The sequence below is a fragment of the Bos grunniens genome, chromosome 28 (genome assembly GCF_055505025.1).
Source record: "Bos grunniens cultivar Pamir isolate PY7600 chromosome 28, Bosgru_T2T1.0, whole genome shotgun sequence".
In the NCBI taxonomy this organism is placed as follows: domain Eukaryota; kingdom Metazoa; phylum Chordata; class Mammalia; order Artiodactyla; family Bovidae; genus Bos; species Bos grunniens.
This window is the reverse complement of record NC_141192.1, coordinates 10,423,714-10,495,802: the sequence shown is the minus strand read 5'-3', so window position 1 is coordinate 10,495,802 and position 72,089 is coordinate 10,423,714. Positions and strand designations below refer to the sequence as shown.

The 72,089-nt window shown below is 40.8% G+C and overlaps 2 protein-coding genes across 22 annotated transcripts; one reads left to right on the top strand and one right to left on the bottom strand.

Annotated features, from left to right (window-relative positions):
• Nucleotides 1-14,830: 14,830 nt before the first annotated feature.
• On the bottom strand, nt 14,831-38,816 carry DYDC1 (DPY30 domain containing 1). Of its 18 annotated transcripts, none has more exons than XR_015156724.1 (10): nt 38,509-38,655; nt 35,405-35,878; nt 35,174-35,311; nt 34,916-35,085; nt 30,985-31,086; nt 23,430-23,522; nt 19,728-19,781; nt 18,804-18,905; nt 15,403-15,685; nt 14,831-15,013 (listed from the first exon to the last, which is right to left on the bottom strand). XR_015156724.1 is itself a non-coding variant. In XM_086381743.1 (9 exons), exons 4-9 carry the CDS (start codon nt 35,060-35,062, stop codon nt 14,984-14,986), a joined length of 528 nt encoding a protein of 175 aa, XP_086237869.1. In that variant the 5' UTR covers nt 35,063-35,085; nt 35,174-35,311; nt 35,405-35,878; nt 38,509-38,697; the 3' UTR covers nt 14,831-14,983. The 18 variants fall into 18 exon arrangements, 14 of the variants coding, with proteins under 14 accessions (XP_086237869.1, XP_086237872.1, XP_086237868.1 ...); XR_015156723.1 differs by lacking the exon at nt 38,509-38,655 and adding an exon at nt 37,134-37,238; XR_015156722.1 differs by lacking the exon at nt 35,405-35,878 and having other exon boundaries at nt 38,509-38,711.
• DYDC2 (DPY30 domain containing 2) lies at nt 38,701-48,374 on the top strand. 4 transcript variants are annotated; one of them, XM_086381748.1, is made up of 6 exons: nt 38,701-38,811; nt 40,813-40,981; nt 43,418-43,554; nt 44,068-44,223; nt 44,371-44,541; nt 47,848-48,374. In XM_086381748.1, exons 4-6 carry the CDS (start codon nt 44,077-44,079, stop codon nt 48,109-48,111), a joined length of 582 nt encoding a protein of 193 aa, XP_086237874.1. In that variant the 5' UTR covers nt 38,701-38,811; nt 40,813-40,981; nt 43,418-43,554; nt 44,068-44,076; the 3' UTR covers nt 48,112-48,374. The 4 variants fall into 4 exon arrangements, 3 of the variants coding, with proteins under 3 accessions (XP_086237874.1, XP_086237875.1, XP_086237873.1); XM_086381749.1 differs by lacking the exon at nt 38,701-38,811 and adding an exon at nt 38,869-38,996; XR_015156725.1 differs by lacking the exons at nt 38,701-38,811; nt 40,813-40,981; nt 43,418-43,554 and adding an exon at nt 46,661-46,867 and having other exon boundaries at nt 44,056-44,223.
• The last annotated feature ends 23,715 nt before the right edge of the window (nt 48,375-72,089 follow it).

The window sequence follows — 72,089 nt, the reverse complement described above, 5'->3', positions numbered from 1 at the left end:
ACCTGGGTTCAATCCCTGGGTTGGGAGGATACCCTGGAGAAGGGGAAGGCTACCCACTCCAGTATTCTGACCTGGAAAATTCCATGGACTGTACAGTTCACAGGGATGCAAAGAGTCGGATACGACTAAGCGACTTTCACTTCACTTCACTTCACATCCCCATGGGTTTCACATGTTCAAAACTTACCTTTTCCTTAAGATTCTTTTCAAGGCTCTCCCTTTCATAAAGCTTGCTCAAATAACTCCCTCCTCAGGTTCAAGAGGGAGGGGACATATGTATACATACCTATGGCTGATTCGTGTTGAGATTTGACAGAAAACAACAAAGTTCTGTAAAGCGATTATCCTTTAATTAAAAATAAATTGAATTTAAAAAATAACTCCCTCCTCTAATTTCTTTGGTCCTATTTGTGCCAATTAATTGCTTCAAACACACTGCCCCAAATATGTGCACATGGTTATGCTTTTCAGTGACACAAAAGCTCTGTCAGGGAAAAAGTAATACTTTATTTTTATTTCCTACAGTAACTAGCAGGGCAGGACTAGGGCAATGCAAACAGAGTGCCTAGGGGGCAAAATGTAAGAGCCAAGCATTCTCAGGTTCCTGCAATTACAGAGTTTGCACTTAAACTTTTATCACATTTGCCTCACCCTGGCCCTGCCCTGTAACTAGTGATGTGTCTTCGATACAGATTGAGAATAAAAGAATCTAAACTGATGAATCAATGAATGAATCAATGGTGTGTAAGTACTTTGGGTGATAACTACACATCTTTGTTGGAAATGAGATTGGAGATGATATATATATAGTGCAATCACGTGAGACAGGAAAAGAAGTTTGCTAAACAGTTTCCAGGAATATAATAACACCCAGGAAGATAGAGTCTCCCTAATTCTTACATAAGATGCTGCTGTATCTGAATATAACACCCGGATTTATTTACTGCAGTCAAGCTGTGAGAAATCTGAGGATGAAGCCAATAGAAGAGAATGACAGAGCCAAGACGAGGGAGCTAGAGCCCTGATCTGTCATGATTGGAGCCTGCACTTCTTGTGGAGATGATTAGTTATCTGATCCCTGAAGCCAGCTGAATTGGGGTTTTAAGTTATTTCAGCCAAAACAAGACTAATATGGTATCATTTCCCAGGATGGAGTGATGTGTGTGGCAGAATAGCCAGGTTACCTCTGCACCACCCTCCTCTCTTGCTTCTTCCAAGAGGAGGATGAGTGGGTCTGGTGTAAAGGCCCCAGGCCCACCTGGGACTTAGAGCTCTTGCTTCTCAATGTCTCAGCCAACCAAACCAACCAAAGACCCCAAAGACCCTCTGTGCTTTCATCTCCCCCTGAGAAGCCAATAGGACAGGCTCTCCACCTGACACAGAACTGCAGCTCCCCGGCTGCTTTTCTTGAGACTAACCAGGAGGAATGAAACACTCTGTTTTGGCCCAGTGTCCAAAGGGCACTCTTTGATGAAATTAACAAGTGAAGTCGATTCTTTGACTCATAAGGGGCATTTGGCCCCTTATGCCTGGTTTCAAACAGGATAAGAGATATAAATCATTAGGTACATTCAGGACCCCTAAAGTCCTCAGAAAATAATCACACTAAACTTCATAAAATTAAGAAAGATGAGTATAGCAAAGGAACAGTTTTTCATGAGAAAAAGTCTATAGGGTTTGATCTTTGGCTTCAAGCCAGACTGGTGTAAAAGGGACAGGTCTTGCACATGAAACAGAACCAGGACAAAATACCTGAAACAATACATTTCAAGACAGCGATGGCTGAGCAGCAAGGGACAGTAACCATTGAGAAATGAGGAAAAAGTATTCTCTACTGAGGGAGGGGGAAGTATATGAAGCCTGGTGTCTCCTTGACTGAAGGAAAAGGAACTGACAGCACAGGGAAACCAACAGACGGTCCTCTTCAGCTGGGTAATAAATGTCTGTGTAAGAGGAAATGACACAAAGCTAAAGAAGGAACCCCCTGAAATGCTTAGACAGCATGGCTCAAGAAGACTCAGGAAAAAGTTCTCTTCCTGTCAATCACACATCAATAAAGTGGTTTTTCTATATGCAAAAAGAATCTGAAAAAGAATGAATATATGTGTATGTAAAACTGAATCACTTGACTGTACACCTAAAACTAACACAAATTGTAAATCAACTATAATCCAATAAAATTTAAAAGTAAAATAACTAATTTTTTAAAATAATAGATTTTCATTGGAAAAAATAAAGCGGTTTCAAAACTACAATAAAATAATTGATCTTCCCACAGCCAAAGTGGGACTCCTCATAACTCACTAGCATTGGGTAGCATACATTCAAGACTATTGCCTTAGCTGCAGGGCAAAATTAGCCCAAGACTGAATGCACCCTTGGTCCCAATTCACAAAGCTTCTTAAAACTAAGACCTGAAAAGATATCAAACTATTTCCAAGTAACTTAATTGCACCTAGGTAAAAAGCTCGAAAATATTTACTGTAGGAATAAAAATGGTCAACATTCAAGAAGACAAAATTCACATAAAAAGTTACCAAGCAAAGAAGAAAAATAACCTATAATAAGGAAAAAATAAATCAAAATTGTCCCAATGCAATAACAGAATTAGTAACCAGAAACATTAATGCAATCATTCTAATTGTCTCCTATACATTTTAGAAGCTAGAGGAAAGAATGAACATATTAAGTAGAGGATGGATGATATTATAAAAATAATAACTATAAATGCTAAATATACCAGACAGGATTAACAGTAGATATCGCAGAGAAAAAAAAAAATCTTTAGCAACAGAAACTTTCAAAAATGAAACATGGAGAGGCAAAAAAACAAAAAGAGGGAATTACAACATCAGTGAGCTCAGTTCACCCTAGAGAGATGATAGTGAAAAATACTTAAGAAATAAAGACTAAAACTTTTTTCAAATTTAATAAAAACCTAAGCCAAGAAACTCAAATAAACCTAAGGCATACAAAACATGAAGGAAAGTACACCAAGGCACATCAAAATCAAATTGTTCAAAACCAGTAATAAAGATAAAATATTAAAATCAGAGAAAATAGATATATTACATAAGAACAGCTAAGGGTGATATTAGATCTCTTATCAAAAACAAAGCAAATGAGAAGAGAACAAGAAATCATCCTTAAAATACTGAAAGAGAAAAAACTGTCAACTTACAATTTTATAAGCAGTGGAAAACTGCCTCAAAGACAAATGTTAAAATCCAGAAAACATTTATATACAAAATTCAAAGGCTTACATCTCATATCATTTACATGATAGATGATTATAGATTTCATTTAATGTTAGAAAGGAATGTACCATTTGGCCTTATCTCATGAGGATGCCTAAGAACAAAAATAAACAATTTTAAAATAAAGGTAAAAAAAAATAAAAAACAAAATAAAATAAAGGTAAAATAATGATCTCCAAAAATAAAGATCTCTAAAAATAAAGATCTCCAAAAATCCTCTTCTCCATAAAAACATAATAATACTGGTATAAACTGTCAAAACCAACTTTTTCAGAACTCTTAAAATTAACCAAAGACTGGCAAAAATTCAGGGAATATTCATTCAAGAAAAATAGCTGAATCTTAAGAATAGCATGAACTTTGTGGCTACTTACCTTTCTCTATTCCCATTCCCCTACTCCCAAGTCTATGGTAGTCTTGAAAACCAACAGAGCTTTCATGTTGAAACCATGGTGAAAATCAATGACCTATTAGCCAAAAAAAAAAAAAAAAGGCAGAATCAGGATGGAACTTATCTAAAGGCCAATTCCCAGAAAATAGTCATTATTTGACTTGCCTGGAAGTTCCATGGAAAATCCCACTTGAAAAACTATATTTGACATGACTCAAAGTTCACCTATTACAAACAAAAAATCAGCACCAACTTTTTTTAACATTATAGCTGACTGATGCAGTGATAATGACTGGGACAAAGAACAAGATGACCAAAAACTTAAGTCAAAAAGCTTAAGAATGAGATTCCATAGGGGACTATTAAAAGTTCTGGGATATTGCTAGAAATTGAGAAGGCTACATGTTTGCTGGGTTGCATGCCTAAGGCTATATACACAGTTAAGAAAGACCCAAGAAGACCCTAAGCTCTCAACTGGAGGAGGCTCAACACAATCAGAAAGTGAAGGTTAAAGCAGAGCTGTAAACTACATACCTAAGCACTGAATGCACACCACAACAAAGTCTGAAAGATTTATTGGTTTCAAACATGAAAAGAAACCTCTGTCAAATCAAAGTCTGACTAAGTAACCCAAGCAGACTTCAATGACCACATATGACAAAACATACAGACATTATAAAATTAATTCAGAAAAGTTACTAAACAAACAAACAACAACAAGAAGAACAAATCAGCAATAATAAATTCTGGGGAGAGGGTAGAATCTGTTTTCCAGAATTGTCAATACATATGTTTTGTTTCTTTTTTTAGATTTTTTTTAATTTTATTTTTTAACTTTACAATATTGTATTGGTTTTGCCATATATCAACATGAATCCGCCACAGGTATACATGTGTTCCCCATCCTGAACCCTCCTCCCTCCTCCCTCCCTGTACCATCCCTCTGGTTCATCCCTGTGCACCAGCCCCAAGCATCCAGTATCGTGCATTGAAATGGACGGGTGATTCGTTCCTTACATGATATTATACATGTTTTAATGCCATTCTCCCAAATCATCCCCCACCCCACAGAGTCCAAAAGATTGCTCTGTACATCTGTGACTCTTTTGCTGTCTCGCATACAGGGTTGTCATTACCATCTTTCTAAATTCCATATATATGCGTTAGTATACTGTATTGGTGTTTTTCTTTCTGGCTTACTTCACTCTGTATAATAGGCTCCAGTTTCATCCACTTCAATTGAACTGATTCAAATGTATTCTTTTTAATGGCTGAGTAATACTCCATTGTGTATATGTTCCACTGCTTTCTTATCCATCCATCTGCTGATGGACATCTAGGTTGCTTCCATGTCCTGGCTATTATAAACAGTGCTGCGATGAACACTGGGGTACACGTGTCTCTTTCCCTTCTGGTTTCCTCAGTGTGTATGCCCAGCAGTGGGATTGCTGGGTCATAAGGCAGTTCTATTTCCAGTTTTTTAAGGAATCCCCACGCTGTTCTCCATAGTGGCTGTACTAGTTTGCATTCCCACCAACAGTGTAAGAGGGTTTCTTTTTCTCCACACCCTCTCCAGCATTTATTGCTTGTAGACTTTTGGATCGCAGCCATTCTGACTGGCGTGAAATGGTACCTCATAGTGGTTTTGATTTGCATTTCTCTGATAATGAGTGATGTTGAGCATCTTTTCATGTGTTTGTTAGCCATCTGTATGTCTTCTTTGGAGAAATGTCTATTTAGTTCTTTGGCCCATTTTTTGAATGGGTCACTTATTTTTCTGGAATTGAGCTGTAGGAGTTGCTTGTATATTTTTGAGATTAGTTGTTTGTCAGTTGCTTCATTTGCTATTATTTTCTCCCATTCTGAAGGCTGTCTTTTCACCTTGCTTATAGTTTCCTTTGTTGTGCAAAAGCTTTTAAGTTTAATTAGGTCCCATTTGTTTATTTTTGCTTTTGTTTCCAATATTCTGGGACGTTGATCATAGAGGATCCTGCTGTGATGTATGTCAGAGAGTGTTTTGCCTATGTTCTCCTCTAGGAGTTTTATAGTTTCTGGTCTTACGTTTAGATCTTTATCCATTTTGAGTTTATTTTTGTGTATCGTGTTAGAAAGTGTTCTAGTTTCATTCTTTTACAAGTGGTTGACCAGTTTTCCCAGCACCTCTTGTTAAAGAGATTGTCTTTAATGCATTGTATATTCTTGCCTCCTTTGTCAAAGATAAGGCGTCCATATGTGCGTGGATTTATCTCTGGGCTTTCTATTTTGTTCCATTGATCTATATTTCTGTCTTTGTGCCAGTACCATACTATCTTGATGACTGTGGCTTTGTAGTAGAGCCTGAAGTCAGGCAGGTTGATTCCTCCAGTTCCATTCTTCTTTCTCGAGATTGCTTTGGCTATTCAAGGTTTTTTGTATTTCCATACAAATTGTGAAATTATTTGTTCTAGCTCTGTGAAGAATACCGTTGGTAGCTTGATAGGGATTGCATTGAATCTATAAATTGCTTTGGGTAGTATACTCATTTTCACTATACTGATTCTTCCAATTCATGAACATGGTATATTTCTCCATCTATTAGTGTCCTCTTTGATTTCTTTCACCAGTGTTTTTAATATATAATACATATGTTTTGAAATACCCAATTTCCAAAAAATTGCAAGGTATGCAAAGAAACAAGAAAGTATGGCCCATATTCAGAAAAAGAAAGGATTATTAGAAATTGTCCCTAAGGAAAAGCCAAGCGTGGGATTTATTAGACAAAGCCTTAAATCAACTATTTTAAATATGTTCAAAGAGCTAAAATAAACCATAAAAACTAAAGAAAACATAGAAATTCTGGAGTTGAAAAATAGTGACTAGAATGAAAAATTCATATGAGGAATGCAATAGCAGAATTGAGCTGGCAGAAGAATAAATCAATATTATGGAGATAGGTCAATTGACATTATTCACTCTGAGACAAAGAAAGAAAAAAAGTATAAAATAACGAAGCCTGAAAGACAAATAGAACACCATCAATTATACCAACATGTGCATAAAGGAGTTGCAGAAAGAAAAAGAAGCTAAAATAATATTTGAAGAAGTAATGGTCCCAAACTTCCCAAATTTTATAGAAAATATTAAACCACAAATCCAAGAAGCCCCAGTGTACTCCAGGTAGGATAAACTCAAAGAGATGCATATTGAAGGAAATCATAACCAATCTATCCAAAGATAAGGACTGAATCTTGGGAGCAGCAACAGAGAAGCAACTTATCACATACAAGGGATGCTCAATGAAATTAACAGCTAATTCCTCATCAGAAACCTTGGAGGCTAGAAGGCAGTGGGATTACGTATTCAAAGTGCTAAAAGAAAACACTGATAATAACTCTATATTCAACAAAATCATCCTTCAGAAATCAATGAGAAATTAAAACAAAGCTAACAGAATTCATTGCTAGCAGACTTGCTCTGCAAGAAATACTAAAGAGAATTCTTCAGGCGGAAATGAAACTGGACAGTAATTTGAATTCCCATGAAGAAATAATGAACATTTATACCCATAATTATGTATTTTTTGTAACTTTTTCTCCTATATTATTTAAAAGCAACAATTAAAAATCTGTGTTAATGGGCATACAAATTTGAAAGTGTTATTTCTATGACAATGATAGCACAAAAGAGGGAGAAAATAGAGCTGTGTAGAAGCAGTTTCTGTAAATAAATAAAATTAAGTAGGCATTATTCTAAACCAGAGTATTATTTATTTACATGCTTCTTTTAAAGGACAGTGTCTTCAATAAGTGGTGTTGGAAAAACTGGATAGCCACATGCAAAAGAATGAAACCGCTATCTTACACCACTTACAAAAATTAACTCAAAATTATTAAAGACCCTAAATCATAAAACTCCTAGAAGAGAACATAGGTGGTAAGCTCTTTGACATCATTCTAGGTGATTATTTTTTAAATCTGACATCAGACCAAAGGCAACAAAACCAGAAATAAACAAGTGAGACTATGTCAAACTACAAAGCTTCTGCATGGCAAAAGAGACCACCAACAAAAGGAAAAGGCAACCTACCAAATGGGAAAGAATATTTGAAAAAGCATATATCTGCTAAGAATTCATACAATTCAATATCAAAAAAAATTTTTTAAATAGGCAGAGGATCCAAATAGACATTTTTTCAAAGACGCACAGATGGCTAACATGAAAAGGTGCTCAACATTACTAATCATCATGGAATGCAAATAAAAACCACAAAGAGATAGCACTTCATACCCACTAGAATGACGCTATCAAAAAACACAAGAAATAGCAAGTATTGGGGAGGATGTAAAGAAAATGAGTTCCCAGTACACTCTTTTGGGAATTGTATATTGGTGTAGCCACTATGAAAAATAGTACAGGGTTCCTCAAAAAAATAAAGTAAAACTATATGATCCAGAAATTCCACTTCTGGGTATTTATCAAAGAAAATTAATACACTAACTCAAAAATATATATGCACCCCATAAAGGATTATAAGGATTGTATGTTAACTCTATGCCAAATTAAATAACTTAGGTGAAATGAACAGACTCCTAGAAAGACATAAACTACAAAAACTGACTCAAAAAGAAACAGAAATACTGGAAGTAAAGAGAATGAATTAGTAATCATTAGCTTCCAACAAAAAAAGTATAGATCTAGAAGGCTTTATAGGTGAATTCTATCAATTAAAAAAATTCTACCAATTAAAGAATAATTAATACTAATCCTTCATAAACTCTTCCGAGAACAAAAGAAAAAGGAATGCTTCCTTACTTATTCTATGAAACCAGTATTAAACTGATACCAAAGCGAAGGACAACACAAGAAAACTATAGACCAGTATCTGTTTTGAATATGGATACAAATATCCTTAACTAATTCCCAGTAAATTGGCCCTAGAAAAACATAAAAAGGATCATATCATGATAAAAGCATTTAACACATCATGAATACATGGAATTTTCAATTGATAAAAAAAAAACTATAAAACACCACAGTCACATAATACTTACTTATGAAAGATGGAAAGCTTTTCCCCTAAAATCAGGAACAAAACAAGGATGCCTGCTTTCAATACTTCTATTCAATGTTATACTGAAAGTTCTGGCCAGAGCAATTGAGAGAATAGAAAAAGAATAAAAAGGCACAAATTGGAAAGGAAGAAGTAAAATTATCTCTCTTTGTAAATGACATGATCTTGTGCATAAAAAATTCTAAGCAATCACAAAAAGAAAAAAACTACTAGAGCTAATACATAAATTCAACAAAATTTCAGGATATAAGACCAATAAACAAAACCAATTGCATTTCAGTACATAAGTAATGAACAATGTAAAAGAGAGATCAATAAAATAATTTCATTTATAATAGCATTAATAATACTTAGGAATAAATATAACCAAGAAGGCCTGTGTGCTGAAAAATACAAAACATTTTTGACAGAAATGAGGAAAACTTAAATAGAAAAATATCTTGTGTTTGTGAATTGGAAGACTTAACACTGTTAAGATGGCCATATATCCCAAACCTTTCTAAGGATTCAATGAAATCCCCATCAAAATCCCAGTGTCCTCCCTTACAAAAATGAAAAAGACAATCCTCAAATTCATATGCAATGTCAAGGGGGCCTACTAGCCAAAACATTGAAAAAGAACAAAGTTGGAGGGCTCACACTTTTCAATTTCAAAACTCATAAAAATTACAAAGCTACAATAGTCAAAAGAGGGTATTACTGGGACAAAAACAGTAATATAGATTGATTGAATAGCATGGAGAGTCCATAATGTATGTATGGAGAGTTCACAATGTATGTAAACCCATACATATACATTATCTTAATTGATTTCAACAGAGTGCCAAGACCTTTCAATGGAGAAAGAACAGTCTCTTCAATGAACGGTTCTGGGATAACGGAATAGGCAAATGCAAAAGAAGGAAGTTGGACCTTTACTTCATATTATATATAAAATTAACTTGAAATGGATTAAAGATCCAAATAAAAGTTAAAATTATGAAACTTTTCAAAGAAACCATGGGTGTAAACCTTTATGACCTTGGATTTGGCAATAATTTCTTAGATATGACATCAAAAGCACAAGTAACAGAAGAAAAAATAGATGAACTGGACTTTTTGAAAATGAAATCTTTGGAGGATTAAAAGACACTATCAGGAGAGTGAGAGAATGGGAGAAAATATTTGCAAATTATACAACCAATAAGGGTCTAGAATCCAAAAAATGTATTTTTCTAAAAAAAAAAAAAAAGCTTAAAACTACAAAAAAAAAAAAAATAATAAAAAAATAAAAACAGCCAAAGGACTTGAATGAACATCTCTCCAAAAACATAAATATGACCAACAAGCACATGTAAAGACGCTTAGTTATTAAGTAATTAGGGAAATACAAACCACAATGACATACGACTTCACGTCCATTAGGATAGCCACACACACAAAAAGAAAATGGTAAATATCAAGTGTAAGTGGGGATGATATATTTTTGGTAGGAATGTAAAATGGTGTAGCTGCAGTGGAAAGTAACTTGGAGGTTCCTCAAAAACTTCAACATAGAATTACTGTATGACTCACTCCGAGGTATAGACTCAAAAGAACTGAAAACCCATGTCCACATAAAAGTCTGAATACACAAGTTGATAGCAACATTATGCACAATAGCCCAAAGGCAGAAATCACCCTAGTGGCCATGGATTGACAAATGGATAAGTGTGGTACATATCAAAGCAGTAAGTTATCATTCGGTGACAAAAAATGTTCTGATATATGGTACAACTTAGATGAACTTTGAAGACATTATGGAGGTGACAGAAGCCAGGCCATGTATTCCATTTATTTGAAGTTTCCAGAACCGGTAAATTCATAGAAACCTACTCAGGGGTTGGGAGGGGTTGGGAGGGGGGAGGAATGGGGAATGATTACTTAATGGGTGTGTAGTCTCCAGCTTTGATAAAGACATCCTGGAACCAGACAGTGAGGATGGCGGCATGATATCAAGTACAGCGATGGCTGATTTTATTTACTGCCACTGAACTGTACACTTTAAAATGGTAAAATGGTAAATTTCATGTTATGTGCATCTTACCACAATAAAAACTAAAACATATACTTAAAAAGTCTAATTCTTTATGAACATTGAGCTATACAAACAATTGTTTCAGATCTTTTTAAAAAAAAAAATTACTTTCAATTTTCTCATCCCTATCCAGAATCCAAATAGTGAATTGACAGAAAATACTGACTTTGATGGAGAAGGAAATGGCAACCCACGGCAGTATTCTTGCCTGGAAAATTCCATGGACAGAGGAACGTGACGGGCTAAGTCCATGGGGTCGCAGAGAGTCGGCCACGAGTGAGCACATCAGCAGCACTGACTTTTAGGCCCAACAAAGGCCCAGTCCAAGTCAGCTCTGTCACTTACCAACTGTTTAAAATGAGGCAAAGCCCCTCTCTTTGTGCCTCAGTTCCTTCATCTGCAGACTAGTGAATAATATCAATTATGCAGGGTCCTGAGTAGTGGCAATACCATACATAAGGAATAAAGGAGCTTACTCACTTACCCAGGTGATGATAATGAAAAATAACTAATGGGTTGAAAGACACTGCTAAATCAAAGAAGTACCATGAGCCCATAATGATAATCAATTAAAAGAAATGCAGGGGAAAGTGCCACTATTCATAGCTACTTGAATTCCTTGCTTTTAAGGTTAGTAATTAAGGGAAAAGAAACATTGATCTCTTTTTCAGAAGAATTACTTTTGGGGGTAACCGAATGATTCTCAGTGATTATGAAAAACTTTTCAGAAGAATGCTGGACATAAATGTAAAAGGAAAATAGAATTAACAATGAATTTCACAAACTCCAATGCAAAGTTTGATTTGGATAAAAATTAGCAACTAATATTAAAATGATTAGGATTGGATGGTCATATTGTAACCATACAAATTACTTCAGAGTTGCAAGAGTGGCCACAGAAGGAGGCCACAGAAGCAGGCACAGACTATCATCACCCTAACCCAACAGTTACTCTTAACTATACTGATGGTGGATCAGATGCTGTGTTTTCTGATGTTATACAGAAAAATTAGATTCAGTTCAGTGGCTCAGTCGTGTCCGACTCTTTGCGACCCCATGAATCGCAGCATACCAGGCCTCCCTGTCCATCACCAACTCCTGGAGTTCACTCAGACTCCATCGAATCAGTGATGCCATTCAGCCATCTCTTCCTCTGTCATCCCCTTCTCCTCCTGCCCCCAATCCCTCCCAGCATCAGGGTCTTTTCCAATGAGTCAACTCTTTGCATGAGGTGGCCAAAGTATTGGAGTTTCAGCTTCAGCATCAGTCCTTCCAATGAACACCCAGGCTTAATCTCCTTTAGGATGGACTGGTTGGATCTCCTTGCAGTCCAAGGGATTCTCAAGAGATTAGTAGTTGCCTAGAGTTGCGGGGGAAGGATCTGGGTGTCATGACCACTAAACCAGACAGTTTGTTCTTGGGGTGATGAAAATGTTCTAAAACTGATTGTGGTGATGATTGTACAAACCAGTGAATGCACTAAGAACCAATGAATTGTAAATTTTACATGGGTGATTTTGAATTTTATCTCAATAAAGCTGTTCTGTCCCCAAAACATATACAGCTGGATAAGTCATCTTCAATCCAAACAAAATTAAAAAATATAGCATCTACAGAGCAGAAAACTGAATTGGAGAAAAATTAGGTATCCAGAAGTATCAAACACAAATGAACAATAGAGAGCTTAAAGAAAAAACACATTGGGGGAAAAAAGTACTAAAAAGTATCTTCTTTCTCTATTTTAGCTGAAAATAAACACTTACATAGTACCAAAATTGTGTGGCACAGTGACCACAAAAGTTCCAAGAATTCAAAAATGTTGAAAAATCACTGCTCCAGCATAATATTAAACCAAAATTTTAATAAAAGTGTAGTTCTAAAAATTGCTATGTCCCAGAAGTTAACCTGTAACTTCAGCCTTAACTTCAGCTGAACAGTGAACTTCATACTTGGCTATTCAAGATTCAGCCAAGACGTCTATTTAACTGCATGATGCCACTTACATGTGGAATCTAAAAAACTACAACAAACTAGTGAGTGAAGCAAAAAGAAGCAGAAACCTAGAGTTTATTTATGTTTAGATCCTTTATGTCTCTCCTTTCTTTCATTTCTTCCTTCTCTTTGCCTTCCACTAAGAACCAGATCAGGAGGAAAACCTAGAATACTTCAACCAAAACAGGATCTTATCTAGCTACTTAAAAGTACACCAGAACAGGAGGCGTCCCCACCCCACCCTTTCTTGTCACTCTTTAGCCTTTGCTACCCCATGGACTGTGAGGCCCACCAGGCTTCTCTGTCGCTGTAGAAGATGCGGGCTTCATTCCTGGGTTGGGAAGATCCCTGAAGAAATGACAACCCACTCCAGTATTCTTGCCTGGGAAATCTAATGGACAGAGGACCCCATCCTTTGGATGGGTGTAAAATAAGTTGCTGCCATTAGCAAGCAACTCTAAGACTCAGATTCAAACTCAGCATAAGTGTCTGCCCAAGGATGACAGCCTTGCCCTAGTCCCAGTGGGCATCTGCTGTATCTGTGAGTCATCTCCTGGTGGAGATGGAAGACTCTTCCCTTGCACCCTGATCACCAGCTGAATCCTCCTGAGGAATCTCTCCCCAGACAAAGGTTGAACACCTTTCATCTCCTTTCTTATCCCATTCTACCTTCTTCCTCTTATGCCAAGCTCTGGCTGGGGACTCTTCACACAAGACCACCCCCTAGCCCAGAGCCACAAAGCTTCGCCTTGTGACTAACACTCTGGAGTGCTGACTAACACTCAGAAAGTCTTGCTGCCAAATCCCAGGGCCAGACTGCACTCTTTGGGGAGTGACATGGGCTGAGTGAATCCAAGGTGCCCTCTGAGCCTGTCTTTCCACACCCAGCCCTCCTTGATGGGGCCACATTGGTTGAGGCCGAGGCTTGAAGGACACTCTCCTGCTGCCTTCAACACTTCTGCCTGGGTGCAGTGAACACAGGTCATCCATATGTGGGGGCAGAATACCTGGCAGCCTGATTGACAGAGAAGTTATCGATGGCTCTGGGGCACCTGGAACTTTTTTCTCAAAAAAAAATAGTACAGAACTGGACTTCCCTGGTGGTACAGTGGCTGAGAATTCACCTGCAGATGCAAAGGACACAGGTTTGATCTCTGGTCCAGGAAGATTGCACATGCTACAGGGCAGCTAAGCCCTGCACCACACCTACTGAAGCCCGTTCACTTAGAACCTGCACTCGTCCACAGGAGAACCACGGCAGTGAGAAGCCCGCACACCACGATGGAAAGCGGCCCCACTCACCGCAACAGAAAGCCACCCGTGGCAGCAGTGAACACCCAGCGCAGCCCCAAAGTCTTTAAGTTTTTTAAAAAAGTATAGGACTGATATAACGTTTCTCTTCAATGAAATCTGTATTCTTTCCCATAATTTTTTTCCCTTTTTCTTTCCCCATTTAAGCAATTAGGTTGTTCTCTTCTCATTGTGTCAGAAAAGGTATATTATAATTAAAACTAGAATTTTTTTTTTTAGAAGAAGCCTCTTCTTGGCATAAACATAGATCTGGAAAAATGTCTTATAAAAGCAAATTTCTCCCTAAAGTTCAAAGCTAGCCCTGAAACTTAAGAGGCCAAGAGTGCAGTCAGGGTCCACAGACCGCCCAGCACCCACTGAAGGAAGAGAGATCTTCCCTTCAACAGCAGCACATCATCCCTTTGCCCAAAGATTGTTCCAAAAGAAACAAAGCTTCCCTGTGCGGGGACTCGGCATCCCTCCCCACCCCAGCCGCATCAACAAGCATGGCTTAAGTGGAACTGCAAAGCATCATTTCCCAGCAAACTGGGGACGTCTTTGCAGTGCACTCCCAGGAGGACATCATCATATCTAAAGCATGTGGAATGTTCCTGAGCCCTACAGAGTGGCAGCCTCTTTCACTTCTCACAGACCAGTAACTTTCACCTCAGGCAATCTTGTTACACTCTTTTCAGCTGGTCTCCCACTTGCTCCTTTTGGTTGCTTTGGGAAAAGTTCTCTCCTGTTCTCTCAATGACGTCATACACGTAGCCAGTTACATTAAAAAAGCAATATTTTAAGGCCACACTTGAAACTCATTTATAAAGCTGTGGTTAGAAGGAGGAAAAGCAGAGTACAAGTTTGGAGGGAAAAAAATACAACCAGGGACCTCCTATTTTGAAACTTGAAACAAGAAGAAAAATGTATTGTTCTTAGCTTCGTTGAGTCTACAAATCTTGATCAATGTTTAATGCAACCTAGAAACAAAATGAAAAGTAAATATGCTTTAATACAATTATAAATTTTAATTAATTATTAATTATATGCTTTTGTATTAAAATTAATTGTAGCATATTATATTAAAATATGCTTTAATACAATTAGAAATTTTATTATTTTATTTTTACTTAAATTTTTTTTTTTTTACTTTACAATATTGTATTGGTTTTGCTGTACATCAACATGAATCCGCCACGGGTGTACACGTGTTCCCAATCCTGAACCCCCTCCCACCTCCCTCCCTGTACCATCCCTCTGAGTCGTCCAAGTGCACCAGCCCCAAGCATCCTGTATCCTGCATCAATTAGAAATTTTAATTAATACAATTAGAAATACAATTTTCCTTGGAAGAAAAGCTATGACCAACCTGCTGCTGCTGCTAAGTCACTTCAGTCGTGTCCGACTCTGTGCGACCTCATAGACGACAGCCCATCAGGCTCCCCCATCCCTGGGATTCTCCAGGCAAGAACACTGGAGTGGGTTGCCATTTCCTTCTCCAATGCATGAAAGTGAAAAGTCAAAGTGAAGTCGCTCAGTTGTGTCCGATTCTTAGCGACCCCATGGACTGCAGCCTACCAGGCTCCTCCGTCCATGGGAGTTTCCAGGCAAGAGTACTGGAATGGGGTACCATTGCCTTCTCCATGACCAACCTAGAGAACATATTAAAAAACAGAGACATTACTTTGCCAAAAAAGGTCCATCTAGTCAAAGCTATGGTTTTTCCAGTAGTCGTGTATGGATGTGAGAGTGGGACTATAAAGAAAGCTGAGTGCTGAAGAATTGATGCTTTTGAACTGTGGTGTTGGAGAAGACTCTTGAGAGTCCCTTGGACTGCAAGGAGATCCAACCAGTCAATCCTAAAGAAAATCAGTCCTGAATATTCATTGGAAGGATTGACGCTGAAACTGAAACTCCAATACTCTGGCCACCTGATGCGAAGAATTGACTCATTAGAAAAGACCCTGAAGCTGGGAAAGATTGAAAGCAGGAGGAGAAGGGGACGACAGAGGATGAGATGATTGGATGGCATCACTGACTCGATGGACATGAGTTTGAGCAAGCTCTGGGAGTTGGTGATGGACACAGAAGCCTGGTGTGCTGCTGTCCATGGGATCACAAAGAGTCAGACACAACTGAGTAAGTGAACTAACTAAATACAATTAGAACTGTGAAATGTACAAGCTACACAAAATTAGAGCTTAGGTAATGTCTATGTGACTATGTAAATGAAGTTTTTTGATAGTTTTGGATTATTTCACATAAAATCCAAATTCAACAGAATAATAATTTAATTGTATTCTCAATGTATTTATTAACCCATCCTTTCTTCTACTTCTCTTGCTATTCTCTCTTATTGTTGTCTGTGTCCTTCTTGCAGATCCTGTACCTATCCCTTAGATGTTGAAATTTCTCATGGTTTCACCCTGAAAGGGTTTCCCAGGTGGTTCAATGTAAAAAATCCAACTGCCAATGCAAGAGATACAGTTTTGATTCCTGGGTTGGGAAGACCCCCTGGAGAAGGAAATGGCAACCCACTCCAGTATTCTTGCCTGGGAAATCCCCTGGACAGAGGAACCTGGTGGGCTACGGTCCATGAAGTCAAAAAAGAATTGGACATGACTTAGCAACTAAATACACACACACACACACACACACACACACACATATACACACACACACACTTCACCCTGAGACCCCTCCTTCACATTCTGCATTCTCTCTTGAGCATCTGACTCACTCTCCTAGCTTCACTTAGTATATATGACTAAATTCCTTTCTCCTGCCTGGACTTCTCTCCTGTCCTCCAGACCCACCTGCATATCTCAGAGTGGCCTGGAACTCAACATGTCCACAATAGAAGCCATTGTTTTCACAAAACCTTTCTTTTCATATGTTCCTCAATTCAACCAATGGTAAAGTTCAAAAAATGGTGACGAGTCTAGTTGCCCAAGGCAGAAATCTGGGCTTCATCCCTGATTTCTTTCTCTCCCTTATCCTCCCAGCTAATAGCGAATCCACTCAGCTGTCCCCATCTGTGCTGTGTGCATCCTGGTCCTATTCACTTTGCACCTGAATGACTATGATAATTTCCTAAGTTGTCTGCTGTTCCCACTCCCACCCACTCAGATCTTCTCTCCACCTTCTAAAAACACATATCTAATCCTCACATATACCCTTTGGATGACTTCTACTGCACCTAAGCCCAAAATCCCTAACATGACACACAGAGCCCAGTATGATCTTGCCTGTACCCACCTCTCCAACCTTCAAATCACTTCCTTCTCCTAGTTCCATGCAACTCAAACCAAAATATTGGACTATTCCAGTTCCTTGAAAGCATTTTGCTCTATCTGCTAGACTTATCTCAGGCTAATTCTTTAAATGTCATTTCCTGCATAAGACTCTCCCAGGCTAGGTCAGGTGTCCCTGCTCTGTCCTCTCAGTGAACTTTCCCCACCAGTCCATGGATCCCAAAGGCCAGAAACCCAATCTGTTTTGCTCTCTGGTATTTTCTAGCTCCCTGCATAGTACTGAACCAGAGCAGCCATTTAATAAAAATGTAGCCACTGATTAGAACCAAATCCACTCAGCTCCACTTTCTGAACAGCTCTTAAAACACCATATATTATTTTTGGTCATCAGTGCTATCTCTCTGTAGATTACAACAGCCCCCTGGTGGGTCTTCTCAAATCTATCACTCCATTTTCTTCTACACGCTATAGCCAGATGGCCTTCCTAAGATGCAGCTCTGAGCATGTTGACCTCCACTGCCTTTAGGATAAAATATATATGTCTGAGCACAAATTCAGGTCCTTTAGTGGTCTGGCCCCTGATTTCTCCACTGTCCCAGCTCTGATCTCTCCCTGCCTCCCATTCCCTCTCTCTTCACCCTGAGTTGGGTCTTGATACTTTCTGTGCTCCCAGACTCCCACCCCACCACTGAGTGACAAGGCTGACTTTCTCCATGAAGCTTTCCCTGGTCCAGGGTCTTCAGCCAGGCAGCAGTTCTACTTTGTCAGTGCCCACTGATACAGGTGACTCAGTACAGCCTCTTTCAGGGCAGTCCTGGGTTACAGCTGCTGATGGCATCTGATATCAACAGCTCCTCCTCTCGCTCTCAAAGCATGCTGCTTTGGAGGACAAATTACCTGGCCACTCTAACACTGACAATTACTTGCTTGTCCAGTTGTTTGTTTCTTTCCTCGACAAGATCAGAATGACCTGTTTTGGCCATAAAAGCACTGGGCACGATACGTGTGCACAGGAAACACGGTATGATTATTAAAGAAGCCAAGGTACATAAATACTGTAAAAACACGCACTCTCATCAGGTTATCCACTTGGCTCCATGGTTTACTACGAGACCAAAATATCGGCCCCCAAATTTAAAGATTATGTATTTTACCACATGATTTTAAATATAGGTTTTGAAAAGATTTTGAAATTTTCAAAGCCTCACTTCCGAACAACCGTATCATCCTCTGCACAGGAGGGCACACTGCTCACTCCACATTAACACCCAGCTACCTCCCCATCGGCACCCACACTTCTGTGGGGAGCCAGACAAGTGCCTGCCCTCACTCTCGGGGCCAGCAGCACACTGCACAGAACACCAATTAGAAAAAAGTTGGCACCCAGAAAATGGATTTCTTTCTGTGAAGCAAAAGACCGATTTTGCCATCCAACCCTGGCCTGAGAGACACTGGGCTTTCCCAAGTGAAACAAGAAACTCTGCTTTTCACAAAACACTTTCCTAAGGATACTCACGTCAGAGAGCATTGGTTCGTCAAGTTCTTCCACTCTGCTCAAGTTTGGTGCCCCATATCGATCACTAATTTCAGCCAGTGTTTTGCCTGAGTCGGCTCCATCCTATAATCATATGATCATAAATGAATCATATAATTCATTTTCACTTTCAAATGATTTTGAGATTAATACATTAATTTGCTTTCAGTTCTACTAAGGCATTTCTGAATTATAACATCAAAATTCAACACTGTCAGTTAAGGGAATGAATCAATACCTGTTAATGACAAGAGAATTCTAAAAACAAATGCTAAAATGTGTTTTAAAAAAAATACATCAGAAAATTAAAACGTATCACTGCATGTAATCATATGGTCAATAATCTCATAATATTCTGGTTTCTAAAAATATAAAAACAAACTGAATATTCCAGTTTTACCCACTTTGAGATTTGGCTTTAAAGTACACCCTATTTGTGACTTATTACTAGATTATGTATTTGAACTATCAGTTTTGATAATCTCCATATTAAAACTTTAGCTATGGGGCTTCCCTGGTGGCTCAGTGTTAAAGAAGTTGCCTATCAATGCAAGAGACATGGGCTCGGGAGGATCCAACACGCTGCAGGAGCAGTTAAGCCTGTGTGCCACAACCATCGAGCCTGGGCTAGAGTCTGGGAGCTGCAGCTACTGAGCCCACGTGCCCTAGAGCTTGTGCTCCACAACAAGAGAAGCCCCCACAGTGAGAAGCCCGGGTACCTCAACTAGAGAATAGCACCCACTCACTGCACCTAGAGGAAAGCCTTGTGCAGCAAGAAGACCCAACACAGCCAAACACAGATACATAAAATTGTTTTTAAAACGTATCTACTAATGCATCAAAATTTAGGGTCACGCTCCAGGATACTTATTCGTATCCCGTAACAGAGTAACTTTTTGTTCTCACCTCTCCATGTAAAGTATCTTCCTTAGCCATATTTTCCATGCTCATTCTCAACTCCTATAATATATAAAAATGGAGAAAAATACTTTGAATATGCTTTTCATTTTGATTCCATGTTTAATTTTTAAGGCTTTTATTTTTACATTATGACCCATTTAACAGCAAAAATGCTGACCTTCTTAAAGGAGAAATTTGAATACAAAACTATAGATACAGTCTCATTTAATACTCTAATATACGTGACTACCATATTTTGTTTATAATTAAATAGAATGTTACCTGGTGGCTCAGATGGTAAAGCATTTGCCTACAGTGCAGGAGACCTGGATGCAATCCCTGGGTCAGGAAGATCCTCTGGAGAAGGAAATGGCAACCCACTCCAGTACTCTTGCCTGGAAAATCCCATGGACGGAGGAGCGTAGTAGGCTACAGTCCATGGGGTCGCAAAGAGTCGGACGTGACTGAGCGACTTCACTTCAAGGAGAAGGCAATGGCAACCCACTCCAGTACTCCTGTGTGGCAAATCTCATGGACAGAGGAGCCTGGTAGGCTGCAGTCCATGGGGTTGTGAAGAGTCAGACACAACTGAGTGACTTCACTTTCACTTTTCACTTTCATGCATTGGAGAAGGAAATGGCAACCCACTCCAGTGTTCTTGCCTGGAGAATCCCAGGGACAGAGGAGCCTGGTAGGAGGCCATCTATGGGGTCACACAGAGTTGGACACAACTGAAGTGACTTAGCAACAGCAGCAGCAGAATGTTTTAAAAAATGAAATAGGCTGAAACACTAACCCTGAAGCCAAATTACTAACAAAAGTGAAAAGTAACAAAATAAAAATTTTAATAAACGCTTAGAATAAGAGATTTTGAAAGAACTTTCAGTTAAATAGAATTTTATACATAGTAGAGAAGAAGCAAATATTCCTAAAGCAATTAGTCTGGCCCAAGGCACTACCTAATACATGTGACCTCGCCACAGCACCTGGGCAATGCCCTCTATAAAGCACTCTGAACACATAGGACACTGCTTTCTGAATGTGAAAACACAATCTTCTAATCAAACCAAACCTTGCTGTGGCCTCTATCTTTTCATTCTAAGGCAGCAAGCTAACTTAACTGCTCTTGAGCTGATTCACTTCAGCTGTCCAAAGGTGAGTCATCATCTCGTGACCATTTATATAATGGCCCTGATGATTAGGGACACGTGGTACATGAGAGTCCCTTGGACTGCAAGGAGATCCAACTAGTCAATCCTAAAGGAAATCAGGCCTGAATATTCATTGGAAGGACTGATGCTAAAGCTGAAACTCCAATATTCTGGCCACCTGATGCGAAGAACTGACTCACTGGAAAAGACCCTGATGCTGGGAAAGATTGAAGGCAGGAGGAGAAGAGGACGACAGAGGATCAGATGATTAGATGGCATCACCGACTTGATGGACATGAGTTTGAGCAAGCTCTGGTAGTTGGTGATGGACACGGAAGCCTGGCGTGCTGCAGTCCATGGGGTTGCAAAGAGTCGGACACGACTGAGCAACTGGACTGAACTAAATGGCACACATGGGCTTCCCAGGTGGCGCCAGTGGTAAAAAACCCAACCTGCCAATGCAGGAGACGTAAGAGACACATGTGATCCCTGGGTTGGGAAGATCGCCTGGAGGAAGGCATGGCGACCCACTTCAGTATTCTTGCTGGGATAATCCCATGGACAGAGGAGCCTCGTGGGCTACAGTCCATAGGGTTGCAAGGAGTCAGACACAACTGAAGCAACTTAGCACCATATGCTTTTCTCCAGATCACTCCCTTCTCCTGCACATATCTTTTCCCACAACTTCGTGGTTCTGATGGAAAAATCCATGTTCTCATAGGACTCTGTTCTTCAACCAAGGGATGGATACTTGACACAAATTCATCCAGTCAGAATCCTTCCCAAGATTCTTTTCTTAACTGAAACCTAAAAGAAAGGAATCCATTCCTTTCAGATGGTAGGAGCCACAGCATTATAAGACCCAGGAACCATTAAGGACCATGATGATCCCTACCCATGTGCAGCAAACCAGGCCACAGTGAGAGACAACAGCAGAGGTGTGAGCCCTGGCAGCACTGACTCTCTTGCTCCCAGAGGTCTGGAAGACCCAGCTCAACCAAAGCCCTTCACAGCTTAGCTGTAAAACACTTGCTTCAACCCAGGATCGTTCCAATAAATTTCCTTTTGCAAATGATAGTTTGAGTCATGTCTCTGAAGCCACAAGAAGGCCAGACAAAAACACTTGGATGAATCTGCCTCTGAGCAAGGCAGTATGTTGCAGGGAAGAAAGGGGTGATAAGCCAGTAGGAATATGGGTTATTAATGTTACTGCAGCTCTGGACACTCAGTCTGATAATGCCCAGAAAGTAAGTAACATGAACTGGAACCCTTTGGAGCCAATCCCTCTTATAAATCACAGACTTTCTATATCATTCAGCTATAACTATCAGGGCATCTCAATAAAACACACTTTCAATTATTTTATCATTTTGATCACTATCTTCTTGATGTATTCTGAGTTTTCTTCTTTTATTTGCGATCACTGAATCTTAACTGAAGTGGAAGGGTGTGCGTATTTATATGTGTGTGTGTATGCATGGATATCCATGTATCCTACCCTCATTTAGACAAAGATAACATCAGCATCTGTGTTTTTAAAACTCTGTATGGGTATTTGATTTTATCCTTATAAAATCTCATCTTTTTGACTCACAAAAGTAGTCTTCCAACACTTGGACTACAATAGGACTAAATGATTTCACTTTGTAAAGAACAATTCTTATTCATCTCTTTTAGAATGATAAGCATTGTACATTGATGGGAAAAAATAGTAAATTAATTAAATCTCATTTTTTTTTAATTTTAACTTACCCTTTAACTTACTTTTTAAAATTGCTTTAAACAATGATACTCTCATCTAAGCCATTAATAAATATATTCTACAAAACCTGCTTCTATTTTAAATTTTTTCAATTTTAATCATGGAATAAGTAGAGGAATAACATTTGAGTAACAACTGATAGTTGTAAGCATACAATATGAAATATCCAGTTAAAAACTGTAACTCAGTCATGCAAAAGTTTAGTCTATACAACATATACTTTTTGGATACAAGGAAACATTGACCAAGCAGGAGGCTTGACATAAAACAGACACAGTCAAGGGAGATGGACTTTTTTGGCTTAAGTTACTGAAAATTTTAAAGACATGAAAAATCCAAATAAGAACATATTTTAAAATGTAAGTTATTGTTGACAATACAGCCAGTGTGAAGAAAAGAGACACACTATTGTCTCAGAGATCAGAATACCCCCAATACTACAAAGAACTTTGCCTTCAGTATCAGCTACCATAATTAGGAGCCACTATCTCTTGACTAAAATGTTGACCATATCAATATTAGAGGACGCCACTGCTCACAAAGCAGTTGCACATACATAATCTTATTTGATCCTTACAACCGCCCAGTGAGATATTGCCAATAACATTATACTGTTATCCCTATTTTTCTAAAAGGTAAACTGAAGCTGAAAAGGGCTATAGCATTTGCTTAAGTCACACAAATAATATGCGGCAGGCCTGTAGACTGTGACTCCCCTGCCATAACAACCGCAAGTAACAGTCAGGATTCTAAGAGGTTTTCAATAAAATAAACATTTATAAAACTTTAATTTACCTTCTCAAATTGTTCTTGAGCTCTCTCCAGTTCTTCTATTCTCTGTCTCTCTTTTTCTTGCTCTTCCAACTCCAGCTGGAATTCCAGCTGTTGCTGAATATTAAGATATAAATAAGTCATATTAGAGTTTACCGCAAGGAATTCACTCGATTACTCTGAAGTATCCCAGGATAATTAAGGTTACACCCACCTAAATTTCAGAAACATAAGAGAATAAATGATCACAGGCTTCCAGTACTTTAGCTTTTACAAATATTTCCTGATGTACAAAATTTAAAAGGAAGCTTCCTTAATTGCTAATTTTAGAAAAGAAGTATTTGTACAAAATTAAATCATTTTCCCTATTCTTCTAGAAGCTACAAATGAGACTGCAGTGATTTTTCTCAGATAAAATTTCTTTAAGAACAGATAGATCTTCAGATAGCCAAAATCTGGTTGTAAAATAATAGAGAACATTTTAAGTATATCACCTGAACCCAGAGATAATCAACAACATATCTGGTCCCATCTCAACATATATCCTAGCTCCAGGAGAACAGAAGTCCACAGACTAAATTCCTCTGGCCAAACCTGACCCAACTCCTGTTTTTTTATAGTCCACAAGTGAAGAAAGTTTTTTATACATTTTTATGGTTGAATAATACCAAATGAATAATATTTTATCATATGAAAATTATATGAAGTCCAAATGTCAGTGTCTATAAATAAAACTTTCTTGACACAATGCCATGCTCACGCTCACTCACTCATTCACTATGACTGCTTCTGCCCCATGACAGCAGAGCCACGTATGTGCAACAGAGGCGGCAGGTGGTGCTCTCACTGCCTTGCACTGCTGCTCAGCACAGTACATACAAGCTCACTGATACATCAGAACTCACAGTGCTTGGACTGCCATAGTATCACCGGGCTATTTTTTTAACCAGTGCAATATCCATCAAGAAAAGAAGCAAATTTTGAATGCTGCTCTTTTAAGACAAAGAAAAATGTGGGTTATTTTACTATCAAATTATTCAACAGCAAAGGATGTTTCTCATTCAATGACACTGTACTAAAAGAATACACTAAATGTCAATATTATCAGAGTAAGCACTCATCACAATGGTCTCAACTCGCATGAACACAAAGGTTGGAAATATTAGATAATTTAAAACAAAATTATTTCACCAGAACAGAATTTCTTCACAAAAATTAAAACTGAAAAGGAGGCTGCAATGAAAGTGAGCTCCCAAGTGGCTCCTCTGTTAGCCAAGCAAAGAAACACATTCATCAATGGTGATTTAATCAAAACAAGTTTGATTTCAGGGTCTAAAAAAAAAAAAAATAAGGTTATTAGCCTTTTGGTGAGAACAGTTGCTCAGAGTGGATGACATGAGGAGCAACTTCAAAGGCCAATTAAAGACAAGGGAAATATTGATCTTCCTTGCCCTTGATGAGCAGACAAATGCTCTCAGCACTGCTTAGCTACTGTTTATCAAAGGAGTTGATGCTGAGTTTGCAGTGACTGAAAAATCAACCACCATGAGCAATCTTCCTGGGACAGTACTATAGGCAAGAACATCTTCAGACATTGAGGAACATTAATTCAGTACAACCAGATATGAAATCTGCTAAGATGCGTAACAACCTGCCAAAAAAAAGTGTGTGTGGAACAGAAAAAGGCCTAATTGGACAAATTTACAAAGTTTGTGAAACATAGTGTTTAAAGCCTATGAGTTTTCACTGTATGATTCAATAGCAGCTACTATTCAGGAAATATTTGACTCTATCATGTGTTAGAGTTCCAGATGAACTTCCAGATATTCAAGCTGGATTAAGAAAAGGCAGAAGAACCAAACTGCCAAATCCGTTGGATCATCGAAAAAGCAAGAGAGTTCCAGAAAAACATCTACTTCTGCTTTATTGATTATGCCAAAACCTTTGACTGTGTAGATCACAACAAACTATGGAAAATTCTTAAAGAGCACCAAAGAATTGATGCTTTTGAACTGTGGTGTTGGAGAAGACTCTTGAGAGTCTCTTGGATAGCAAGGAGATCAAACCAGTCAATCTTAAAGGAAATCAGTCCTGAATATTCATTGGAAGGACTGATGCTGAAGCTGAAGCTCCAATACTTTGGCCACCTGATGTGAAGAACTGACTCATTGGAAAAGACCCTGATGCTGGGAAAGATTGAAGGCGGGAGGAGAAGGGGATGACAGAGGATGAGATGGTTGGATGGCATCATCCAATTGGATGGATGGGAGTTTGAACAAGCTCTGGGAGTTGGTGGATGGACAGGGAAGCCTGGTGTTCTGCAGTCCATGGGGTCGCAAAGAGTCGGACACGGCTGAGCAACTGAACTGAACTGATCATGTGTTATTGAGCCAGCAGTGCTGAAACTGAGACCCCCTAAAGTTGAGTTCCTGTACTGAGTTTATGATTACTCTCCCTATCCAAAACTTTATTCCCTTTTTTGTCCTCTCTGACCTCAATTCTGTGCTAACACTATAATCAACCAGAGTCAGATGACTAAAATTGCTATTGTCAGTAACATCGTTAATGCTCTAAAATTGCTATTTTATCATTAATGTACAAATTCAGATCATTTCTCTAGGAGAAGATGAGCTAACTGACCCACTGAGCCATGGACCACCTGGGCAGAGAACTGTAAATGGGTGACACCCTGACTTCCAAAGGAGTCAATGCTGAGTTCAAAACGACTGAAAAATCAATCGCTGACTGAAAAAAACCAATGATGAAGAAATATCACAGAAGTACTGAAGCAACATGGATAGTCCTAGAGATTATCATACTAAGTATAAGTCAGAGGAAGACAAATATATCACACTTGTACATGGAAACTGAAAAATAGTACAAATGAACTTAACATAAAAAACAGAAACAAGCTCACAGAGATAGAAAGCAAACTTATGATTACCAAAGGTAGGGGGAATTGGAGTAGGGGTTAACAGATGCACACTGCCATATATAAAATAAACAAGGATACTGTATGCCACAGAGAACTATATTTAATATCTTGTAATAAACTATAATGAAACTACAATGAAATAGAAAAAGTATCTATCAATATATGTATAACCAAATCACTTTGGTATATACATGAAACTAACACAGTATTGTAAATCAACTATACTTCAATTTAAAAAATAGAAATGTCACCAGATTAATCCCAGCCTCTTTACTTTTCCCCTTTAAGAAAATCACTCACTCAAACACTAAGTGAGAGTGGATATGCAGTTTGTCTCCTACTCCCTTGCTTGTTACCCTGCAGTAAACTCTGTACCTGCCTTCAACACAAGCCAGTGTCAACAGATTCTGCTTTACTGTGCATTGGATGAACAGATTTGAGTTTGGTTCAGTAACAGTGTCAACAGTGACCTTCATTTACCCTTATGAATTTAACCATCATCTGTTCTATGAATTTTCGTAAGAAATAGAAGCTGGGGACTTCCCCGGTGGTTCAGTGGCTAAGACTCCATGCTCCCAATACAGGGCCTGGATTCGATTCCTGGTCAGGGAACTCCAGGTCACACGTCACCACTGACAGAACTCCCAAGCCTCAGCCAGAGGTCCTGCGCAGCACAATTAAGACCCAGCGCAGCCGAATAAATAAATTAAATGTTTACAAAGACCATATATTTTTTTTTAAAAAAAGAAATAGAAGTTGAACATATCCTTACATGCTCTACCACTCGATAGTTTCATGCCTAATAGCTTTGTTGTGAATTTTTGAGCTCAGGGACAAGACTGAGGTATGTCTGAATGAGAAGGCCATTTTCAACCACAATTATCAAACATTAAATAACTTTGGAAATTAGCTTCTGCTGTAGACTAAACACTTTTTAATCAATTCAGTCTAAAAGTATAAGGCAAAATAGCACTTATATGTAAAACTTAACACTTCAGTAAAATCATTTCAACAAAAGCTAATACCGTCTGAACCACGTCAAGCTGCTGTATACACTCCCAGTGCTGTCAGAAACGAGATTTCCATTCCCATACAAATTTGTGCCAGATACATTTTCCAAGTTCAAACTATAGTTTCCGAGTGTGTTTAGGCCTGATGTAAGTGCAAAAGAAATTCCCACATTTCAAAATCCATTTTCAGTGGATTTCAAACTGTAACTGAGAAGCTTTCACCAACCTTCAGCTGGAAGGGATTAATATACCAGGTAGAGACACGCTAAAAGACAAATATAAAGAGGAAAATTGAGCAGACTTCTACAAGTGCCTTCCAAGAGATCGATACACTGAATATTATAGGCACAGGGACTAATTATCAATAGTTGGTAGGACCTATGAGTGAAAAGATATTTTCATAGATGAAATACATAAAATCTCATTACAGATCAGCATTAACAGAAACATTTCCATCCATTTTGATGAGAGGGAACATTATCTTTGAAGTCCAACTAGGTGAACTCTTATCTTTAAAGGGGGAGTGTAATTCTTCTCAATAGTAAGCCCACGTTACAGAAAAAAATTGTATTTTTTAAATTTTTTTATTTCATTGATAAAACATTTGTAGACATTTCTCTCTTGCTATGGCTACATAACATACCATAATCCCCACACAATATCCTCAGTTTTGCCTCTTAGCCTGAAAATATCCACCTTTACAGGAAGAGTTTGTTAACCTCATTAGAAAATAATTTCTTACCATCATTCCAGTGCCACCCCATAAACAGGATAATAGAAGCTCATTCCATTAAGAGAATTTTAAAACTATATTAAGGATTTTTAAAAATACATTTTTTACAAACAAAGAGATAATAAACAGTGATTAATAGTTATTCACAAAGGGCTGTTAATCAATTTCTTCGTATTCTTATGTCATCCCCACTAAAATAAAAGTGATGGGCTAGCTAGCTGAAATGCAGGAATGTTATCATTCAATCATTTCAGACATCAGTACAGAAAGTGAAATAACTCTAATCCGTCAATAATAATGCAAAATGCAGTTGTTAAATACCAACCACACTGATCAACATAACCAGTTTCTTAACATTTTCAGGAAATGTTTGAAACTCAACTGCTTTCTTCACGTGTGACCAAAAACCATTAGCAAAACATTCAAACAAATATAAAAGCTATCACTTCTCAAATGAACTCTTAAGTAAAAAACACCAATAAAAATGTTTCCCTGTTCACAAGGACCTCAGCTTGCTGAAGAGTGTCTAAAATTTCAAAGAATTTCAAGTCAGCTATACTATGAGGACACTTGCTTTTGCAACTAAAAGGCAGGTGACCAGAGTCCTGACCTCCAGTTTATTTGACTCAAAGGGCACAGAGAGCCTCTCTGATTTTTCTTCACCTTAGCCTCACTCTGTTTTAAGTGCTTCTCTGCTGGTCCATCTCTCCACACATCCCTTCTCCTCTTCTCATCTCTCTGCCCATCAATCCACTTCTTTAACCAGCCCCTGTGCCTTCTGCAGGATATCACCGTATCTTCCACCCAATACAATGCTTAGGGTTCGATGCACAGTGGGTGGCTTCATACTGATACAGCCAGAGCAAAGTTTCTAGTATTGTCAAACTTTATTGAAGTAATGTAAAGAAAATAAGTCTTTATCTTCTTGTGGGGTATCTTCTTGTGGGGTATCTCCACAGCTGTGATCTAATTGTCTTGGGGAAGGAGAACTGCTAAGAAGTTCCCTTTATTCAGATAGACAGGGGACAGATGCAGCTCCAGGAGCTGGAAGATGCAGGGCAGATCCCCACTCAAAGTTGGGGAGACTGCAGGAGACACTTGCCCATTTGGATGCGCATTTGACATCCAACACTTTGCAACCTCCCCACAAAAATAAGCCAATGACTGAAAAATGAAGACTCAGAAGCATTAAAGGCCTCTACAGCCATATCCATCTAAGGTGCTTAGAATGTTTTACCCAATATTGAGGATGGGAGACAAGATAGAGAAGCTATTTTCCATGTCTACATTTTCCTTTTTATCCACACACCCAAATAATCCCTTCTTAAAATAGGTAAACTGGAGTGAGTCTCTAGAGTTAGGTACTATATGGTAGAAGTATAAGGGTGACTCAAATTTGGTTTAGAAGTGCTCCATAAATTAAATTAGTCCAGAAGTCACTCTAGGACTTTCCCCTATCTGGTTTATAGTCCATAACCCACCTCTTCAACCATTCTCATACCAGCATCCTTAGCTCCCCAATCCTACTAACCCAAACTCACTTCAGTCTGTCTGTCTCCTCCACATCTTTACCAGTATACCTAGGTCTAAGTGGAGAAAATCACATAATAACAAAATCAAACCAAAAGGCCCCATTATGACTGGTTGGACTCAGGGAATTCAGTGCAACCAAGGAACACTAAGTTTCCTTGGTCAACTCTAGTTCTCCAAAGTCACCATTTCAAACCTTCACCACTCTCCTGTCACCTCCTACCTTACCACCTCATTCTGGGTAGATGATCATGCTGCTGCTGCTGCTGCAAAGTTGCTTCAGTCGTGTCCGACTCTGTGCAACCCCATAGATGGCAGCCCACCAGGCTCCCCCGTCCCTGGGATTCTCCAGGCAAGAACACTGGAGTGGCTTGCCATTTCCTTCTCCAACGCATGAAAGTGAAAAGTGAAAGTGAAGTCACTCAGTCATGTTTGACTCTTAGCAACCCCATGGACTGCAGCCTACCAGGCTCCTTCGTCCATGGGATTTTCCAGGCAAGAGTACTGGAGTGGGGTGCCAAGATGATCATGGTCCCTGCTTTATAAAAAAGAAACGGTCACACAGAAACTGCTTTCATCTTTGCTCCACAAAACCTACACACATGTACTTAATGCCATTTTCTCCTCTTCCCTTGAATCAAAGGACACTTTCACCTGCCTAATCTTCTTTCCAGAGACAGTTTCCTCTGGTCTCCAAGAAAAGCTGACCCCAGTAAACATCCCCTTCATTTCTTTATATCAACCACTCCCCTTCCACTCTGTTCCTTAAAGCAAACAAACAAAAGAAAGCCCCTTCCCTGAAAATCTCCTTGAAAGCACTACACCTACTCACCATCTCCATGTCCCCTGCTTTCCCCAGCCCACACAGCTGCTCCCACCTAGATCACCAGTGGCCTTAAGTGAGCACTTGGCAATTCTGTTCTCACCTGACCAACCACAGACATGACTGACCACTCAGGTCTCACTGAGATGCTGTCCCCTCGGCTTCTGTGAAAGCAGACTCTCTGGGTTTCCCCTACTTCACACTGCTTCTTCCCCAGTAAGGAAGCCACATACAGGGACTTCCCTGGTGGTCCGGTAGCTAAGACTCCACGCTCCCCGTACAAGAACCAGATCCCGCATGTCACAACCAAGAGTCTGCATGTCTCCAACGAAGATCCCCCGTGCCAGCAACCAAGACCTGGTGCAGCCAAGTAAAATAAATACAAATAAGTATTAAACAAAAGAAACCACGTAACATAACACTGAAGATATAAGAAAGGCACATCTAAGCAACCAGAGGTGAGGAGTTTTCTGCACCTTCATGTGCGGGCACCACACCAAGGGTGTCACCGCTGGGGCTCCTGGCACCACTGAACTCTCTGGTCTCACCTGCTGGAAGAGAAGCTCCTCTGCTCTAAGTCTCTCCATCATCTCCTGCTCCATCAAAGCTACTTCTCTTTCATGCTCCAATTGGGCCATTTCCTCTTGTCTCTCGCATGATTTAAAGAAAAGCATCACATTACTAATTACAGATAAAACAATTTGTAAAACACAATTTTGAAAGCATCTTAACTGCCACCAATAGGGAAAGGAAAGCAAATTATAGTCTATCCATTAGGAAACTATATAATTGGGGAAAATGTATTATTTCAACAAAGAGCATAAAATTAAAGTTACACATTGAATGTTGTTCACAGTTGTGTAAAAAAAAAAAAAACAACTCCAGACAGTATGTAGAAAAAAGATTAGACTACCTAAAAATACCTAAAAATCTAAATAGAGGTCTTTGTTTTCTTCTACTTTTTCATGTTGCCCAGTTTTGTATAATAAACATACTATTTTTATAATAAAAAGAAATGATAATATTGAACTTCTTTTAAAAAGCAAAGACACTGGGCCAATTATTTCACTCATATAATTTTATAACAGACGATCCAAAATGGAACAGGATAAAAAGCCTATTAATAAACCCAAACATCTTTGGTCAATTAATCTATGACAAAAGAAGAAAGAATATACAATGGAGAAAAAACAGTCTGTTCAATAAATGATGCTGTGAAAACCGGACAATTATATGTAAAAGGATGAAATCAGAACATTCTCTAGTACCCTACACAAAAATAAACCCCAAATGGATTAAAGCCCTAAATGTAAGACTGGATACTATAAAACTCCTAGAACAAAACATAGGCAGGACACTCTTTGACCTAAATTGCAGTGATATCTTTTTTGACCCATCTCCTAGAGTAATGGAAATAAAAATAAACAAATGGGACCTAATTAAACTTAAAAGCTTTTGCACAGCAAAGGAAACCATAAACAAAATTAAAAGACAACCTACAGAATGGGAAAAAATATTTGCAGATGATGCAGCCAACAAGGAAATTAATCTCCAAAATATACAAGCAGCTCATATAGCTGAATATCAAAACAAACAAACAACTCAATCAAAAAATGGGCAGAAATTCTAAATAGACTTATCTTCAAAGAAGACATAGAGATGGCCAAAATATATATGAAAAGATGCTAAACATCACTATTAGAGAAATGCAAAACAAAACTACAATGAGCTATCACCTCACACCAGTTTGAATGGCCAGCATCAAAAAGTTTACAAATAATAAATGTTGGAGGTGATATGGAGTAAAAGGAACCCTTCCCTACACTGTTGGTGGGAATGTAAATTGGTACAATCACCATGGAGAAAAGTATGGAGGTTCCTTAAAACATGAAAAATAGAACCCACATGATCCTTCAATTTCACTCCTGGACATATATCTGGAGAAAACTCTAATTCAAAAAGACACATGCATCCCAATGTTCACTTAAGCACTATTTACAATAGTCAAGACATGGAAGCAACCTAACAGTCCAGTGATAGTTAAATGGATAAAAAAAAATGTGGTACATATATACAAAGGCATGCTGCTGCTGCTGCTGCTGCTGTTGCTAAGTCGCTTCAGTCGTGTCCGACTCTGTGCGACCCCATAGACAGCAGCCCACCAGGCTCCCCAATCCCTGGGATTCTCCAGGCAAGAACACAGGAGTGGGTTGCCATTGCCTTCTCCAATGCATGAAACTGAAAAGTGAAAGTGAAGTCGCTCAGTTGTGTCTGACTCTTAGCGACCCCATGGACTGCAGCCTACCAGGCTCCTCCATCCATGGGATTTTTCCAGGCAAGAGTACCAGAGGGGGTGCCATCGCCTTCTCAGACAAAGGCATACTCAGTTCAGTTCAGTTGCTCAGTAGTGTCCGACTCTGCGACCCCATGAATCGCAGCATGCCAGGCCTCCCTGTCCATCACCGACTCCCGGAGTTCACTGAGACTCATGTCCATCGAGTCAGTGATGCCATCCAGCCATCTCATCCTCTGTCGTCCCCTTCTCCTCCTGCACCCAATCCCTCCCAGCATCAGAGTCTTTTCCAATGAGTCAACTCTTCGCATGAGGTGGCCAAAGTACTGGAGTTTCAGCTTTAGCATCATTCCTTCCAAAGAAATCCCAGGACTGATCTCTTTTAGGATGGACTGGTTGGATCTCCTTGCAGTCCAAGGGACTCTCCAACACCACAGTTCAAAAGCATCAATTCTTCGGTGCTCAGCTTTCTTCACAGTCCAACTCTCACATCCATACACAACCACAGGAAAAACCATGGCCTTGACTGGACGGACCTTTGTTGGCAAAGTAATGTCTCTGCTTTTGAATATGCTATCTAGGTTGGTCATAACTTTCCTTCCAAGGAGTAAGCGTCTTTTAATTTCATGGCTGCAGTCACCATCTGCATTGATTTTGGAGCCCCAAACAATAAAGTCTGACACTGTTTCCACTGTTTCCCCATCTATTTCCCATGAAGTGATGGGACCAGATGCCATGATCTTCGTTTTCTGAATGTTGAGTTTTAAGCCAACTTTTTCACTCTCGTCTTTCACCTTCATCAAGAGGCTTTTTAGTTCCTCTTCACTTTCTGCAATAAGGGTGGTGTCCTCTGCATATCTGAGGTTAGTGATATTTCTCCCAGCAATCTTGATTCCAGCTTGTGCTTCCTCCAGCCCAGCATTTCTCATGATGTACTCTGCATAGAAGTTAAATAAGCAGGGTGACAATATACAGCCTTGACGTACTCCTTTTCCTATTTGGAGCCAGTCTGTTGTTCCATGTCCAGTTCTAACTGTTGCTTCCTGACCTGCATACAGATTTCTCAAGAGGCAGGTCAGGTGGTCTGGTATTCCCATCTCTTTCAGGATTTTCCACAGTTTATTGTGATCCACACAAAGGCTTTGGCATAGTCAATAAAGCATAAATAGATGTTTTTCTGGACCTCTCTTGCTTTTTCCATGATCCAGCAGATGTTGGCAATTTCATCTCTGGTTCCTCTGCCTTTTCTAAAACCAGCTTGAACATCTGGAAGTTAATGGTTCACGTATTGCTGAAGCCTGGCTTGGAGAATTTTGAGCATTACTTTACTAGTGTGTGAGATGAGTGCAATTGTGCGGTAGTTTGAGCATTCTTTGGCATTACCTTTCTTTGGGATTGGAATAAAAACTGACCTTTTCCAGTCCTGTGGCCACTGCTGAGTTTTCCAAATTTGCTGGCATATTGAGTGCTGGCATATTGACCCCATAGATGGCAGCCCACCAGGCTCCCCCGTCCCTGGGATTCTCCAGGCAAGAACACTGGAGTGGGTTGCCATTGTCTTCTCCAATGCATGAAAGTGAAAAGTGAAAGTGAAGTCGCTCAGTCATGTCCGACTCTTCACGACCCCATGGACTGCAGCCCACCAGGCTCCTCCGTCCATGGGATTTTTCCAGGCAAGAGTACTGGAGTGGGGTGCCATCACCTTCTTAGACAAAGGCATACTACTCAGCCACAAAAAAAGAATGCCATTTGCAGCAACATGGATGGACCTAGAGATTATAATACTAAGTCACACAAAGACAAGTGTTATACAATATCACTTACATGCGAAATCTAAAAAATGATACACACAGACTTATTTACAAAACAGGAACAGACACAAAGACATAGAAAACAAAGCTATGGTTACCAAAAGGGAAAGGTTCAGGGAGAGGGGAGGGATAAATTAGGAATCTGGAAGTAATGTATACACCCTACTACGTATTAGTAAAGAAGGACCTACTGTACAGCGCAGAGAACTAGACTGACTATTTAGTAATAATCTATATGGAAAAAGAATCTAAAAAATATATATGTACATAATACATACATAGATCTGAGTCACTTTACTGTACACCTAAAACTAATATTGTAAACCAACTATTCTTTGATAAATAATAACTTTTTAAAACTATACCCATATTTACCTGTTTCTCCATGGTCACATTTTTCTTATACTTATAAATCCACAGTGCTAAATATTCTATTGGATCCACTGGACGCATCCTTGCCACTTCTGCAAGGCCTTCAGTTAGACATGTCCCAAGAAACTTATGAAGATACGCTGACTCCATTTCTAATTGCTAAATAAAAACTTCTAAAAGATAAACGTTTTGCATTAGTGCAGGAAATTTTCAATGAAGGCACAGTCAAGGCAGAGTCCAGTGAGGCCAACAAAGCCTTACCTTCTGTCACCAGCCATGGGCACCTGCCATCAGCACATTAGGGCACAAGCAAGCTGGCTCCAGGATGCTTCTAGCAGTTTCCAAAATGGCTCCACAAAAGTTGCCACAACGAGAATAGTTTCCAAATCCTGAAGGACCCTGGAGTCCAAGGGTCAGAGAAGGGTTACTTTCATTATTGTGAGATGTCCATATGACAAGAGATGCATGTCTTACTAAATCCTCACAGCATACCTGAATGTGGTATCCTTAGCCCCACTGTGCAGATGAGGATGACCAGGCACCAAGAGTGTAAGCAAACAGCCCAGGATCACACAGGTTGTGCATGATGGAGAGGGAATTATAGCCAACTCTTGATTCCAGAACTGTTATCCTACATGACTTAAGATGTTCGTTGCAAGCCATGAGAGTTATTTCTTGAAAATATCACAATCGTCCACCTCAAATTTTTTAAAACTCCAAATATCTCAAGGCCAAAGAATTAAAAAAAAAAAATCCAACCTTCCAAGAATAGCATATGAAGTTCCTTGTGCTTTGGCTCCACTTTTCTTTCCAGGCTCACTTCCAGATATCAGTTCTGGCTCCTGGGCTTTAACTGCACAGAAGATCTTGCCATCCTGCTGCTCATGTCTTGCATGTTCCCATCTCCATGACTTTTACATGTGATGGCACCCTCAATCCCCCTCAGTTTGGAAAATACTTCCTCACCTGAAAGACATCGATCCCCTCTCATTTCTCCCTGCTGTGGCTCATATAACTGTCTCCCAGGCAATGCAAAGACGGTCCTCCTTTCCCAAGCAGCTCACACAGCATTTGTCACACTACCTGAGCACTCTCTGTGTATGCATGTGTCTGTCCTCCCACAAGAGGACAAGTTTCTCTAGCTCCTCAAAAAGTATGGCTCACTCACACCGTGGACACAGCTGGCCCTCCATGGGCAAGTGAATGAGTTTCTCCACTCTCTCAGTAATGTCCCAATTTACTAATGAATCTGGACAAGAATAATCTTAGACAAGAAAGGAAGGAAGAATAAAAGAAAGAGGGAGCGTGGGAGGAATGCAGTAACCATTCTGTCTCAGGTGCTTTGAAAACAGTGATCACCTTTGAATTACCCATATGGAATTCAGATTCCTCTGAGAATCTGATGAAATGTATTCATTATTCAAAAAATACACACTGAGTATCTGTTATATTCAGATAGGAGCAATTTCAGGGGACAGAATGTGTGTCTAGACCTGTCCCTAAACAACTGCACCTAATATTCTGCACAAAATTGTAGAAACAATGACCCCTTGATTTCCATTCATAGATCTCAAACCTACTCTCTCTCTCATTGATAGGAGTACAAAATGGCATAACACCATGGAGAAGGATTTGTAAATATCTTGAAAATTACATATGTATTTACCATTGGACTCATCAATTTCACATCTGGGATCCTATCTTACAAAAATATGAAGTGATATTATTACTGAGATCCAAGTCCATATGCCTGTCACACAGTGAGGCCAAAACAATACCAAAGCGTCAGAGTTTGGAACAGAGAAAGGTTTATTGCAGGGCCATGCAAGGAACTGGGTGGCTCATGCCTTAAAAACCCTAAAGTCCCCAAAAGCTCTCAGCCAAGCCCTTTTCTAGGAAAGATGAGGAGTGGAGTTAGTTGTTGCAAACTTCTTGGTATCAGATCATGGTCAGGTAATGGTGTTCCTGTAAATGTTCTGCCCAAAAGTTGCAGGGTGTGGGGAGGAACAGGTTCCACAGGCAGCCACCGCTAGTAGGAATGGGGGAGAGGTTCACCGCTGCCTCAACCCAGGGCTAAGGCCAAGGGGTGGCCCTGGCAAGGGCTCTGAAACTTTGCAGGACAGAGCCCCCGGCCTGTTCCCTGGGCCCTCCAGCCAGCCCATTGGCCCGAGGCCAGGTAAACTGGAGGGCTCCATGGAGAAAGCCTGGATTCGCCTCTTACCGCACTCTGCACCTGAGGACCACCACTCCACAGATCTCTACTCCACCAACAGATCCTCAGCTGTGCTCCAGAGTAACGGTAGCTGACAGTTGGCTGCTTGTGGGTGAAGCCCACTGCAGCAACAACCAATGGTTAAGCAGGACCACTAACGGTCACTCACTGATGGTTGGTTGGTTGGTTATGGGCGGGCCCACTGCCTGTACTGACTAATGGCTGAGCCGAACCAATGCCTGCTAAGGGGTGTCCAGAGCAACTGCTGCATTCTAAGGGCTGAGCTCCCTATGCTCTGTTACAATACATACACAGAGTTGTTTTGCACTATCACTAACAATAACCAAATTGGGAATCCATCGTTAAGGTACAGCCACACAATGAATTATTGTGCAAATAAAAAGAGAATGAGGAAGGTCTCCAAAACCAGGAGTGAGGACATACTGTGAAGGCGTGGCGTGGTGGGCGAGGGGGGGGGGGGGGGGCGGGTAGGGATGCAATATGCAGAAATTGCATCTAGTATGCCCTCTTTGGTATTAACAACTGCTATGGGGAAAAGAATGTGTGCTTGTGTATCCACATTGTCATAAAGACAAACCAAAACCCGGCACAAATTTAATGCCCTACCTAGCTGGCACTGGCATCTTACCCACACAGAGAAAAGAATGATTATAACTGAGTATGGAACATAGTATCCTAATTGCACTTCTTCAATGGGATAATACTCTAAAGACAAAAATAACTACACTGACATCTCAATTCCATTTGAAACACACTAGCAATTTAAAGGACTTTTTCCTGGTGGCTCAGGCAGTGAAGAATCTGCCTGCAATGCAGGAAATCTGGAACAAATTCCTGCTGCAACTCCAGAAAGCTAACACAAGAGAAGACGACCATAGTCTCGGTAAGGAGAAACGGCTGCATCGTCTCAACAGAACCCAAAGTTACTTCGTTTGGCTTGCTTCCTCTCCACGAAACAGCAAAAATACCCAGCCTGTTGTAAGGCATATTTTTCAGACACACCAACAGGCATCTTGGCTCAACATAAGAAAGCCCATTTCCACAGAAACAGCTGCCTTAAGCCTGGTGAAGCTGTCCGAAGAAACAGAGGTTCCTCGCTCACGTTTGGGATAAAGCCGGCCGAGTGGGAGAGGAAGGGATGGAATACGGTGGCCAGTTAAATTTAAAATTTCGGATAAACAAGAAACGATTTTGTATTATACACTTTACTATACTTGTGCTAAACAGTGATTTCTTATTTCTCTGAAATTCAAATTTAACTGGGTACCCCGAATTTTACCTGACCTGGATTCCGAGAGCTTCGGTAGCTTTTCTATCCCAGACCCGCCTCCCCTGCCCCTCCAAAAGGCGCGGCGCTGCTCACCAGTGAGGAGGAGGAGGAGGACTCAGCCACAGAGGTGCCGCCCTGCGCTGAGCTATTCCTCTCTCGCACCACTGGTAGGTCCAAGGGCCAAAGCTGCCTCTGCCCGCTGGAACCCAGCCCAGCACCGGAAGCTGTTCTTCCCAAAAGGCATTCTAGAGGCTGGCGCCTGACGCATGCGCCTACCTACCTGCAGAGAGCGTCCCGTTGCTAGGCAACGAGCCCGCGCGCCCCTGGGCTGGAGACTGCCTGGATCAAAGAAAGAAGAGTGCGCGCTGAGAGCTAAGCTGACAACGCTGGGCCGAGGTCAGACGAGGGGGCGCGCGGGCCGGGGCGTGAGCGATGGTGGGGGTTGAGGGGGGAGGGGAGCGTACGGAGGAGTAGATGCTGCAGAGAGAAGCTGGAGGAGTGGGGCGAGGTAGGATGCGCAGCTGAGAGGAAGCTGCGCCCGAGGTGTGCAGGGTGCTGGATGGAGAGCCGGAAGCACCAGGGTAGGTGAGCAGAGACAGGATGTTCAATTTAGAGGCTGTGAGGAGGGGCCAGCCAAAAGGAGGAATCGACAAAGCGAGACTGGCAAGCACAGTACACACGGAGAGAGCAAGGACAGAGGCTGACCTGGGCGGGGCGGGGCGGGGCCGGGAATGGAGGTGCGCTAAGGCTACCTGTAGGTGAAGCCCGCACGGCTTAAGGCCAGAGAAGAGTGTAGCAATCTAACATCCTGGTATTTTCTAAACCTAGCGCTTTTGCACCTGCTGGTGACTTCTGCTTGGATCCTGTCCACTGGGCGGTGGGGCGGGGGGGGGGGGGGGGCGAGGTGGGGGGGGAAATAGCACATCTAAGAGCTGTAAATTCAGTTTTATTTGGGGACTTAACTGAGGATTATAGCCCTACAGACAGCCTCTCAGACAACTCTGAGAAACTGCTTCAGCATGGAAGAGGTGAGGGCAGAGGTCAGCGTATAGGAGATTTGGAGAACGGGTACCTGCAGTCAAACACATATCTAGGTAAAAGTTTACTGCTAGTTATCAAGCACACACAGTTTAATTATTTTATTGCTTTTCTAAGTATGTAAGATGCAAGAAATTGGGTTTATAAATTTTTCTCCTGAAAATTTCTATCTGAAGGTTTATTCTGTCAGTTTTCCCAGAGAGTAGAGTATCTCATCCCTGACTTCCACCCTGAACACTTTTCAGGCCGTGTTAGTGACTCAGTGAACAACTGCTAATGACTCAGTCCTTGTGGAGCCAGCTGGCTGGAAACATTCTTTAGTTGGCACTCCTTTCAGAACGAGCGCAGGTGCCCCCACCTCCAGGAAGTCTTCCAACCTTTTTCATCTCCCCCACCATCTGCAGCCTTCCCTGGGCTAGTTGTTTTGCACAGTTCTTGACTAGCCTCTCCCATGTCTTGTTTCAGTTTATGTGGGGCAGTGCTGGGCACGAGATGCTTCACTAAATGTTGGTTGAGATAGTAAGTGCCAGCATGAGCGCTGACAGACGGAAGGCTCAGCAACGTTTGGTCCTCAGTGGCTGCCACACTGCAGTAAGTGTGGCAAACTGGATGAACTATCTGCTCCAAACTTGGTGATTCTGCCCCCTGGGAAGGGTAGGTGTACTGGGATTAAGGCAAAGGAGAGCTGTGACTGTGTATCACCTGGGGATTCTGTTAAAATGCAGACTCTCATTCTGTAAGTCTGAGGTGGGACCTGAGAATCTGCATTTCAACAACTCGAAGGTGATGCAATGCTGCTGACTGTGGACCATACTTTGATGAGATGGGGTGTAGAAAGTAGTTTATTTGGGTGCTTTGGTTCAGGTGCATTAGTCACAGATTGGCAGAAGGAGCCACCACATATTCCCATCCCACCCTTCACCACTACCCCAAATGTAGTGACTTTAAACACTTATTATCTTACAGTTTTTGAAGTTTGAGATCCAAGATGAACCGTACAGGGTTAACATCAGAGTGTTTCATCAGGGCTGGTTCCTCCTGGATGCCCTAGGAAAGATCCCTTTCCTTGCCTTTTCCAGCTTCCAGAGGTCACCCACCCTCCTTGGCTCATGGTCCTGAATCACATCTTTTCTCCCTCTGCTGCCATCACCACGCCTCCTGCTACCCTGTCTGACTTTACTGTGTCCCTCTTAGAAAGACTCTTGTGATTACATTGTGCCTACCTAGATTTGTTGTTATTTTAGTGGCTAAATTGTGTCTGACTCTTTTCGACTCCATGGTCTATAACCCACCAGGATCCTCTGTCCACAGGATTTCCCAGGCAAGAATACTGAAGTGGGTTACCATTTCATTCTCTAGGTAATCTTCCAGACCCAGGGATTGAAGCCACATCTCCTGCACTGACAGGCAGATTCTTTACCACTGAGCCACCTGGAAAGCCTGCATACCTGGATAATCCAGTATAATTTCCCCAAAACAAAAAATGCTTAATTTAATCACGTCTGCAAACTCCTCTTTGTCATATAAGGTAACGTAGTTCATAGATTCCAGGTATTACTTTGTGAACACCTTTGGGAACCATTATTCTGCCCTGACACACTGTATATTTCCTAGGGACAAGGACATTTTCTTACTCATATTTGAATTACCACAACCAGGAAGTTTAACCTTGATACAATTCTATTATGGAACTTACAGTTCACATTCAGTTTTTCCAACAATGTCCTTTACAGAATTCTATCTTCTGGTCTACATCCAACTAAGGATCATATATTGAATTTAGTTGGGATGGCTGTTTAGGCTCCTTTGATCTGGACCAGTGCCTCATCTTTTTTGTCTTTCCTGATGTTGACATTTTAAGAGTATACCCCAGTTACAGACTTTCTCTCAACTTGGCTTTGTTTGATGTCAGATTCCAGTTTTGCATTTGGGGCAAGAACCTACAGAAATGTATTGTGTCCCAGGACAAAGTGCATCACATCAGGAGACACATAATGTTATTTTGTCCCTTTATGGGTGATGTTTGCTTTGATCATTTGGTTAACATTGTGCCTTTGATCATTTGGTTAACATTCAGGTTTTACCACTGTGAAGTTTCTGTATTTCTTTTTGGAGTTAATCCATAATTTGTGGAGAGAAACTTTGGGACTATATGAATATCCTGCTGCTGCTAAGTCACTTCAGTCGTGTCCGACTCTGTGCGACCCCATGGACTGCAGCCTACCAGGCTTCTCTGTCCATGGGATTCTCCAGGCAAGAACACTGGAGTGGGTTGCCATTTCCTTCTCCATATGAATATCCTACTCCTTGTCAAATATTCACTAAGTTTTAGTGTTCACTGATGATTGCTTCAGTTATACTATGATCATCACAAAATATTTTAAAATTTCATTTTTCTTTCCACATTTATTAGCTGGCATTCTTCTTTATGAAAGAATTTGCCTGCTCTCCCATTCAGTAATTTATTCTTATATGGACTCATGGATTCTTACTTTATTCAGTTGATTATAATCCATTACAGTCATTATTGTTGAAGCTAAAACTCCAATACTTTGGCCACTTGATGCAAAGAGCCAACTCATTGGAAAAGACTCTGATGCTTGGAAAGATAGAAGGCAAGTAAAGAAAGGAGCAACAGAGGATGAGATGGTTGGATGGCATCACCAGCTCAATGGACATAAGTTTGAGCCAACTCCAGGAGCTAGTGAAGGACAGAGAAGCCTGGTGTGCTGCAGTCCATGGGGTTGCAGAGTCAGACACGACTTAGCAACTGAACAATAACAACAGTCATTACTAATTTTGGTGGCCAAATTACTTCAGATTTGGCTAGTAATAGCCCCTTCAATGGAGAAGGCAGTGGCACCCCACTCCAGTACTCTTGCCTGGCAAATCCCATGGATGGAGGAGCCTGGTAGGCTGCAGTCCAAGGGGTCGATAAGAGTCGGACAAGACTGAGCGACTTCCCTTTCACTTTTCACTTTCATGCATTGGAGAAGGAAATGGCAACCCACTCCAGGGTTCTTGCCTGGAAAATCCCAGGAATGGGGGAGCCTGGTGGGCTGCCGTCTATGGGGTCGCACAGAGTCAGACACGACTGAATCGACTTAGCAGCAGCAGCAGCAGCAGCAGACCCTTCAAGCTGACTCCTCTGTCCCCAACCATTTTATTTTTTAGCATTTTCTTATTTTGGGGGGACAGCAAAATATTCCAGGTTTATTAGACTTTTCCTGCCTTGATCTTGGTCCTTTCTCCAAGGAGCCCTGATTCCTTTTAAATTGTTAAGGCTATTTAAAAGCAAATTCTATCTGAGGCTAGGTGGGTGGGGTGGGTGGTGGGTGGAAATGAGCTGGGAGCTTGGGGTTAGCAGATGCAAACTATTATATATAAAATGGATAAACAACAAGTCCTATTGTATAGCACAGGGAACTATATTCAATATTCTGTGGTAAACCATAATCGAAAAGAATATAAAAAGAATACGTATTTTAATGTATGTGTATAACTGAATCATTTTGCTGTACAGCAGAAATTAAAACATTACTAATCAACTATACTTCAATTTTTAAAAAAAAGCAGACTCTGTGTGTTCATTGCTACTGAGGTGTTTTGGGTTCTAGGCCTTTGCAGTGCAAAGAGCTAGGAATTTTTTTCCATATTCATATCTATCAATCTACTTACCTTTCCCTCCTTAAACTGTAAAGTGCCTCCAGAAAATGTTAGGACTTGATCTAAGCCTATTATTCACTTTATTATTAGCTCTTTTGGAGTTAAAATGTGTCAGCTTCAGAAATATGAAGATGGTCAGGAAGAGGCTGGGTGCCAGGCGATTTCATGTCACAATCTTCCACTGTAACAGCTAATAGTAAATATTTGTTACTCGCCAAGCTATGTGCTTCACATGTATTTAGTATCTCTTCTAATCCTCACAATTATGAAATACATATTTTTGTTATTCTGTTCCTAGATCAGAAAGCTGAGGCTCAGAGAGACTTGGTAACTTGCTGAAGATCACACAGCTAATAAACAGGAGACCCAGGGCTGGAACTTGGTCTGTTTGATCTTGGAGTCTGTGTTCCTCCTGCTGCATACACCTCTGCTCAGGTAGCCCTGGGCAGTAGCTACAGTGCCAGGCATTTTCCCTCCCTCTCTGCCTCAGGGCTTCTCAGTGGTCCGTGGTGAAATATATAAGCCTGTCTTATCTATGTCATAGATGACTGTAGCTTTTAACCTCACAATAGTGTGGCTTGCTAGGTGCCCAGAGACCCTCTTACACCCTCCTGCCTGCTCAGCTATTTCCTTCCTACTCAAGAGTAGAGATGTGTGGATAAGTGGAGGCCTCAGCCACTCTTAAATACCCATCCACCAAGCTCCTGGCCAGATGAACCCCAGGACCTATTTTGTGACCTAGGACAGCTGGAAAGCTTGAGAAAAAAGTTCATTTGAATGTAAGAGCTATTGGCAAGTGCATATATATTTATTGGTAATTTGGGGGAAGGATGGGCTCCCAGAAACATCTCACTTTTGTCCCCAAATGAATCTCCATTGGTTAGACTGTGTCTATTTTTTTTGTTTTAAGTCCAATTAGATTGTGACCCTGTTTTGATGTTTCCCAAGCCCGCCAGGATGGAAACCAATTACCTGAAGAGGTGCTTTGGAAATCGCCTGGCCCAGGCTCTGGCAGAAGTGGCGATGGTTCAGCCCAGTGACCCCATAGAGTACCTGGCTCACTGGCTTTATCATTACAGGAAAACGGTGAAAGCAAAAGAAAAGGTGGGTGCATGAGAGCTAGGTCAGTCTGGGGAGGGCTGTGAGCTTTCTCATAGTAACCTGAAACCCAAAGCAGGACTCTAGAGATGCCCTGGGGAGGGTCCATGCCTCCGGTGACTGACCAGACTCTACTCTGTCATATCACCCCAGGATAGACAAGAGAAGATCCAGCTGCAGAGAGAATATGAAAATAGCCTCAAAGAAACCAGAGTGGCAGAAATGCTGAAGCAAGAAGAACGTGCGATTCAAGAGCAGTGTGAAAAGTGTCACCACCAGCTAGGGAGGAGAAACTCGACAGTGGGCACACACCCACATCCCGTGGTGGGTACCAGGAAATGCACGGAGTGCACTGAGGTTCCCCAAACCTACTTTCCCTCCACAGTCATATGTTTGTATGTAAATCAATCTTACTGACAATCCTTGTCAATAAAATCCTTGTCAATGAACAAAATGCTTAAAGGCATTTTAGATTTCAGGAAATACCTTGCATGTTACTGGTTTAAAAAACCAGAGTTTAGAAAAATCTAAAGCATCACTTGGAACAAATGTATTTTCATACAAGATTCTTTGAATTCTTTTAAAAAATTACTAAATATTTTTCAGAAACCACATATGGTTTCCAGTATATACTTCAGATATATTATTTTATGTTATATACTGTTTACTTAACTAATTTAATATATACTATTTATGTATCTGGAGAAGGCAATGGCACTGCACTCCAGTACTCTTGCCTGGAAAATCCCATGGACGGAGGAGCCTGGAAGGCTGCAGTCCATGGAGTCACGAAGAGTCGGACATGACTGAGTGACTTCCCTTTCACTTTTCACTTTCATGCATTGAAGAAGGAAATGGCAACCCACTCCAGTGTTCTTGCCTGGAGAATCCCAGGGACGGGGGAGCCTGGTGGGCTGCCATCTGTGGGGTCACACAGAGTCGGACAAGTCTGAAGTGACTTAGCAGCTTAGCAGCAGCATTTATGTATCAAGCCACAAGATATCTCCTGTGATGCTCTAATAGTGGTCATGAATTATTAGAATAGTTAGCAACAACTCTGTGTTTATTAGTCTGACAAGCTTATCTTTTATCTCCCACAATTTTTGCCACAGTCTTCTGAAAAACACCATCTGTCATTTTGTGCTTTCTGCAAAGTACATGACACCTGGAGAGCAGATTGACTTCTTGAACTTGATATCTGACATCTTTGTAACGATCTCTGTATTCCTGTGCATGAAAATCTTTAACGTAGTCTTATATAATTTATTAGCTTTGGCTAGTTTCCAAAGCCAATTTTGATGAAAATATTAAGCTTTGTGTACATTTATATCAACATGCTCAGCTTTCCTCAAAATTAATAGATTTATTTTAAAGTCTGGATATTTTACATGTAGATCAAAAGAAAGATCGTTTCCTACTACAGTCTGAAAGCAGTAATTGAAGGAACCCTCCCTCAGGAACAGTTCATCATTTGAGCAGTTGTTGGGAGATGGTAGAGGTGCGATCATTAAGCAAAAGTTGTCATCACCTCGGTTGCCCACGCTAATCCTTTTCTAACACCTGGCTTCACTGTTAATGGAAATGTAAATATACAAGTCAAGGAAAGACTCCCAAAACTGTACCCTGGTTTTATGATGGAAAACTTTGCTCACATCAGTATTTTGAATTGTTCCTCTGTGTTGCACTCAGATTTCACACCCTGTAGTGTACTCCTTAAAAGATTTGGATGGACAAAAGGTTTGCTCTTCTTTTGCCAAGTGTGAGACAATTGGCAATTGTCAGGGAAATGAGAGCCAGCCTGATGCCTGGATTGGGAGCAAGTTCTCAGTTTTAGGAAAGAGTTCACGAGCAAATTGTAATTATGGAAATTTATTCCCTTTGTTAGAAGGAAGCAAAGGGAACCCAACAGGAGTCTAAAAAAAAAGCTTAATGCTTACAGGGCAAGGGAGAGCCACATCCTGGTACAAATTGAAAGAGCTAGATAAAGGGTGAGGAGGTGGTGACGTGAAAGTCACTCAGTCGTGTCCAACTCTTTGTGACACCTTGGACTATACACTCCATGTAATTCTGCAGGCCAGAATACCGGAGTGGGTAGCCTTTCCCTTCTCCAGGGGATCTTCCCAACCCAGGGATCAAACCCAGGTCTCCCACATTGCAGATGGATTCTTTACCAGCTGAGCCACAAGGGAAGCTATGGAGGTACATCAAATAGAATAACAGTCTAAGTTCTGGTTTCTTGTTGGCTCCAAGTGAATTGCAAACTGTTCCTTGCTGCTGTCACCTTTAGATTTCATCAGTAGAACTGTAAAACTTACCTGAAATAGGCCCAGAATGGGTTGCATTGGGTTTCAGAAGGCCTGCTGATTTAACTCATGGATTTTAACGCCTGTACTCAAAGTTTTGCAAGATTTTCCTAAATATCTTAAACCATCATTGCTTTTAGTGCCCCAGATTGAATACTGTTGGTCTAGTGCGTGGGTCAAAGAGAAGTAGAAACAGAGCACTCTGTGTGGTAGAGATCACATCAAATTACGGGAATCAAGAAGAGACTCACAGAGAAGATAGCATTTGAGTCAGACCTAGAAGAAAACGGGCAAAAGTTGTCCTTGTATTGGTTTCTCTTCATTAAGCAGAGGCATCTTTTAGCTAAGTAAGTCATTATTCTGTTTCTAAGTCTGAAAACCCCATTGTTATAAAGATCTGAGCCATGTTTCAGATCTTTATGTTTCAGGAATACGTTTTTATGGGAAACAATATGTAGATGTGCTGCACAGATTCATTCATAGCACTTTGGAGTTAGAAGGGTCTTAGAGATCATGTGGGCAAGTGCTTCACAGACCTCTCTGCAGTGCCTCACAGGGTCCACTGCTGATTGGACAGTGGGCGAAGTTGGGGGTAGAACTTAAGCTCCAAGGTTTCCTAGCTCACCAGGGACTGCAATTACATGCATGCTTGATGTCTCCTTGAGTCTCATAGGTCACTGAGACTGTATTCATTTTTTCCATCTTTTTTTCTCTGTGCTTCAATTTGGATAATTTCTATTGATCTGTCTTCAGGTTTACTGATCCTTTCTCCTGCAATGTCCAATATCCTATTTAGGTATTTAATGATTTTTTTTTTCATTTTGGACAGTTTATTTTTCAGTTCTAGAATTCCATTCTGGCTCCTATCTTCTCTGCTGATATACCCTATCTTTTCACTCATTATGGCCATTTTTCTCCTTTAAATCTGTAATCACTTTTAAGTTCTTGTCTGCCAATCTCATCATCTTTGTCATTTTGAGGTCTCTTTCTAGTAAATATTTTTTATCCAGATTATGGTTCACATTTTCCTACTTTTTCACATGTCTAGTAATTATTTACCTGTGTGCTGAACTTTGTATGTGATACTGTATAGGCCATCTAGACTTTGTAGTTTTTCTTTAAAAGGTGTTGAATTTTGCCCTGTCTGGCAGTTAAATTATTGGTGAATTATCTTGAAACTGTCAGATTTGTTTTATGCTTTTCTGGATAATGTCTTTTTCAGTTTTGCTCAGACTTGAGCTTGAAAATGGCAATATTGTATTCCTGCTATGCCGAGAATGTTTAGTCTCTGTGAATGACTTTGTTTGCTCCTCTGCTTTTTATTTAGCCACTGATATCTGTAGCAAGTTCCTTGGAGAAGACTAAATTCATGCAGGAGAACACAGAAGCCTTTGAGAAGGAACCCTTGAAGCAGGAATCCCTGCCAGGAACTTCAGATATGATTCCAGGAATGCAACAGAGCCCTTCTTCAGAGCCATCTGTCTCCAGCCAGGTTGACTTGAACACTGGAACTCCACAAGAAATAAATTACCAGGCTATTCAGCATGAAATTGCTCTTGAAATTCATCCTGGCTCTGAGTCTCCTCCCTAGGTTGTAGAAGGCAGATGATTCTAATGATGCTTTTCTCAAAGCTGCAAGTTGAGAAAGTGGCCAACTCAAAGAGCTCTTACTTGAAGATAATTAGCTATGTGGATTAAACCAAGATATGAGAGGTTGTGGAAAGAGGTGTCTACAGGGACTCTCCAACCCAAGTCTCATCCTGATAACCATGAAAACCCCTTAATTGTGTGAAGATTTGAACTATGTATAGGGTAAAATAAACTCATAATAAAGATTTAAAATAAGTAACTAAACTGATGAGAATTTTTTTCCTCTTGCTTTATCATTTTTTGGAAACTAGACAGTGAAGACACATCCGTTTCAAATGTTTGTACCTCAGCTTTAGCTGAATTTTGCAATTAGGCTCTTCAGGGTGTTTACATGTCTTTATTTTTGAAACAACTCCAGTGACAGTAAAACTCAAAGGTTTGAAATTTTTTCCATCATTTTCCATCTGTATTCATTCAAATATCTATATGCTGATGATCTGATATTTATATCTTTAATCAAGATTTCCTTGAACATGACTCCCAGTTTGCTACCTCCACTTGGATAAACAATGGATATCTCTAACCTAACCATGGTTGACTCTTGAACAATGCAGGGGTTTATCCACACGTAAGTTACGTTGAGTTGGCTATCCATATCTGAGGTTCCTGCACATCCTTGGATTCAACAGACCACTGACTGTGAAGTCAGTGTATTTACTCTTGGAAAATAACCACATGTAAGTGAATCTGTGCAGTTCAAACTCATGTTGTTCAAGGAACAACTGTAATCCAAATGGAATCCCTGATATTCTCCCTGAATTGGTTTCTACTATTTTTTTTTTTTTAATTTGCTCAGGTCAGAACTCTTGGTGTCATCCTGGGCTCTCCTATTTTTGTTAGCCCTAAATTGGTCTGTTGACTTTCCATTTAAAATAAAGACAGAATTCAGCCACCTAAAAGCATAAGTCACCATCATCTTTTGCCCTGATTGTTACAACAGACTGCTAACTGATCTCCCTTCTTTTGCCCTTGACCTTTTCTAGTCTAACCTCAACATTAAAGCAGGATGATGTTGGTAAAACATTACATCTGATCATGTCTAACGAGTAGCTTCCCATCTCAGTCACAGAAACATTTAAGGCCGGCACCATGACCTGCCCGACTCTATAAGAGTGATTCTGCATCACCTTGTTTATTCTCCATTTTGTTCTTTCCACACCAGCCATGCCAACTTTCTGTTCTTCAAACAGCACTAGCATGCTTTAGTCTCAGAACTTTTACATTCTCTTCCCCTCCACTTGGAAAGCTCTCACCTCCCCACACCCCTGGATTTCTGCAGATTCTCTTATAGAATTAAAAAAAAAAAAAAAACTTCAGTCAAAGTTGGAGTTGGGACAGGCCAGTAGGGAGAATTCTCATGCCCCTCCACACATCCTCAGTTGCTCCAAATAGGAAAAGATACTTGCCTAATTCTCCACCTGAAGGTGCCTCTACTTTAGCATCCAGCACAGAGAATAAAGGGCTTCCCAGGTGGCACAGTGGAAAAGAATTCACATGCCAATGCAGGAGGTACAAGGGATGCAAGTTTGATCCCTGAGTCGGGAAGATCCCCTGGAGTAGGAAATGGCAACCCACTCCATGGACAGAAAATTCCATGGACAGAGGATCCTTGCAGGCTACAGTCCATGGGGTTGCAAAGAGTTAAGATATGACTGAGCGCGCGTGCACACACACACACACACACACACAGAGGAATAAAACTTCCCTCCACCCCGGGTTCCAGCCAGTAAGAGACTGTAGTAGAACAACCAATAAGAAGCATCCATAGTTGGGGCTCCCAGCTTCTTCCAGTAAGCTCTTTGATTACTGCAGCCCCTCCCAATTTCCCCCTTTTCTCTATAAAAGCAAGTTCCTTTTCCTCCTTCTCTGGATTTGCTTATGGTCTGAATTGAAATTCCTCTGCTATTCCCTAATAAACACTGTAGCTGGTAAAATAATTGGCTATTCTGTTATTAAAGTGGACACTCTCTTCCTTTACATCTTCATTCAAAAGTTGCCTTTGCAATGAGGTCTTTTCAGCCATCCTATCAATGCTTCCTGTGTGCGTGCATGTGTGCGTGCTCAGTCTCTTCAGTTCAGTTCCATTCAGTCGCTCAGTCATGTCTGATTCTTTGCGACCCCATGTATCGCAGCACGCCAGGCCTCCCTATCCATCACCAACTCCCGGAGTTCACTCAAACTCACATCCATCGAGTCGGTGATGCCATCCAGCCATCTCATCCTCTGTCATCCCCTTCTCCTCCTGCACCCAATTCCTCCCAGCATCAGAGTCTTTTCCAATGAGTCAACTCTTTGCATGAAGTGGCCAAAGGACTGGAGTTTCAGATTTAGCATCATTCCTTCCAAAGAACACCCAGGACTGATCTCCTTTAGGATGGACTGGTTGGATCTCCTTGCAGTCCAAGGGACTCTCAAGAGGCTTCTCCAACACCACAATTCAAAAGCATCAATTCTTCGGCACTCAGCTGTCTTCACAGTCCAACTCTCATATCCATACATGACCACTGGAAAAACCAGAGCCTTGACTAGACAGACCTTTGTTGGCAAAGTAATGTCTCTGCTTTTCAATATGCTATCTAGGTTGGTCATAACTTTCCTTCCAAGGAGTAAGCGTCTTTTAATTTCATGGCTGCAATCACCATCTGCAGTGATTTGGGAGCCCCATAAAATAAAGTCTGACACTGTTTCCACTGTTTCCCCATCTATTTGCCATGAAGTGATGGGACCAGATGCCATGATCTTCGTTTTCTGAATGTTGAGCTTTAAGCCAACTTTTTCACTCTCCTCTTTCACTTTCATCAAAAGGCTTTTTAGTTACTCTTCACTTTCTGCCATAAGGGTGGTGTCATCTGCATATCGAAGGTTATTGATATTTCTCCCGGCAATCTCGATTCCAGCTTGTGCTTCTTCTAGCCCAGCATTTCTCATGATGTACTCTGCATAGAAGTTAAATAAGCAGGATGACAATATGCAGCCTTGACGTACTCCTTTTCCTATTTGGAACCAGTCTGTTGTTCCATGTCCAGTTCTAACTGTTGCTTCCTGACCTGCATACAGGTTTCTCAAGAGGCAGGTCAGGTGGTCTGGTATTCCCATATCTTTCAGAATCTTCCACAGTTTATTGTGTGTTCAGTCGTGTCCAACTCTGTGCGACCCTATAGACTGTAGCCCGCCAGGCTCCTCTATCCATGGGATTCTCCAGGCAAGAATACTGGAGTGGATTGACATGCCCTCCTCCAAGAGATCTTCCCAACCCAGGGACTGAACTCATGGTCTCCTGCATCCCCTGCATTGCAGGCAGATTCTTTATCATTGATTCACCAGGAAACTCCATGCTTCCTATAGCTACATCCTGTTTATACTGCCACCCACAACATTTCACACAGTCTCCTCTGTGAGTCTCCCTCAAGAGAGTGTGAGCTTCAAGAAAGCATGGATTTTGTCTGTTTACTTTGATATTTCCATTGCTTCTCGGCCTTTTGGCTAAGATCAAGTGTACTTTGATATATTCATCACCTAAAAGAGTGCCCAATGTGCAAAAAGTGGCCAGTAATATATGCTGAATAAGTAAATGAATCAAAGTACATAAGGGCTGGCAACTCATGGCAGACATGTGAAAAGGGCAAGCTAGCCAGTTTTGATTGGCACAAGGATTAGGTTGCAATTTCAGATTGTCAACCCCTTCCTCTAGGCCCCGAATTGGCTACATAATATGCAGAACCTAGTGCAAAAGGAAAATAAGGGCTGCCTTGATCAAAGTTACGTGCTTCAAGATGACAACAGCAGAGCATTAAACCAAGTGTGCAACCTTTCCAAATTTGGTCCTGTGTAACTGTACAGGTTGCACTCTCATGAAGTCATCCCTGGCTGAAGCCAGAGCTTCCGCCTACATTGAACATCTATGATGAAAGCGTTCAGCTTTCTTCACAGTCCAACTCTTACATCCATACATGACTACTGGAAAAACCATAGCCTTACTCAGTCATAAAAAAAGAATGACCAGTCAGAATGGCTGCGATCCAAAAGTCTACAAGCAATAAATGCTGGAGAGGGTGTGGAGAAAAAGGAACCCTCTTACACTCTTGGTGGGAATGCAAACTAGTACAGCCACTATGGAGAACAGTGTGGAGATTCCTTAAAAAACTGGGAATAGAACTGCCTTATGATCCAGCAATCCAGAAAACCAGAAGGGAAAGAAACACACGTACCCCAATGTTCATCGCAGCACTGTTTATAATAGCCAGGACACGGAAGCAACCTAGATGTCCATCAGCAGATGAATGGATAAGAAAGCTATGGTAAATATACACAATGGAGTATTACTCAGCCATTAAAAAGAATACATTTGAATCAGTTCTAATGAGGTGGATGAAACTGGAGCCTATTATAAAGAGTGAAGTAAGCCAGAAAGAAAAACACCAATACAGTATACTAACGCATACATATGGAATTTAGAAAGATGGTAACAATAACCCTGTATACGAGACAGCAAAAGAGACACTGATGTATAGAACAGTCTCATGGACTCTGTGGGAGAGGGAGAGGGTGGGAAGATTTGGAAGAATGGCATTGAAACATGTAGAATACCATGTATAAAACAAGTCGTCAGTCCAGGTTCGATACACGATAGTGGATGCTTGGGGCTGGTGCACTGGGACGACCCAGAGGGATGGTATGGGGCGGGAGGAGGGTTCAGGATGGGGAACACATGTATACCTGTTGTGGATTCATTTTGATATTTGGCAAAACCAATAAAATATTGTAAAGTTTAAAAATAAAATTTAAAAAAATTTTAAAAAAAGAATGGAATAATGACAGTTGCAGCAACATGGATGGATCTAGAAATTATCACACAAAGTGAAGTAAGTCAGATAGAGAAAAATATCATACAGTATCAGTTAAATGTGGAATCTAGAAAATGATACAAATGAGCTTATTTACAAAACAGAAATAGACTCACAGACATAGAAAACAAACATATGGTTACCAAAAGGGAAAGGTGAGGGGAGGGATAAATTAGGAGTTTGAGATTAACAGATACACACTACTATACATAAAACAGACAAATAACAAGGTCCTACTGTATAGCACAGGGAACTATATTCAATATTGTGTAATAATCTAAAATGAAGATTCAGATGTATGTATATATCTGAACCACTTTGCATCAGAAACTAACACAAGATTGTAAATCAACTATACTTCAATGAAAAAAATAGATGTCAGTAGTACACACCCATATACCCTAGTTTAAAAATCAAAAATGTTTCCAGATGTCAAATGTCTGCTGCTGCTGCTGCTAAGTCGCTTCAGTCGTGTCCGACTCTGTGCAACCCCATAGACCACAGCTCACCAGGCTCCCGTCCCTGGGATTCTCCAGGCAAGAACACTGGAGTGGGTTGCCATTTCCTTTTCCAATGAATGAAAGTGAAGTCGTTCAGTCATGTCCGACTCCTAGTGACCCCTTGGACTGCAGCCTACCAGGCTCCTCTGTCCATGGGATTTGCCAGGCAAGAGTACTGGAGTGGGGTGCCATTGCCTTCTCCCAAATGTCTGCTATACACTGTCTAATGTCCCCTGTGGGAAGGGTGACCCATGGTCCTAGTTTACTTCGAAAAGTTACCTAGGACACAGAATTTCAGTGCTAAAATCAGGAAATAGGTGTGTGTGTGCTCAGTCATGTCCAGTCAGGTCACTGTTTGTGACCCCATGGACTGTAGACACCAGGGTCCTCTGTCCATGGAATTTTCCAGGCAAGAATACTGGAGTAGAGTAGCATTTCCTACTCCAGAGGATCTTCCTGACCCAGGAAGATGTCTCTTGCATCTCCTGCATTGGCAGGTGGATTCTTTAACTTTGTGCCAACTGGGAAGCTCAAAATCAGGAAAGACCTGGGCAAATTTGAACTACTGGTCACCCCACCAGGGAGACAACATCGCCTCTGTTTGAGAAGCACTATTCTAGATGAAAAGTGAAAATTTTCTAACATAGGTTAAGGTGGCCATTTCCTTTTATAGAAAGTGGTGGGGTGGGGTTGGAAGAAACAAACCATTTTTGGGCAAAGAAATGTGAAATATTGTGATTTGTGTAATCAACTCCTCATTTACTTCAGGTAGTCCCCATGGTAATGAAAAGGCAATTTATTTTGTTTTCTACCTGAGAAGCAAAAACATTTTATTTAAGAATTTTTTTTTAAAGATTGGACATATTGGTTCCTAGTGAAAAAGTAATAAGTCCTAGGTCAAGGATGGGTTATAGGAATAGATCTCAGTTATGGGTTATAGGAAAAGGGCCTCAGGCATGGACTTAGAACTTCAGGGTGTTGCGGCCACATAGCAAGGAGGTATGAAAAGATTTATTACTCACATAATGAAGCTTTCAGTCTTCCCAAGCTGGTTTGAAAATGGCTTAATGCTGGTGGGAATGTAAAGTGGTACAGTTACTCTGGGAAACAGTTGAGTAGTTTCTTATGAAACCAAGCATATAGTTAACTGCTATACAACCCAGCAAGTGTACTCTTGGGCACATATTCCAGAAAAATTAACACTTATGTTCACACACAAACCTTATGTGAATGTTTATAAAAGTTTTATTCATAATAGGAAAAATTGGAAATAACCCAGTTACTTATTCTTCGGTGGGTGAATAAACTGTGGTAGAATGTCATAGAATATTACTCAGCAATAAAGAGTAATGAACAAAAAAAAATAAAGAGAAATGAACAGTTGATACATGAACACTTAGATGAATCTGAAGGAAATTAGGCCAAGTGTTTATACATGCTAAATCAGCCCACTTACATAACATTCTTGAAATGACAAAATTACAGAGACAGACTAGGTTAGTGATTGCCAAGGCTTAGGTTAGGGGTTAGGGAAAGTGGGAGGTGGATGTGGTTATAAAAGGACAAGAAAAAGAATTTTTGTGGTGATAGAACTGTTACATATTTCAATTGTGGTGGTGGATACACAAAGCCACACATATGAAAGAAATTACTTAGAATTAAACACACACATGCACCCATACTCATATACAAATAAGTACAAGTTGACTGAAGAAGTCTGAACCAGATTGGTAGATTGTACCAATGTCAATATTATACAGTATGCATGCCAAGTTGCTTCAGTTGTGTTCAATTCTATAAGACCCCATGGACTGTAGCCTTCCAGGCTCCTCTGTCCACGGGATTCTCCAGGCAAGAATACTGGAATGGGTTGCCATGCCCTACCCCAAGGGATCTTCCCAACCCAGGGATCGAACTTGTGTTCCTTATGTCTCCTGTACTAGCAAGTGGGTTCTTTACCACTTGGGAGTGGTAAAGAATCACTTAGTGCCTCTTGGGAAGCCCATAGTTGTACAAAATGTTACCATTTGTACATGGGATCTCTCTATATTATTTCATAGAACTGCGTGTAAATCTACAACTATCTCAAAATTAGTTATTAAAAGTTTTAAAATGTTAAAGTTGTAAAATTCTTACCTTATCTATAGTCCATTTTTAAACCTCCTCAGTGTCCTTATATTTTAACTTTTGTTTATTTATTATTTTAAAAATAAACATTAATTTTAATTGCAATCAATTTTGCCAAGCTGTCACCTGCAAAGTATAGACTAATTTACACTCCTACGTGAAAATGGTCATTTCTTTATACTCTTGCTACACTGAATTATTTTACTTTTATTTTCTTCCAATCATACATGAAAAATAGTAAAGTTCCTTATGTAGATGCGCATGCTAAGTCGCTTTAGTTGTGTCCAACTGTGTAACCCTACGGACTGTAGCCCACTAGGCTCCTCTGTCCATGGGATTCTCCAGGCAAGAATACTGGAGTGGGTTGCCATACCTTTGCCCAGGGGATCTTCCAGACCCAAGGATCAAACTTGCATCTCCTGCATTGACAGGTGGGTTCTTTACCACTAGCGCCACCTAGGAAGCCCCTTTATGTATGGATACTAAACCCTCAGATATATGTTTTGCAAATACATACTGTTTTTTCCCCAGTTTAGCAGTGAAGAAACTGAGACACAAGGACATTAGGTAGCCTGCCTGAGCCCATGGAGCTAGAAGAGGGAGAGCCAGTGCTCAAATCCCAACAGGAGGGCTTGAACTTACTCACCAGCACTGTCCTCAGAGGAGCAGCCTTGGAAGCATAGGGCTAAGGGCACTCAGCTCAGAAGCCCCATCCCTCTCCCAGCTGAGAAGGCTTTATGCTGCAGTCCAGGACAGACCAAGCTGTGACTGGTTCCCATATGCATAAGCTTTTCTGCAGCTAGCCTTGGCCAGGGATTGAAGATGGATGGCTAAGTGAAATGTCTTCTCCCACTGAGAGAGTGCCTAGAAGTCACAGACAGTGCTCATGCTGCCCCCCTTCAGACAGACACATTCTTTCTAAATGGAGCTGAATGCCTTCACTCAGCTTATAGTCTTTCTCACCTCTCTAAGATTGTGTGTCTCACCTCTGACCAGGCTTGCTTTACTCGTCCTGAACAGCTGACAAGCAACTGGAGACAGACTCTTATTTTCCTTACCCTTTGGTTCTTGTGGTTGGCAGCTGTCTTCACCTGTCCTGTTTACTGATAAAGGGCTGCTTGTTGGACAAGAACAGTAAGGAATTCAGCATCAAGTGCACAGGAGGTGTTCAGTGACCACAGAAGGGTCCAGTGCAGGGAGAGATGTCAACATAAACAAAGGCAGCTGAATGACACTATAGAGAGCATTTCAGAGCAAAGGGGCCTGTGCAACGGCACGGAGACAGGAGTGAAAACTCTCTGAAACAAAGGAGATGTGTGTGAGATGCTGCCAGAGGGGCTCAGGGTGCAGGGGAAGGGCTAGATCTGGGAGGGAGCCACAGTGAATGGAACAGAGAAATCTAATATGGCTTCCAACTTTTATTTGTTCACGAGAAATTAAGAGGTTGAGCAAATTCACCCCAAAATATTATGCATACTTTTGAAGGGACTTTAAAATCAGGACCTCTCCCAAAGAGCTAAAATCTAGGATGGAGCATGTGCACGCATGCTGAGTTGTTTTACCATGTCCCACTCTTTGCAACCCCATGGACTGTAGCACATCAGACTTCCCTGTCCCTCACCAATGCCCGGAGCTTACTCACACTCAAAGGGTATATGGTCATCAAATTTCTCATACCTTTCGAATGGGAACACGGAAATTCCCACTTCCCACTCGAGTTCATTCCTCCACACATGTTTAAAAGGACATACTTTAAAAGCACGATCATCATTGTCAAGAATAGTATCTGACTTCTATTGTTGGATGTTGACTATGAGCCAGGCCCTATGCTAAGTGCTTAACTGCATTATCTCATTTATTTCTTACAACACTCCATGAGATGGAGATTTAAACAATTGCCATGTTGTGGATGAGAAAACGACTAAGGTTCAGAAGTTGATGACTGTCCCAAGGTCAGAGGGCCAGGAGGTGGCGCTCGAGTCTGTCTGTCAGGAACCCACACGCCTGCCAGGCAGCGCTGCCTGATGCTGTCCAATAAAGAAAGTTCAGTTCTCCTCTCTGTGGATCAGTTCAGTTCAGTCGCTTAGTCATGTCCGACTCTTTGTGACCCCATGATCTGCAGCACTCTAGGCTTCCCTGTCCATCACCAACTCCTGGAGCTTGCTTAAACTCATGTCCATTGAATTGGTGATGCCATCCAACCATCTCCTCATCTGCCACCCCCTTCTCCTCTCGACTTCAATCTTTCCCAGCATGAGGGTCTTTTCCAATGAGTCAGTTCTTTGCATCAGGTGGCCGAAGATTTGGAGCTTTAGCTTCAGCATCAGTCCTTCCAATGAATATTCAGAACTGATTTCCTTTAGGGTGGACTGGCTGGATCTCCTTGCAGTCCAAGGGACTCTCAAGAGTCTTCTCCAACACCACATTTCAAAAGCATTAATTATTTGGCGCTCAGCTTTCTTTACAGTCCAACTCTCACATTTATACATGACTACTGGAAAAACCATAGCCTTGACTAGATGGATCTTTTTTGGCAAAGTAACATACCTGCTTTTTAATATGCTATCTAGATTTGTCATAGCTTTTCTTCCAAGGAGCAAACATCTTTTAATTTCATGGCTGCAGTCACCATCTGCAGTGATTTTGAAGCCCAAGAAAATAAAGTCTGTCACTGTTTCCATTGTTTCCCCATCTATTTGCCATGAAGTGATGGGACTGGATACCATGATCTTCATTTTCTGAATGTTGAGCTTTAAGCCAACTTTTTCACTCTCCTCTTTCACTTTCATCAAGAGGCTCTTAGTTCTTCACTTTCTGCCATAAGGGTGGTGTCATCTGCTTATCTGAGGTTATCGGTATTTCTCCCAGAAATCTTGATTTCCAGCTTGTGTTTTATCCAGCCTGGCATTTTGCATGATATACCCTGCATATCTTTCCTTTTCGCCTTTGCCTTTCATGTCTTTTCTTTTCTCAGCTATTTGTAAGGCCTCCTCGGACAACCATTTTGCCTTTTTGCATTTCTTTTTCTTGGGGATGGTCTTCATCACTGCCTCCTGTACAATGTCACAAACCTCTAGCCATAGTTCTTCAGGCACTCTGTCTCTCAATCTAATCCCTTGAATCTATTTCTCACTTCCACTGTACAATTGTAAGGGATTTGATTTAGGTCATACCTGAACGGTCTAGTGGTTTTCCCTACTTTCTTCAATTTAAGTCTGAACTTGGCAATAAGGAGTTCACGATCTGAGCCACAGTCAGCTCCTGGTCTTGTTTTTGATAACTATAGAGCTTCTACATCTTTGGCTGCAAAGAATATAATCAATCTGATTTCAATATTGACCACCTGGTGATGTCCATGTTTAGTCTGCTCTTGTGTTGTTGAAAGAGGGAGTTTGCTATGACCAGTGAGTTCTCTTGGCAAAACTCTGTTAGCCTTTGACCTGCTTTGTTTTGTACTCCAAGGCTAAATTTGCCTGTTACTCCAGGTGTCTCTTGACTTCCTACTTTTGCATTTCAGTCCCATATAATGAAAAGGACATCTTTTTTGTGTGTTAGTTGTAAAGGTCTTTTAGGTCTTCATAGAACTGTTCAACTTCAGCTTCTTCAGCATTACTGGTCGGGGCATAGACTTGGATTACTGTGATATTCAGTGGTTTGCCTTGGAAACTAACAGAGATCATTCTGTCATTTTTGAGATTGCATGCAAGTACTGCATTTCAAGACTGTATATTGTCACCCTGCTTATTTAACTTATATGCAGAGTACATCACGAGAAACACTGGGCTGGATGAAGCACAAGCTGGGATCAAGATTGCCGGGAGAAATATCAATAACCTCAGATATGCAGATGACACCACCCTTATGGCAGAAAGTGAAGAAGAGCTAAAGAGTCTCTTAATGAAAGTGAAAGAGGAGAGTGAAAATGTTGGCTTAAAATTCAGCATTCAGAAAACGAAGATCATGGCATCTGGTCCCATCACTTCATGGCAAATAGATGGGGAAATAATGGAAACAGTGACAGACTTTATTTTGGGGGCTCCAAAATCACTGCAGATGGTGATTGCAGCCATGAAATTAAAAGACACTTGCACCTTGGAAGAAAAGTTATGACCAACCTAGACAGCATATTAAAAAGCAGAGACATTACTTTGCCAAAAAAGGTTCATCTAGTCAAGGCTATGGTTTTTCCAGTAGTCATGTATGGATGTGAGAGTTGTACCATAAAGAAAGCTGAGTGCCAAAGAATTGATGCTTATGAACTGTAGTGTTGGAGAAGACTCTTGAGAGTCCCTTGGACTGCAAGGAGATCCAACTGGTCTATCCCAAAGGAAATCAGTCCTGAATATTCATTGGAAGGACTGATGCTCAAGCTGAAACTCCAATACTTTGGCCACCTCATGCAAAGAACTGACTCATTGGAAAAGATCTTGATCCTGGGAAAGATTGAAGACAGGAGGAGAAGGTGACGACAGAAGATTAAATGGTTGGATGGCATAACAGACTCAATGGACATGAGTTTGAGTAAACTGTGGGAGTTGGTGATGGACAGGGAGGCCTGGTGTGTTGCAGTCCATGGGGTCACAAACAGTCAAACACAACTGAGGGAATGAACTGAACTGAACTGAACTGCATTTCGGACTCTGTTGTTGACTATGATGGCTACTCCATTTGTTCTGAGGGATTCTTGCCCACAGTAGTAGATATAATGGTCAACTGAGTTAAATTTGCTCATTCCAGTCCATTTTACATGATATACTCTACATATAAGTTAAATAAGCAGGGTGACAATATACAACCTTGACGTACTCCTTTCCTGATTTGGAACCAGTCTGTTGTTCCATGTCCAGTTTTAACTGTTGCTTCTTGACCTACATACAGATTTCTCAGGAGGCAGGTAAAGCAGTCTGGTATTCCCATCTCTGGAAGAATTTTCCACAGTTTGTTGTGATCCACACAGTCAAAGGCTTTTGTGTAGTCAATAAAGCAGAAGTAGATGTTTTTCTGGAACTCTCTCACTCTTTATATAATCCAATGGATGTTGGCAATTTGATCTCTGGTTCCTCTGCCTTTTCAAAATCCAGCTTGAACAACTGGAAGTTCATGATTCACATACTGCTGAAGACTGGCTTGAGAATTTTGAGTATTACTTAGCTAGCGTGTGAGATGAGTGCAACTGTGCGGTACTTTGAGCACTCTTTGGCATTGCCTTTCTTTAGGATTGGAGTGGAAACTGACCTTATCCAGTCCTGTGACCACTGCTGAGTTTTCTAAATTTTCTGGCATATTGAGTGCAGTACTTTCACAGAATCATCTTTTAGGATTTGAAATAGCTCAGCTGGAATTCCATCACCTCCACTAGCTTTGCTCACAGTGATGCCTCCTAAGGCTCACTTGACTTCACACTCCAGGATGTCTGGCTCTAGGTGAGTGGTCATACCATACTGGTTATCTGGGTCATTAATAGCTTTTTTGTATAGTTCTTCAGTGTATTCTTGCCACCTCTTCTTAATATCTTCTGCTTCTGTTAGGTCCATACCATTTCTGTCCTTAATTGCACCTATCTTTGCAAGAAGTGTTGCCTTGGTATCTCTAATTTTCTTGAAAAGATCTCTGCTGCTGCTGCTGCTGCTGCTAAGTCGCTTCAGTCATATCCGACTTTGTGAGACCCCATAGATGGAAGCCCACCAGGCTCCCCCATCCCTGGGATTCTCCAGGCAAGAACACTGGAGTGGGTTGCCATTTCCTTCTCCAAAGCATGAAAGTGAAAAGTGAAAGGAAAGTCGCTCAGTCATGTCCGACTCTTAACGACCCCATGGACTACAGCCCACCAGGCTCCTCCATCTGTGGGAGTTTCCAGGTGAGAGTACTGGAGTGGGGTGCCATTAGTCTTTGGATATTTTGTTCCAAATCAATTGCAGTCTTTTTCTTACCTCTCAGATAGGAAATAAAATCTTCAAAGAGCTTTCCAGTGATCATTGTTATACAGAAGCATTTAAGCTCACTCATGCATATTTTATTGTCTTGATTATCAACCAAAATTACTTGACACTCTAGGCATTTACAATCCAAACAGGATACTTCAAAAATTCATGTTAGATCCTTTAGAGACACTGTTATAAGTGATATAAGTGATAAAGTCCATCACTAAAGCTCTTCTTAGTGACAGAGTAACATTTTCCAGTGAAAATATTCTTTTGAATAATCAGTACCTAGTAACATCATTGTTATATTTTTATATAGATTGTAAATATTTTTCAAAAGGTTGAATAGTATTCTGTAGGGCAGAATAGATCCCCCTTTTCTATCTTTGGAAAGACAACATGAAGAATGACTTTGGGGGAACAAATGCAACAGCTGTGATGTCACAACCACATATTTTCAGAATATGAGAATGAAATGGCTTAAATCAGCTAATAATGTGGCTATAAGAGGATTCCTGTCGGCAAAGAAACACCAGTGAGTGACTTTTCTGGGCAGGATTAAAGTTATGATTTGTATGAAGAGAGTTCAATGCATGCGCCAACAGTTCCCCAAGGATGGCTCACAGTTGAGCCCTGTTGCATGTCTGATGTTGGCACAGGGGAGGTTCTCTGGGTCTTTCTATGTCCATGTTCAAGTTCTATTTGACAAGAAGAAACTCCTTCTGATAACTTTCAACAAAAGGCAAGTCTGGATGTCACAGATGAAAGAAAATCCTATTAAGTGTTCCCAGAAAGTGGACTTTTGGAAGATATGGTCAGAAGTTATCCTGACACTGGATGGAATTTCTTAGGTCTTTCCTCCTCAAATAAATTATTAGAAAAGAAAAAAATTTTTTTTCTGGTTGCCATCATCAAAAAGGATGACCTCCCTGATGAAAATGATAGCATCCAAAGATAATGTATAAAAAATATTACACTTGTAGATAAGTTTAGCCTAAGTGAAATGGAATAATCAAATATTTCATGAGGAAATACAGTTCCCAGATACCAGTTATTGGGGCAAAAATTGCCCCACAAGAGGTACCGTAAAAGAAAAGTTTGCATACATAATGCCAAGAAGGGAGAAGCTGATCAGAAATCATTGCCCCTGTGATGAAACACATGTCTGTTTTCAGTCAGACTGCAATTATTCCCTACTACCCCAAAAAAGTCACCACTGGACTTTTCCAAGACCATAATGGGCCAGAATGAATTACCTCCAGGTCATTTATCTGAAAAATGAACTACATGGATGCAACTAGCTGAGGAGAGACTATGCAAGAATTATCACTGGGGAGATAAATTCTGCAGATGAGCCTGGCTAGGGAAAATGCTCATGAGTAATGGCCAATAGAAAGCAATTTCATGAGAAAAGTTAGCCAGGGGAAAAAAAATTCCTCAATATTCATCACTGTCACAATCAGTGCATAAAACTGGTGTTTATGAGATGCCTCAAAAATCAGTTGCTGACTTGAAAGATTCTATGAATAAAATTAGCCACAAAATAATTAGGCCAAGAGCCCTGAGATCCTCGAATAAGGCTATTTATGAAATTGGTCTTCAAAAAGCAATGCTTAAAATATGTACATATAATAGATTTAATTTAATTAATATATATATGATTTTATAAAGAATAATTAAGACACATTTCCTCAAGTGATATCAATAGATATTTCATCAACAAACAAATGTAAATGGGGCCCAATTTCCCAGGCAGCTCCTTCAGGGGGATTACCATGTAGAAAAGAGGTTGACCAAGACATTATTCCTCAAGTCTATTAAGGAGCATCAGAGTCAAATTGACAGAAATCAAGAGGGAAATTCCCAAATAGCTTTGATCTGAAAGAAGTACTTCCAATGATTCATTTAGAGGCAATGGCACCCCACTCCAGTAATTTTGCCTGGAAAATCCCATGGAAGGAGGAGCCTGGTAGGCTGCAGTCCATGGGGTCGCTAGAGTCAGACACAACTGAGCGACTTCCCTTTCACTTTTCACTTTCATGCATTGGAGAAGGAAATGGAAACCCACTCCAGTGTTCTTGCCTGGAGAATCCCATGGACGGAGGAGCCTGGTAGGCTGCTGCCGGTGCTAGCCGGCAAAGTCGATCAGGTCCCGAGAACGTGCACGGCGGGGCTAAGAAAGAAATTAAAGCAAGAGACTACAACAAAGATGGGGTCAAGAGGTTCAGACATGTCTCCACGAAGGGACGCAGTCTGACACCAACTTTATTCAGCATCTTATATTTATACAGAAAAGCGTGAGAAAGACAAGACAGTTGACGTTTTTTCTTGGTTGGCCTATACATCTTACAAACAGTCACAAGAAATCTTGAGAGCATGGGAATGGCACCCTGTTATTATTTTTTACACCAGATAACATTTCTCTGTGCGTGAGAAGTTTGCACAGAACTCCAGGTGTCTGCAGTAAATAAGCACCTAATCTCTGAGGTGGTGGGACAGAGAGCTATGTTTGCAAGCAAACCCTCAAGGACTGAGGCAGCTCCCAGAGCTGTGTCCTTCGGACAAAGGATCCCGTTCTCACGGGCAGCTCCCCGCATCTCCCCCTTTCTTTTTATATAGGCACACACTTATGTTCCTTTAACCGCAGACCATTTCCATAGATGGAAGCCTTTATCATCCATAGATCATCAATCAGTTTTTTAATTAAACAAGGTGCAAGAAATAAAACAGTTTTGTTAGTGTATATGGGAATGGACTGACCCTCCCAGCCCACAGGTTGGAGAAGGGGAGGGTCAGGAAAATAAGCCCAGTAAGCATTTGAATATTCTTCAGAGTGTGTAGTGTAAATCTGATTTAAGATAATTAATAAGGTTATCAGGAAGCTTAAAGGCAATATTGGATCGCCCTGCACAGCAACACAATTCTGTGCCTCTCGCATCAATGCCTGAAGTTGTTGCCGAGATGGTAATTCATCATGTTCTTGAATCGCCAATCTCTTCATCTGGTTTGCTAGAGATTGTCTCCGCCGTGCGTACCAACCTTTCCGGCAGCCAGCGCGGCGCTTTGGCATCCTGTGGGAAAACACAAACATGCCCTCGTCCCCAGATTAGTACTGGATCTGGTCCATACCATTTTCCCACAAGTGGGTCTTTCCAAAAGACTTTAGGTCTTATTGTTTGTGCATCAAAGTTCCAAAATCGCTGTGCTGCTGAACGGCCACTTATATCCAATTGTAAAAAATTTAGAACAAATAAAGCATGGTTTAGAGAGTTGGAGGGGGTATTGGGATATAATTCCCCCTTCTTTAGTTTTTGTAATTGATGTTTGAGAGTTTGATGTGTCTGTTCAATAATTCCTTGACCTTGAGGATTATAAGGGATACCTGTTTTATGTGAGATAGACAATTGTGTACAAAATAATTGAAAATTTTTTCTAGTGTATCCTGGACCATTGTCTGTTTTTATGGTTTTAGGGGTTCCCATAACAGCAAAACATTTAATGTAATGAGCTATACAATGTTTGTTAGCTTTTCCGGATTGTAGAGAGGCATGTAAAAAGCCAGAGAAGGTGTCAATAGTAACATGAACAAATTTTTGTTTACCAAATTTAGGAATATGGGTAACATCTATTTGTCATATATTGTTTGGCAACAATCTTTGAGGATTAACTCCATAATGGGGGATGCTAAAAAATTGAGGACATGTTTGACATTGTTTAACAATCTGTCTGGCAGCTTCTCGAGTAATGCCAAATTGAAGTCTTAAGCTATTGTTGTTTTGATGGTGTAAGCTGTGGGAAGTTTTTGCCATTTGTTTCAATGAAGGAAATATACGTGTAGCTTCATCAGCCAAAGCATTGCCTCGTGCTAAAGGTCCAGGAAGTCTAGAGTGAGCACGAATATGACCAAAATAGCATTTATTAACTCTGGAACAAATTAAATGTTGTATATCACGAAAAAGAGTTAGGATAGTAGAATTCAGGGTACCAATAAATGGAACAGTCTCAATAGTGTTTAAGGCTTTTATGATATATTGACTGTCAGAATATAAATTAAATGGAGCAGAAATTTGTAATAAAGCCTGAAAAATGGCAAATAGTTCTACTTCTTGAGCAGACTTATAATTAGTATGCCAGGCGGCAGTATTGTCCTGTATAATCAAACTAGCTATTCCATTAGAAGAGCCATCAGTAAATACAGTTAGGGCGTCGGCAAGGGGCTGAGAAACAACGATTTTTGGGAAGAGAAATTGGTGATAATGAGTAAATTGTAAAATTTTATCTGAGGGATAATGATTATCAAGCCATCTACTAAAACCAGCTAAGGCAATAACCCTTGTAATGTCGTGGCCAAAGTTATGTCTTGAATGTATGAAGGGCCGATATCAGCACAAATCTGTATATAGTCAGATAAGCCTCTCTTTTTTTTGTAAGGTCTCAGGGCAGCTTGACAAGCTGAACTGGCATTTTCATAAGCAAGTTGTTTAGTCAACACCATCTCCGCCTGCTCATCTCCTATCATTTTACCAATTGTCTCAAGCAGGCAGGCAACAAAATCCTGATATGGCTCATCTGGCCCCTGGCGAATTTTAGATAAATCTTTAGTCTTTTTATCAGAATTTGGAAGTTTTTTTTTTATGTTTGTAGAGCCGCAGCACTAATCTGAGGGTAGGCTCCAGGCAAATAATTAAGTTGACTATTAGTGTCTCGATATTCTCTCTCTCCCACCATCATTTCATAAGTGGTGTTCAGTCCCTGTCACCGATTGATATCGGCTGTGATCTCACATTGTTCAGCAAACTCAGATTTCCATAGTAAGTAATCTCCTCCAGATAAACAAGCTCGAGCAACTTGTTTCTAATCATTAGGTGGCAGATTTTGATTTCCTAAAGCCTCTATAATAGCCTGAGTAAACGGCGCAGTTGGGCCATATTGTGCACAAGCCATTTTTAACTCTTTCAGTTGCTTAAAGGACAGCGGCTCATAATATCTCTGCTGTTGAGCATTTTCAAACACTGGATAGATTTCTGAAAACCCGGGAATATGTTTTCTTTTTTTATTAGCTCACTTAATCGCTTGTTGAAGAGGAGATAATAATATCTCACTTTTAATTTTTATGTTTTCACTGGGCAAAGAAGTAGGGATAGATATAAGCTCTTGCGGTTCTACGAAAGGCGGAGGTGGATCAAGTCTAGCAAGAACCGAGGGAGGATATGCTGGAGGCGCAGGCTGGCTGGAGTGGGAGTCTCCCTGTGTATCCTTTTTTACTGCTATAACAATCTTTTGAATTAAATTTTCCAGCTGTTCTTTGGAAAGCCCTGAATGTTTTAATTCCCCTTTTCCCGAGGGGGGTTGCATGTTAACCATCATCTCCCAAGGCATATCCTGTCTATGGTACTGAGCCGCTTGTTCATTTAACTCTTCCTGTTTGTCAGAGCTTAACACATCATCACTCTCTCTAGCCTTACAAGCTGTTTCCTCAGGCACAGCATAAAGCGGCTCAGGTGGAGGGGCAGAAGGCTCTGTAACTTTGGGTCCCGTGGAATCCCTGAGAGCCGTTTGAATTTTATGTCCCTCATGTTCAGGATCCAGACAGTCTCTTATGAGAGTACACAAAGAAAAAGCATCCACAGGAACACAATTGGGACCATGTAAGGAATAATATGTCTGAAATTGTTTTCCTACTTTTTTCTAAGTTTCCAGACTAACCGTTCTTTTTTCTGGAAACCAAGGACAAGCCTCTTCTATAAAAAGTAAAAACTTTTTTAGCTGTAACTTATTTACATGAATTCCCCTACCTTTTAACATAGTTTTCAACATATGTACAAATAACTGGCGGCTATTGCCTTGTCCCATGGTTTATTACTCTCAACAATCACCCTCTCTGTCCTTTACTTTAATTAGTTAGGAATTTTTCTTTACTTATCTCAATCTTGGTGGGCAGCGGCCATCCTCGCGCTCTGATTTCCGAGTCCCTGTCCGGGCGCCACCTGCCGGTGCCAGCCGGCAAAGTCGATCAGGTCCCGAGAACGTGCACGCCGGGGCTAAGAAAGAAACTAAAGCAAGAGACTGCAACAAAGATGGGGTCGAGAGGTTCAGACACATATCCACGAAGGGATGCAGTCTGACACCAACTTTATTCAGCATCTTCTATTTATACAGAAAAGCGTGAGAAAGACAAGACGACATTTTTTCTTGGTTGGCCTATACATCTTACAAACAGTCACAAAAAATCTTGAGAACATGGAAATGGCACCCTGTTATTATTTTTTACACCAGATAACATTTCTCTGTGCGTGAGAAGTTTACACAGAACTCCAGGTGTCTGCAGTAAATAAGCGCCTAATCTCTGAGGTGGCGGGACAGAGAGCTATGTTTGCAAGCAAACCCTCAAGGACTGAGGCAGCTCCCAGAGCTGTGTCCTTTGGACAAAGGACCCCGTTCTCACGGGCAGCTCCCCGCAGGCTGCAGTCCATGGGGTCGCTAGAGTCAGACACAACGGAGCGACTTCCCTTTCACTTTTCACTTTCATGCATTGAAGAAGGAAATGGAAACCCACTCCAGTGTTCTTGCCTGGAGAATCCCAGGGACGGGGGAGCCTGGTGGGCTTCCGTCTATGGGGTCACACAGAGTTGGACACGACTGAAGCAACTTAATAGCAGCAGCAGCAGCAATAGTTACCAAGAGAAAGCCTTAGAAAGGGAAGCTTCCATCAATGGGATTGGCCAGAGAAGAGATGTTCAGAGAGTTCATTTAGAAAAATAATGCCCAAAGGTCAAGATGTTTAGAGGAAAACTCCTAAAAGAGGCAGAATCCAAAGAGTAGTTTGTTGACTCAATGAGAAATGATAAAACTAAGCAAATCTTCATATCTGGAAAATATAACCATTGCATAAGGGCAAGCTCTAGGGCAGAGGTTGTTAGGTGTATTTCTCGTGAGTAGTCAGATTTACTGAAGAGTTTCTGCAGGGTAGTATTCCTGGAGAACATGCCTTGGGGCACATTAGCATTTGTCACTAGATCCCTTCAAAATACCAAAAGCAACTGTCATTGTCATGGCTAAAGCTCCCAAACCGAATAAGGAACTTTAAACAAAGAACAAATTTCTCAGGAAATGTCATCACAAATAATAGTAGGTAAGTCTAGTTAAATAATGCCATCTGGAAATAAAAAGTTTCAAGCATTCGATTAGTCAGGATAAAAGTCTTGCAAACAGTTCTCTAGGAGAGGAACAAGTAATGCATACTCTGAGCCATGAAATTCTACTCAGCGAATGTTGTCAGGAAATCTATGGAGAGGATCCAGCTCAGTGTGGCTCCGTGGCAAACACTATTCAAAGAACATCTTTAGAAAAAGCTAGCCAAGACAAAAGGTCTTAGGAATCGTGAGCCATTTGGAGCAAACCTGACCTGACACTAGCTCGTGATGTCGTAATATCTGTAGCCCATCAGAAAGATGTGCTCTGCACATTCTCGCCTGAGGTAAACTCCATTATCTCAATTCATTTCTTTTCAGGAAAAAACAGATAGCCACCGTAAACTAAATCCAGGCCAAGTAGTCCCACAGATGTCATCTTGTGGCGCAAGCCCTGTAGTCAGTGCCACTCAAACTAAACTTTAGGTCTTCTTTCTGTATTCTGTGACCCACATTTAGTTAGCCACAAAAGCATGAAGATTTTCTCTACTTCAAGTTTAATTTGCTTGCCTTCAGTGATTCAAAAAAAATCTTTTCAGGGTCTTCCCTAATGGCCCAGTGATTGAGACTCTGGACTTCCAATGCAAGGGAAATGGATTCAATCACTGGTTGAGGAACTAGGATCCCACATGCTACTCAGCTAAAAAAATAAAAGAATCTTTTTTTTTTTTAATTTAATTTTTTTTACTTTACAATATTGCATTGGTTTCCCCATACATCAACATGCATCTGCCACGGGTGTACATGTGTTCCCCATCCTGAACCCCCTGCGCACTTCCCTCCCCATACCATCCCTCTGGGTCATCCCGGTGCACCCTTTCTGTATCCTGCATCGAACCTGGACTACGATTTGTTTCTTATATGATATTATACATGTTTTAATGCCATTCTCCCAAATCATCCCCCACTCCCTCTCCCTGCTGCGGCTAAGTCACTTCAGTTGTGTCCGACTCTGTGCAGCCCATACACGGCAGCCCACCAGGCTCCCCCATCCCTGGGATTCTCCAGGCAAGAACACTGGAGTGGGATGCCATTTCCTTCTCCAATGCATAAAAGTGAAAAGTGAAGTTGCTCAGTCGTATCCAACTCTTAGCGACCCCATGGACTGCAGCCTACCAAGCTCCTCCATCCATGGGATTTTCCAGGCAAGAGTACTGGAGTGGGGTGCCATTTACTTCTCTGCCTCTCTCCTCTGTTCCTGCTGCTGCTGCTAAGTCACTTCAGTTGTGTCCAACTCTGCGCGACCCCATAGACGGCAGCCCACCAGGCTCCCCCGTCCCTGGGATTCTCCAGGCAAGAACACTGGAGTGGGTTGCCATTTCCTTCTCCAATGTATGAAAGTGAAAAGTGAAAGTGAAGTTGCTCAGTCATGTCCGACCCTCAGCAATTCCATGGACTGCAGCCTACCAGGCTCCTCCATCCATAGGATTTTCCAGGCAGGAGTACTGGAGTGGGGTGCCATTGCCATTGCCAGAGGTGGAGAACCGCCTCCCTCTCTCCCAGAGTCCAAAAGACTGTTCTATACATCTGTGTCTCTTTTGCTGTCTTGCATACAGGGTTGTCGTTACCATCTTTCTAAATTCCATATATATGCGTTAGTATACTGTATTGGTGTTTTTCTTTCTGGCTTACTTCCCTCTGTATAATAGGCTCCAGTTTCATCCACCTCATTAGAACTGATTCAAATGTATTCTTTTTAATGGCTGAGTAATACTCCATTGTGTATATGTACCACAGCTTTCTTATCCATTCACCTGCTGATGGACATCTAGGTCGCTTCCATGTCCTGGCTATTATAAACAGTGCTGTGATGAACATTGGGGTACACGTGTCTCTTTCAATTCTGGTTTCCTTGGTGTGTATGCCCAGCAGTGGGATTGCTGGGTCGTATGGCAGTTCTATTTGCATTCCTATACACTAATAATGAGAAACTAGAAAGAGAAATTAAGGAAACAATTCCATTCACCATTGCAATGAAAAGAATAAAATACTTAGGAATATATCTACCTAAAGAAACTAAAGACCTATATATAGAAAACTATAAAACACTGATGAAAGAAATCAAAGAGGACACTAATAGATGGAGAAATATACCATGTTCATGGATCGGAAGAATCAATATAGTGAAAATGAGTATACTACCCAAAGCAATATATAGATTCAATGTAATCCCTATCAAGCTACCAACGGTATTCTTCACAGAGCTAGAACAAATAATTTCACAATTTGTATGGAAATACAAAAAACCTCGAATAGCCAAAGCAATCTTGAGAAAGACGAATGGAACTGGAGGAATCAACCTGCCTGACTTCAGGCTCTACTACAAAGCCACAGTCATCAAGACAGTATGGTACTGGCACAAAGACAGAAATGTAGATCAATGGAACAAAATAGAAAGCCCAGGGATAAACCCACGCACCTATGGACACCATATCTTTGACAAAGGAGGCAAGAATATACAATGGAGAAAAGACAATCTCTTTAACAAGTGGTGCTGGGAAAACTGGTCAACCACTTGTAAAAGAATGAAACTAGAACACTTTCTAACACCATATACAAAAATAAACTCAAAATGGATAAAGATCTAAACATAAGACCAGAAACTATAAAACTCTTAGAGAAGAACATAGGCAAAACACTCTCTGACATACATCACAGCAGGATCCTCTATGAACCACGTCCCAGAATATTGGAAATAAAAGCAAAAATAAAAAAATGGGACCTAATTAAAATTAAAAGCTTCTGCACAACAAAAGAAACTATAAGCAAGGTGAAAAGACAGCCTTCAGAATGGGAGAAAAAAATAATAGCAAATGAAGCAACTGACAAACAACTAGTCTCAAAAATATACAAGCAACTCCTGCAGCTCAATTCCAGAAAAATAAACGACCCAATCAAAAAATCGGACAAAGAACTAAATAGACATTTCTCCAAAGAAGACATACAGATGGCTAACAAACACATAAAAAGATGCTCAACATCACTCATTATCAGAGAAATGCAGATCAAAACCACAATGAGGTACCATTTCATGCCAGTCAGAATGGCTGCAATCCAAAAGTCTACAAGCAATAAATGCTGGAGAGGATGTGGAGAAAAGGGAACCCTCTTACACTGTTGGTGGGAATGCAAACTAGTACAGCCACTATGCAGAACAGTGTGGAGATTCCTTAAAAAGAATCTTTTCAGAAGTTTTCATGAACGATAACTCCAGACTAAAGTTAACAAAGATGATAGATTTCAGCAAACAGAATTGAAAGCCACAGCATCAGAGAATGAGTTCAGTCAGGATGAAGTTACCCAAGGAATAATTCCCAAAGACTTTCCTTGAAATTCC

What these genes read in the sequence shown, in the direction of transcription:
- DYDC1 (XM_086381738.1), bottom strand. Translation starts at nt 35,062, where the DNA reads ATGGAGTCAGCGTATCTTCATAAGTTTCTTGGGACATGTCTAACTGAA. An exon ending in ATGTGACCATGGAGAAACAG is followed by an intron (nt 31,087 to 34,915) that starts GTAAATATGGGT and finishes AAATCATGCGAG; the next exon opens with AGACAAGAGGAAATGGCCCA. An exon ending in CTCAAGAACAATTTGAGAAG is followed by an intron (nt 19,782 to 23,429) that starts GTAAATTAAAGT and finishes TATATATTATAG; the next exon opens with GAGTTGAGAATGAGCATGGA.
- DYDC2 (XM_086381747.1), top strand. Translation starts at nt 44,056, where the DNA reads ATGTTTCCCAAGCCCGCCAGGATGGAAACCAATTACCTGAAGAGGTGC. An exon ending in CGGTGAAAGCAAAAGAAAAG is followed by an intron (nt 44,224 to 44,370) that starts GTGGGTGCATGA and finishes ATATCACCCCAG; the next exon opens with GATAGACAAGAGAAGATCCA. An exon ending in GCACACACCCACATCCCGTG is followed by an intron (nt 44,542 to 47,847) that starts GTGGGTACCAGG and finishes CTTTTTATTTAG; the next exon opens with CCACTGATATCTGTAGCAAG.